Genomic DNA, 72,089 nt, shown 5'->3' with positions numbered 1-72,089 from the left:
GTTTCAGCGGGGATCTTATTGTAGCTGGGCTAGGGATGGTCGTACATCAGTTTGATGACGTTAGTCATCTCCTAAGCACATGCGTTGTTGTTTGGTATAAATCATAATATATAGAGATTTTTATAGAAATTTCGGCAGAGTTTTATCTATAATTAGAATACGCCACAAACTCTTTTAATCAATAATTAACTTAAACAGCACCAAATCTCAACAATCAATGAACAACAGAAAATAATCAAGAATCAACATCCATAAATTCACTAAATTCACTAGACTAGAATCAATATTCAGACACTTTCAGCAATTCAATAATCAGGAAACATAAAACACTTTCAGCCATTCAAACCTACAGCCCTAAATTCACTAAACTAGAATTAATAATCAGACACTTTCAATAATTCAATAATCAGGAAACATGAAATATTTTTAGCCATTCAAACCTACAGTCCTAAATCCACTAAACTAGAATCAATAATCAGACGCTTTTAGCAATTCAATAATTAGGAAACATAACACACTTTTAGCCATTCAAACCTATAACCCTAAATTCACTAAACTAGAATCAATAATCAGGAAATAAAAAGACTTAAAGCGATACTTACCCCGTGCCGCCATCAGGCCAAATCGTAAACCTTAGAATGAGAGGTGGTGGAGGGACATTAGCTACCTCACTTCTATGAGAGGACTCTGGGGCTGAGGCTTCCGCCACTGAGCGGTTGGAGGTGGCATCATCACTGTAGATGGAGGGACGTAGTTGGGGTTAGGGACCATAATGAATGGTTAGTCCACTAAACCCACATCCTACGACGTCACGGGGGTAGTCGGAGTAGAGGAAGAAGATCCAGAATTTTTGGGGGTACCGGAAAAAACCCTCCCTCCACCACGACCACGACTACGATCACGACCAGCAGCCTAGTCCACAACACCTCTAACCATTGTCATGTCTACAAAGAGCAAAACTAATCGTAACACAGTGAACCAACATAACTCACACAATTTTAAACAACTCCAGCAACAATTTTAGCAATTCATTTCAATAATTGAAACAATTTTCAAAGTTCAAATTCAACTCATTTAGTGCGCCAAAGATGATTTCAAAATATTTGCGAGTTAAAAATAAAAAAACAATCAACAAGAAGCTCAATAATGTACATAACACATATACTCAAAATAATATTTCTTCCTAAAATGTCACATATTCAAAAATAAGAAAAATTTTATTGGATAATTGGAATAATGTCAATTTTTTCTTTACATTATGAATTCATAAAAAACCAATTCAATAATCAACAAAATCTCAGCATATTCATAATCAGCAAAATCACTGCATATTCGTATTCATAAACAAATTCATAAACCAATTCAATATTTCAACTACTGCCATATTCTAATTAACATCATAAACCAATCAACAATAAAATTAACAGCAATAACATCAATGAATCAACTGCTTAAAATTAATATAGCATATAAAATATTATAATAACTGAAAAAAATTAAAATGGTTACCTACTGTTGTAGAGGCAGAATTGATTCCAGAAGATGGATGACGCACGACAGCATGGAGGCAGTACAACCACGAAGGCACGGACGACGAAAAGCAACAAGCACCCACAGAGATGGAGGAGAAGCGGAGGGAGTGATGAGCGGATAATTTATACGCTTTTTGGCATTGTTTTTAGTAGGATCTAGTTACTTTTAGGAATGTTTGTATTAGTTTTTATGTTAAATTCACATTTCTAGACTTTACTATGAGTTTGTGTGTTTTTCTATGATTTTAGATATTTTCTGGCTGAAATTGAGGGACTTGAGCAAAAATCAGATTCAGAGGTTGAAGAAGGACTGCTGATGCTGTTGGATTCTGACCTCCCTGCACTCAAAGTGGATTTTCTAGAGCTACAGAACTCCAAATGACGCGCTTCCAATAGTGTTGGAAAGTAGACATCCAGGGCTTTCCAGCAATATATAATAGTCCATACTTTGCCCGAGTTTAGATAACAAAAAAGGGCATTGAACGCCAGTTCTATGCTGTAGTCTGGAGTTAAACGCTAGAAACACGTCACGAACCAGAGTTGAACGCCAAAAACACGTTACAACTTGGCGTTCAACTCCAAAAGAAGCCTCTGCACGTGTAAACTTCAAGCTCAGCCCAAGCACACACCAAGTGGCCCCCGGAAGTGGATTTATGCATCAATTACTTACTTCTGTAAACCCTAGTAGCTAGTTTAGTATAAATAGGACTTTTTACTATTATATTATCATCTTATGATTTTTAGTTCAACTTTGGATCATATTGATCATGTTTAGGGGCTGGCCATTCGGCCATGCCTGGACCTTCATCACTTATGTATTTTCAACGGTAGAGTTTCTGCACTCCATAGATTAAGGTGTGGAGCTCTGCTGTTCCTCATGATTTAATGCAAAGTACTACTATTTTATATTCAATTCAACTTATTCCGCTTCTAAGATATCCATTCGCACCCAAGAACATGATGAATGTGATGATTATGTGACGCTCATCATCATTCTCACTTATGAACGCGTGCCTGACAAACACTTCCGTTCTACATGCAAACAAGCTAGAATGAGTATCTCTTAGATATCTAATACAGAGGACTGAGTCCGAGATATTAGAATCTTCATGGTATAAGTTAGAACCAATGGATGGCCATTCCTGAGATCCGGAAAGTCTAAACCTTGTCTGTGGTATTCCGAGTAGGATATGGGAAGGGATGGCTGTGACGAACTTCAAACTCGCGAGTGCTGGGCGTAGTGACAGATGCAAAAGGAGGGTGAATCCTATTCCAGTATGATCGAGAACCTCCAGATGATTAGCCGTGCCGTGACAGAGTATTTGGACATTTTTCACAGAGAGGATGAGATGTAGCCATTGACAACGGTGATGCCCTATATAAAGCTTGCCATGGAAAGGAGTAAGAATGATTGGATGAAGACAGCAGGAAAGCAGAGGTTCAGAGGAACGAAAGCATCTCTATACGCTTATCTGAAATTCTCACCAATGATTTACATAAGTATTTCTATCTTTATTTTCTGTTTATTTATTATTCTTATTCGAAAACTCCATAACCTTTTGATATCCGCCTGACTAAGATTTACAAGATGACCATAGCTTGCTTCATACCAACAATCTCCGTGGGATCGACCCTTACTCACGTAAGGTTTTATTACTTGGACGACCCAGTGCACTTGCTGGTTAGTTGTATCAAAGTTGTGACAAATTATGAATTAAGATTAGAGCACCAAGTTTTTGGAGCCATCACCAGGGATCACAATTTCGTGCACCAAGTTTTTGGCGCCGTTGCCGGGGATTGTTCGAGTTTGGACAACTGACGGTTCATCCTGTTGCTCAGATTAGGTAATTTTCTTCTTATTTTGTTCTAAAAAAGTTTTCATAAATTTTTCAAAAATATTTCCTTCTTTTTCGTTTTTCCCATTTAATATTCAAAAAAAAAAATTTAGAATTTTTAAGAATGAATTCTAGTGTTTCATGATGATTTGTTGAATCCTGGCTGGCTGTAAAGCCATGTCTAAATTCCTTTAGACTGAGGATTCAACTAATCACTTCAATGCATGTAATAGCATACTAAAGCATTAGCTGGCTAGTGAGCCATGTCTAATTCCTAGACTGAAGCTTTAGACTAAAGAGTACAAGATTCCTGGAATTCATATTAAAAATTTTGAAATCCTTATTTTCTTTTTCAAATAATTTTCGAAAAATCCAAAAAATTTTAAAAGAAAATACAAAAAAAATCATAAAATCATAAAAAAATCAAAAATATTTTATGTTTCTTGTTTGAGTCTTGAGTCAATTTTTAAGTTTGGTGTCAATTGCATTTTTTCTAAAAATTCTTTATGCATTTTTTCGAAAATTCATGCATTCATAGTGTTCTTCATGATCTTCAAGTTGTTCTTGGCCAGTCTTCTTGTTTGATCTTCATATTTTCTTGTTTTGTGTCTTTTCTTGTTTTTCATATGCATTCTTGCATTCATAGTGTCTATACATGAAAATTTTTTAAGTTTGGTGTCTTGCATGTTTTCTTTGCATATAAAAATTTTCAAAAATATGTTCTTGATGTTCATCATGATCTTCAAAGTGTTCTTGGTGTTCATCTTGACATTCATAGCATTCTTGCATGCATTCATTGTTTTAATCCAAAATTTTCATGCATTGAGTCTTTTTCATGTTTTTCTCTTTCATCTTTAAAAATTCAAAAATAAAAAAATATCTTTCCCTTTTTCACTCATAAATTTCAAAAATTTGGATTGACTTTTTCAAAAAATTTTAAAATCTAGTTGTTTCTTATGAGTCAAATCAAATTTTCAATTTGAAAATCTTATCTTTTTCAAAATCTTTTTCAAAAATCATATCTTTTTTATTTTTCTTATTTATTTTCGAAAATTTTAAAAATATTTTTTTAAAAATCTTTTTCTTAATTTTACATCATATTTTCGAAAATATCATCAACAATTAATGTTTTGATTCAAAAATTTCAAGTTTGTTACTTACTTGTTAAGAAAGGTTCAAACTTTAAGTTCTAGAATCATATCTTGTGATTTCTTGTGAATCAAGTCATTAATTGTGATTTTAAAAATTAAATCTTTTTCAAAACTAATTTCAATCATATCTTTTCAAAAATATCTTTTTATCTTCTCTTTTTCAAATATCTTTTCTAACTTCTTATCTTCTTATCTTTTAAAAAAATTGATTTTCAAAAATTTTTTCAACTAACTAATTAACTTTTTGTTTGTTTCTTATCTCTTTTAAAACTACCTAACTAACTATCCCTCTCTAATTTTCGAAAATACCTCCCTCTTTTTCAAAAATTCTTTTTAATTAATTGATTGTTTTAAATTTTAAATTAATTTCCCCTTTAATTTTCGAAAATCATCAACTCCTTTTCAAAAGAAAATTATTTTTGAAAACTACTAACCTTTTTCAAAAACTATTTTCAAAATTTAACTTTAAATTTTTATTTTATTTTTCGAATTCTCTCACCTCCCTTCTTCTTCTATTTATTTATTCATTTACTAACACTTCTCTTCATCTCATATCTCTGCTCTCCTCACCCTTCTATTTGGATTCTCCTTTCTTTTCTCTTCTACTCTTCTTTTCTTCTACTCACAACAAGGGAACCTCTATACTGTGGTAAAAAGGATCCCTATTATTATTTTTCTGTTCCCTTCTCTTTCATATGAGCAGGAGCAAGGACAAGAACATTCTTGTTGAAGCAGACCCTGAACCTGAAAGGACTCTGAAGAGGAAACTAAGAGAAGCTAAAATACAACAATCCAGAGGCAACCTTACAGAAATTTTCGAACAGGAAGAGGAGATGGCAGCCGAAAATAATAATAATGCAAGGAGGATGCTTGGTGACTTTACTGCACCAAATTCCAATTTACATGGAAGAAGCATCTCCATCCCTGCCATTGGAGCAAACAACTTCGAGCTGAAACCTCAATTAGTTTCTCTGATGCAGCAGAACTGCAAGTTTCATGGACTTCCATCTGAAGATCCTTTTCAGTTCTTAACTGAATTCTTGCAGATCTGTGATACTGTTAAGACTAATGGAGTAGATCCTGAAGTCTACAGGCTCATGCTTTTCCCGTTTGCTGTAAGAGACAGAGCTAGAGTGTGGTTGGACTCTCAACCCAAAAATAGCCTGAACTCTTGGGATAAGCTGGTCACGGCTTTCTTAGCCAAGTTCTTTCCTCCTCAAAAGCTGAGTAAGCTTAGAGTGGATGTTCAAACCTTCAGACAGAAAGAAGGTGAATCCCTCTATGAAGCTTGGGAGAGATACAAGCAACTAACCAAAAAGTGTCCTTCTGACATGCTTTCAGAGTGGACCATTCTGGATATATTCTATGATGGTCTGTCTGAATTAGCTAAGATGTCATTGGATACTTCTGCAGGTGGATCCATTCACCTAAAGAAAACGCCTGCAGAAGCTCAAGAACTCATTGACATGGTTGCTAATAACCAGTTCATGTACACTTCTGAGAGGAATCCTGTGAGTAATGGGACGCCTCAGAAGAAGGGAGTTCTTGAAATTGATGCTTTGAATGCCATATTGGCCCAGAATAAAATATTGACTCAGCAAGTCAATATGATTTCTCAGAGTCTGAATGGAATGCAAGCTGCATCCAACAGTACTCAAGAGGCATCTTCTAAAGAAGAAGCTTATGATCCTGAAAACCCTGCAATAGCAGAGGTGAATTACATGGGTGAACCATATGGAAACACCTATAATCCCTCTTGGAGAAATCACCCAAATCTCTCATGGAATGATCAACAAAAGCCTCAACAAGGCTTTAATAATGGTGGAAGAAACAGGTTTAGCAATAGCAAGCCTTTTCCATCATCCACTCAACAACAGATAGAGAACTCTGAACAAAATACCTCTAATTTAGCAAACTTAGTCTCTGATCTATCTAAGGCTACTCTGAGTTTCATGAATGAAACAAGGTCCTCCATTAGAAATTTGGAGGCACAAGTGGGCCAGCTGAGTAAGAAGATCACTGAAACCCCTCCTAGTGCTCTCCCAAGCAATACAGAAGAAAATCCAAAAGGAGAGTGCAAGGCCATTGATATAACCATCATGGCCGAATCCAAGGAGGAAGGGGAGGACGTGAATTCCAAGGAGGAAGACCTCCTGGGACATTCAGTGATCAACAAGGAGTTTCCCTTTGAGGAACCAAAGGAATCTGAGGCTCATCTAGAGACCATAGAGATTCCATTAAACCTCCTTACGCCCTTCATGAGCTCTGATGAGTATTCTTCTTCTGAAGAGAATGAGGATGTTACTGAAGAGCAAGTTTCCAAGTTCCTTGGTGCAATCATGAAGCTGAATGCCAATTTATTTGGTAGTGAGACTTGGGGAGATGAACCTCCCCTGTTCACTAATGAACTAAATGCATTGGATCAACTGAGATTGCCTCAGAAGAAACAGGATCCTGGAAAGTTCCTAATACCTTGTACCATAGGTACCATGACCTTTGAGAAGGCTCTATGTGACCTGGGGTCAGGAATAAACCCCATGCCACTCTCTGTAATGGAGAAATTGGGAATCTTTGAGGTACAAGCTGCTAAAATCTCATTAGAGATGGCAGACAATTCCAGAAAACAGGCTTATGGACAAGTAGAGGACATATTGGTAAAGGTTGAAGGCCTTTACATCCCTGCTGATTTCATAATCCTAGATACTGGAAAGGATGAGGATGAATCCATCATCCTTGGAAGACCCTTCCTAGCCACAGCAAGAGCTGTGATTGATGTTGACAGAGGTGAACTAGTCCTTCAATTGAATGAGGACTCCCTTGTGTTTAAAACTCAAGGTCATCCTTCTGTAAACATGGAAAAGAGGCACAGTAAGCTTCTCTCAGTACAGAGTCAACTAAAGCCCCCACAGTCAAACTCTAAATTTGGTGTTGGGAGGCCTCAGCCAAACTCTAAGTTTGGTGTTGAACTCCCATATCCAAACTCTAAGTTTGGTGTTGGGAGTCTATAAAATTGACCTGATCACTTGTGTGGCTCCATAAGAGCCCACTGTCAAGCTATTGACATTAAAGAAGCGCTTGTTGGGAGGCAACCAAATTTTTATTTATCTAATTTTATTTTTATTTTATTGTTCTTTCATGTTTTATTAGGTTCATGATCATGTGGAGTCACAAAATAAATAGAAAAATCAAAAATAGAATAAAAAACAGCAGAAGAAAAATCACACCCTGGAGGAAGGGCTTACTGGCGTTTAAACGCCAGTAAGGAGCATCTGGCTGGCGTTCAACGCCAGAACAGAGCATGGATCTGGCGTTGAACGCCCAAAACAAGCAGCATCCTAGCGTTCAGACGCCAGGAATGCACTCTGAGGAAAGCTGGCGCTGAACGCCAGAAACATGCTGCATCTGGGCGCTGAATGCCCAGAACAAGCATCAATTCGGCGTTTAAACGCCAGAATTGCATGCAAAGGCATTTTACATGCCTACTTGGTGCAGGGATGCAATTCCTTGACACCTCAGGATCTGTGGACCCCACAGGATCATCTCAGCATCTGTGGATCCCACAGGATCCCCACCTACCTCCACTCATACTCTCCCCTCTTCTCATTCATCCTCTCTTCCCAATAAACACCCTTCACCAAAACTCTTCACCAATCACCTCAATCTCTCTCTTCCCTATTACCTATTCACCACTCACATCCACCCACTCTTCCCCATAAACCTACCTCATAAACCCCACCTACCTTCAAAATTCAAAATCACTTTCCCACCCCAACCCACCCTAAATGGCCGAACCTAACCCCTCTCCCTCCACTATATAAACCCCTCCATTCTTCTTCATTTTCACACAACACAACCCTCTCTTCCTCTTCTTGGTCGAAACACAACCTCTCTCCCTCTCCTCCATTTCTTCTTCTTCTTCATCTCTTCTTTCTTCTCTTGCTCGAGGGCGAGCAATATTCTAAGTTTTGTGTGGTAAAAGCATAAAGTTTTTTGTTTTTCCATTACCATTGATGGCACCTAAGACCGGAGAATCCTCTAGAAAAGGGAAAGGGAAGACAAAAGCTTCCACCTCTGAGTCATGGGAGATGGAAAGATTCATCTCCAAAGCCCATCAAGACCACTTCTATGATGTTGTGGCCAAGAAGAAGGTGATCCCCGAGGTCCCTTTCAAACTCAAGAAAAATGAGTATCCGAAGATCCGACATGAGATCCATAGAAGAGGTTGGAAAGTTCTAACAAACCCCATCCAACAAGTCGGAATTCTAATGGTTCAAGAGTTCTATGCTAATGCATGGATCACTAGGAACCATGATCAAAGTAAGAACCCGAACCCAAAGAATTATCTCACCATGGTTCGGGGGAAATACTTAGATTTTAGTCCGGAAAATGTGAGGTTGGCATTCAACTTGCCAATGATGGAAGAGAACGCACGCCCCTACACAAGGAAAGTCAACTTTAATCAAAGGTTGGACCAAGTCCTCATGGACATATGTGTGGAAGGAGCTCAATGGAAGATTGACTCAAAAGGCAAACCGGTTCAACTGAGAAGAATGGACCTTAAGCCTGTAGCTAGAGGATGGTTGGAGTTCATTCAACGCTCAATCATTCCCACTAGAAACCGGTCTGAAGTTACTATAGACCGGGCCATCATGATCCATAGCATCATGATTAGAGAAGAGGTGGAGGTTCATGAGATTATACCTCAAGAACTCTACAAGGTGGCTGACAAGTCCTCCACTATGGCAAGGTTAGCTTTTCCTCACCTCATTTGCCATCTATGCAATTCAGCTGGGATTGACATAGAGGGAGATATCCTCATTGATGAGGACAAGCCCATCACTAAGAAAAGGATGGAGCAAACAAGAGAGCCTATTCATGGATCTCAAGAGACGCATGAAGAAGTTCATCACCAAGAAATCCCTGAGATGCCTCAAGGGATGCACTCTCCTCCATGGAATTTTTGGGAGCAAATCAACACCTCCCTAGGAGAATTAAGTTCCAACATGGGACAATTAAGGGTGGAACATCAAGAGCACTCCATCATCCTCTATGAAATTAGAGAAGATCAAAGAGCTATGAGGGAGGAGCAACAAAGACAAAGAAGAGACATAGAAGAGCTCAAGGACATCATTGGTTCCTCAAGAAGAAAACGCCACCATCACTAAGGTGGACTCATTCCTTGTTCTCAAATTTTCTGTTTTTCATTTTCTTTATGTTAAGTGCTTATCTATGTTAGTGTCTTATTACATGATCATTAGTATTTAGTAACTTTGTCTTAAAGTTATGAATGTCCTATGAATCCATCACCTCTCTTAAATGAAAAATGTTTTTAATTCAAAAGAACAAGAAGTACATGAGTTTCGAATTTATCCTTAAACTTAGTTTAATTGTATTGATGTGGTGATAATACTTTTTGTTTTCTGAATGAATGCTTGAACAGTGCATATGTCTTTTGAAGTTGTTGTTTATGAATGTTAAATATGTTGGCTCTTGAAAGAATGATGACAAGGAGACATGTTATTGGATAATCTGAAAAATCATAAAAATGATTCTTGAAGCAAGAAAAAGCAGTGAATACAAAGCTTGTAGAAAAAAAATGGCAAAAAAAATAGAAAAAGAAAAAGCAAGCAGAAAAAGTCAAAAGCTCTTAAAACCAAAAGGCAAGAGCAAAAATCCAATAACCCTTAAAACCAAAAGGCATGGGTAAATAAAAAAGATCCCAAGGCTTTGAGCATCAGTGGATAGGAGGGCCTAAAGGAATAAAATCCTGGCCTAAGTGGCTAAACCAAGCTGTCCCTAACCATGTGCATGTGGCGTGAAGGTGTCAAGTGAAAACTTGAGACTGAGCGGTTAAAGTCAAGGTCCAAAGCAAAAACAGAGTGTGATTAAGAACCCTGGACACTTCTAATTGGGGACTTTAGTAAAGTTGAGTCACAATCTGAAAAGGTTCATCCAATTATGAGTCTGTGGCATTTATGTATCTGGTGGTAATACTGGAAAATAAAGTGCTTAGGGCCACGGCCAAGACTCATAAAGTAGCTGTGTTCAAGAATCAACATACTGAACTAGGAGAATCAATAACACTATATGAACTCTGAGTTCCTATAGATGCCAATCATTCTGAACCTCAATGGATAAAGTGAGATGCCAAAACTATTCAAGAGGCAAAAAGCGACAAGTCCCGCTCATCTGATTGGGGCTATATTTCATTGATATTTTGGAATTTATAGTATATTCTCTTCTTTTTATCCTATTTGATTTTCAGTTTCTTGGGGACAAGCAACAATTTAAGTTTGGTGTTGTGATGAGCGGATAATTTATACGCTTTTTGGCATTGTTTTTAGTAGGATCTAGTTACTTTTAGGGATATTTTTATTAGTTTTTATGTTAAATTTACATTTCTGGACTTAACTATGAGTTTGTGTGTTTTTCTGTGATTTTAGGTATTTTCTGGCTGAAATTGAGGGACTTGAGCAAAAATCAGATTCAGAGGTTGAAGAAGGACTGCTGATGCTGTTGGATTCTGACCTCCCTGCACTCAAAGTGGATTTTCTAGAGCTACAGAACTTCAAATGGCGCACTTCCAATTGCGTTGGAAAGTAGACATCCAGAGCTTTTCAGAAATATATAATAGTCCATACTTTGCCCGAGTTTAGATGACGAAAAAGGGCGTTGAACGCCAGTTCTATGCTGCAGTCTGGAGTTAAACGCCAGAAACACGTCACGAACCAGAGTTGAACGCCAAAAACACGTTACAACTTGGCGTTCAACTCCAAAAGAAGCCTCTGCACGTGTAAACTTCAAGCTCAGCCCAAGCACACACCAAGTGGGCCCCGGAAGTGGATTTATGCATCAATTACTTACTTCTGTAAACCCTAGTAGCTAGTTTAGTATAAATAGGACTTTTTACTATTATATTATCATCTTATGATTTTTAGTTCAACTTTGGATCATATAGATCACGTTTGGGGGCTGGCCATTTGGCCATGCCTGGACCTTCATCACTTATGTATTTTCAACGGTAGAGTTTCTGCACTCCATAGATTAAGGTGTGGAGCTCTGCTGTTCCTCATGATTTAATGCAAAGTACTACTGTTTTATATTCAATTCAACTTATTCCACTTCTAAGATATCCATTCGCACCCAAGAACATGATGAATGTGATGATTATGTGACGCTCATCATCATTCTCACTTATGAACGCGTGCCTGACAAACACTTCCGTTCTACATGCAAACAAGCTAGAATGAGTATCTCTTAGATATCTAATACAGATGACTGAGTCCGAGATATTAGAATCTTCGTGGTATAAGTTAGAACCTATGGATGGCCATTCCTGAGATCCGGAAAGTCTAAACCTTGTCTGTGGTATTCCGAGTAGGATCTGGGAAGGGATGGCTGTGAGGAACTTCAAACTCGCGAGTGCTGGGCGTAGTGACAGACGCAAAAGGAGGGTGAATCCTATTCCAGTATGATCGAGAACCTCCAGATGATTAGCTGTGCCGTGACAGAGCATTTGGAACTTTTTCACAGAGAGGATGTGATGTAGCCATTGACAACGGTGATGCCCTATATAAAGCTTGCCCTGGAAAGGAGTAGGAATGATTGGATGAAGACAACAGGAAAGCAGAGGTTCAGAGGAACGAAAGCATCTCTATACGCTTATCTGAAATTCTCACCAATGATTTACATAAGTATTTCTATCTTTATTTTCTGTTTATTTATTATTATTATTCGAAAACTCCATAACCATTTGATATCCGCCTGACTGAGATTTACAAGATGACCATAGCTTGCTTCATACCAACAATCTCCGTGGGATCGACCCTTACTCACGTAAGGTTTTATTACTTGGACGACCCAGTACACTTGCTGGTTAGTTGTATCGAAGTTGTGACAAATTATGAATTAAGATTAGAGCACCAAGTTTTTGGAGCCATCACCAGGGATCACAATTTTGTGCACCAGGGAGGCACGTCGACACACGAGTAGGAAGCAAAGTCAAGCAGAGATGTGAGTAGGGAGAGAGGCGAAGCTGGGCAGTGGCGGTGGTGGGTCTGTGGTGTGGCGCGGTGAAGCGTGCGCATCATTTCGTTATTTTCTTATTACTTTAGATATGAAATTGTTGAGTTTTATTGAGATTTTAGTCTTTGAAATATATTTAGATGCTATTTTGAGTCATTCTATTGTTTTTATTATTTCAGGTGAAATTTTGATCAGTTTGACAGAGTCTGTGCAGAAAAAAGAGAAGACATTTGATTCTGTTGAGCTGGCACTAAACGCTGCTCCTAGCGTTTAGCGCCCAAGTACTTTGGATTACGTGCAGCCATTCTGTCAAGCTGGCGCTAAATGCGGACCTAGGCATTTAGCGCCAGGTACCTCGTAACATGTGCGAGATGTTTGCCTCATGGGGCGCTAAACGCCAGGTTTGACGTTTAGCGCTAGGAATTCAAAAACAAATAGGAGCTTACTGCCCACTCGGCGTTTAATGCCAATAACGCAGATCAACCTCATCCAAAGGAGTATCTTTAGTTAGATTAGCCTTTTAATTATTATATTTTATTTTGTTTTGGTTATTTTTATTTACAAACATAATCTTTTAGGTTTAGTAATTATTAGTTTATTTTATTTTTAAATCAAATTAGGTTAGATATAAAAGAAAAAAAAATTATCCCTTCGGGGGGCTCTTCTCTTCTACCTCATTCTAGTTTTCACACACTTTTGAACCCTACTTTTCTCTCTGAGTCATGAGCAACTAAACCTCCTTGATTAAGGTTAGAAGCTCTGTTTATTTTACGGATTGATACTATTGCCACTCTATTTTAATTAATGTATTGATTTAATTTCAAGGATTACTTTCGTTCTTCATCTTATGAATTTGAGTGTACTGGAAAATAACTCTTATTCTACATGAATTCTTGTTGATTCTTGGAAAAGTTATCTCACTTGAATACTAGCTTGAAAGTAAACTCCTCCTAAACCACTAATTGATTGGACTTAACTGGATACATGACATACAATCCTCTTATATTTGGGTAATTAGGGTTTTTGTGGCTAATAAACTAGAATTGAACCTAACCCTTTAATCTATATTAAGTGATCAAGGAATTGGCAGTTGATTAGGTTAGAGAAGACTAAATCACTAAGAAATTAAGGTTTAGTCAATTACAGTTTGCCATGAAATGAATCTTGCATGATTAAAATAGTTGGTAAGAAATATAAATCTAGAAAAATAAACATCTCTGAAACCTTAACTGTTCTCTTGCATATTTCTCACAACCCGTTTACTGTCTACTTTCTAAACTCTTGAATTATTGTTTAATGCTTTTGAACCTCCAAACACCATTTCCTGTTTGCCTGACTAAGTGAGTCATTCGACCATTGTTGCTTGGTCTATCAATCCTCATGGGATCAACCCTCACTCACCTGAGATATTACTTGGTACGACCCGGTGCACTTGTCGGTTAGTTTGTGGACATTGAAAATCTGCCACCAAGTTTTTGGCACCGTTACCGGGGATTGACTGTGATTGACAACTACCGGTTGTTTGATTGCTTAGATTAGACGTTCTTTGATTTAATTTTGTTTAATTTTCTTCATTAATTTTTCGAAAAATTTTGCTTTATTTTATTTAAAAATTTTCTTATATTTCAAAAATCAAGTTTGGTGTCCCTGTAGTTTCTTTATTTTATTCTTTTTATTTATTTTTCCTCATTACTTTCGAAATCTTGGTTTATTTTTTTATTAATTTTAGAATATTTTAGTGTTATTTATTTAGTTATTTTATTTTATTTCTTCTACACAGATTATCTCACTAGGAATTCTCTTCACTCTGACGTAGAGATTCCCACTTTCTCTTGTTTTCTGTTTGTTTATGAGCAGGAACAGGAACAAAGAACCTCTTCTAGACTTTGATCCTGAGATTGAAAGAACCTTGAGAAGGCGTTTACAGCAAGTTAGAGCTTACAATTCCGGTGAGAATCTCAAGGATAATTTTGAAAAGGAAGTTGAAGAGCTCACTATAGATCCCAACAACAACAATGTTGTTAATCCTCATGTTCTTAATGGTCCTAATATTCTTTATCAACCTAGAAAGACACTTGGTTCATACACTACTCCTAGTCCCAATTTAAATGGGAATAGTAATGTTGCACCTCCTGTGCCTGCTAACAACTTTGAGCTGAAGTCTCAGCTCATTACTTTTGTGTAACAGAATTGCCAGTTTCATGGACTCCCGCAGGAAAATCCAAACTTGTTTATTTCTAATTTCCTGCAGATCTGTGACACTGTGAATACCTGGGATAATTTGGTAAACAAATTTCTAACCAAGTTCTTTCTACCTCAGAAGCTGACTTTGCTGAGGATAGATGTTCAGACTTTCAGGCAGAGAGAAGGTGAATCTCTCTATGAAGCTTGGGAGAGGTACAAGCTGATGCTCAGGAAGTGTCCTCTTGATATGTTCTCAGACTGGATTCAGTTACAGATTTTCTATGATGGAGTTACTGAGGCCGCAAAATGTCTCTAGATAATTCTGCAAGCTGGTCTCTTCACATGAAAAAGACTCCTGATGAAGTCCTTGATTTGATTGAGATGGTTGCAAACAACCAATATCTATATTCTTCTGAGAGGACCTCTGTGAGAAAAGGAGTCATGGAATTAGATCATTTGGATGCAATTCTTGCTCAGAACAAGGTCATGTCTCAACATATTAATGCTATTACTCAACACTTGAGTGGAATGTAAGTTTCAGCCGTCAATACTCAGGATACATCCTATGACATGAGTGGAGGCTTCCCTCAAGGTGAAAGTTATGATTTTGGTCAATTTTCTTCTAAACAGGTTAATTACATGGGCAACTCCTCTAAATCCCCCAACAATGATCCATTCTCAAAGACTTATAATCCGAAGTGGAGGAATCATCCAAATTTTGGATGGAAAAATCAACTACAGAGGCACCAGAGCTTCAATAACAATCAGGGCCATCAGAATAATTTCAATCAGGGTAATTTCAACCACAACAATCCACCATCCAGTTCTCAGAAGTCCCCTGAGTTGGAATCTATAGTTTCAGAGCTCTCCAAGATTACTCTTAGTTTCATGCAGGAAATCAGAGCTTCACTTAGGAACTTGGAGGTTCAGATGGGTCAACTAGTCACAAAAGTTGCTGAAATTGATCAGAGGTCCACCAACACCCTTCCTAGTAACACAATTCCAAATCCAAGATAGGAATACAAGGTTATCACCTTGGTAAGTAGACCAGTGACATGTGAGGAAGTACAAGTTACTGAGAGACTGGTTGAAAAATAAGCTCCGGAGAAGACTGAGGATGTTGTAGTACACGCCCCTCCAAGGCACTCGGATAACCCCTTTTTTTATTGATTTTGAGAAATATCCGACATTGCCTAAAGCACCTGAATACAAGTCAAAGACGCCCTATCCTCAGAGGCTTCAAAAGGAGACCAAGGACAAGAAGTTTTCAAAGTTCTTGGAAATCTTCAGAAAGTTACAAATCAATATTCCTTTTGCTGAGGTTTTAGAGCAAATGTCTCTCTATATCAAGTTCATGAAGGAGCTGCTATCCAAGAAGAGGCCTTTAAAGGGAGGTGAGACAGTGGTCTTGACCAATGAATGTAGTGCTATAATTCAGAGTAATTTGCTAAGGAAGATGCCTAATCTAGGGAGCTTTCAAATACCATGTACCATTGGAAACACAATCTTTGAGAAAACCTTATGTGATTTGGGAGCAAGCATAAATTTAATGCCTTTGTCTGTGATGAAGAAGCAACAAATCAAAGAGGAACAACCAATAAGCATAGCATTACAAATGACAAATAAATCCTTGAAGCATGCACATGGAATAGTGGAGAATATCTTGGTTAAAGTGGGTAAGTTCTTCCTCCCAACAGATTTTGTAATTCTTGACATGGGGGAGGATAAAAGTGCCTCCATAATCCTAGGAAGACCATTCCTAGCCACTGGGAGAGCTCTTATTGATGTGGAAGAAGGTGAATTAGTGTTAAGAGTTCATGAGGAGCAGTTGATCTTCAAGGTTTTTAGACCCATACATCACATAGGTGAAGAAGGCAATTGCATGAAGAATGAGTTCACTGATTCAAGTTTCAAAGAACCCCTTAATAAGGTAAAACAGAGTACAGCTCGAGTTTTCTTTGGTGAAAATCAATACAATTCCCCCTAACATCAAACCTAAGATTGGTGTTAGGTGTGCATCATCCACCAAGGAGGAAGCTCCCAAGAAGAAAATACCCAGTGGATGGAGAAACAAGAAGATCCCCACTGAAGAGTTCTCACCAGGAATGAAAGTGGTGTTAACTTAAAGCCCAGTGTTGCCTCATACAGTGAACAAGATCCTCTCTCTTGAGCATATTGAGTTAATCCATGAGAACACAGGAAGACGATTTACCGTGAGAGGTGAGGAGTTGAAGCACTATGATCAACCCTCATCTTAACAAGAGCTGAACGTCAAATTATTGTTGTTAAAGAAGCGCTTGTTGGGAGGCAACCCAACGCTCAGTATCCTTTGATTTTGTGTTCAGTTTGATTTTCGTTTATTTATGATTCTTATTTATAGTTTTTCTTGGTTTAATTATGTTTGTGGTCATGAAAAGTGCTTAGAACAGGGACAAGAAGAATTTGGAGGAAGAAAAGAACACTTTGGAGAGGAATTCATTCGGGTGCTCTGGCGCTAAACGCCAGGCTAGGCGTTTAGCGCCAGAACTAGCACAAATCTCAAGGCAACTCTCTATTTGGGTGGCGCTAAACGCCAAGATGGACGTTTAGTGCTGGGAAGCATGAATTTCAAGGAACTTTACGTCGATACTGGTGCTAAACGTGAACCTGGGCGTTTAGCGCCAGCATGCACAATTCCCAAGACAAGGCCACTGCCTCGCAGGGCGCTAAACGCCAATCTGGCGTTTAGCGCCAGAAATGGCATCAAAAATTGAAGTATTTATGTCCACTCAATGCTAAACGCAGACCTGGGCGTTTAGCGCCGAGTCCTCCTCCCAAAATAAAAAGGAAAATCAGTGGTGCTAATCGCTAGAGTGGGCGTTCAGCGCCCAAAATGGCACAAGATTCATGGCACTGCAGCGCTAAACACCGAAGCTGGTATTTAGCGCCAGTAGTGCTGAACGGTCAAGGGTTTCAAAAGTTGAAATTCAAGATCTTGTGGGTCCCACCCACATAACCCATTCAGCTTTCACCATTCCCAACCCCAATCCCCCTCTTTTATTTTTACCGTCACTTCCTTTCCTCTCTCCCCTTAACTTCTCCTTACCACAACCCCAACCTCCCCCCACCCCCAATTAACCCACATTCAATATTTTTCCCTTCCCTAATCCCCCATAACCGAGTCTACCGCCTCCCCTCCCTATAAATACATCCTTTTCCCCACACCACAACAACTACCCCCTTCTTACCTTCTTTTACAACTCCCTTTTTTACTCCCATTCTTTCTTTATCACACCCCCCATTCTCCATTCTATTTTTCTATACTCCACCTTTATTTTCTTTATTCTCCCCCTTTCCCTTATCTTTTTACCATCTATTTTTTCTTTTCTTTTCTCTTTGCTCGAGACGAGCAAAAGCTCTAAGTTTAGTGTTAGGGCGCTTCGCTTTTCTTTCTCTGTGAATCATCCATATGGCACTTAAGACCAGAGAATCCTCTTCTAGGAAGAGGAAGGAGAAAGCTCCCGCAACTGGTCCCTTTGACAACAACCGGTTTAGCTCCAAGACCCACAAAAATCACTTCCATGAGATTGTAAGCAAGAAGAAGGTGATACCGGAGATGCGATTTGACTTATAACCGGATGAATATCCGGAGATCTGAAAGTAAATTCTGAGGAGGGGTTTCGAGAAGAGAGAAGGTGAATGGTGAAGTGGTAAGGAGAGAAGAGGGATAAGAAGAAGAAGGGAGGAGTGTAGGCATTGGGTGGGTTGATGGCGATGGAGAGGGGGTTGTGATGGTGGTGGTGTCGGCGGCGGCAGATGGTGGTGTTAGGGAGAGGGGAGGAAATGGTAGTTGAGTGAGAGAAAGAGTGAATCTCAAATGAGTGGAAAGAGGGTTCGCGGTTTGAATTTATGCCTTGTAACTGTCGAATTTTTCCTACGATAAACCATTGCGGGTCACCAAAACGCAGCGTTTCACTAATTAGGTTTACTATCGGATTTTTCCGACGGTAAATCTGACAGTAAAGGACACGTAATTTATTTTTTCCTCCAAATATTACCCGCAGATTTACCGCCAAAAACTCAAATTCGCTGTTAATTACTTAACCTTAAGAATTCGACTCCGTTACCACCAGTAAATCCGTTGTTACTCTGCAACGTTAAATCTGACGGTACTCAATATTTTTCTTGTAGTACGTGACAGAAGAAATTTCATAACTATGACATTGGAAATTTCTTAAGTAGTTAGAAGTTATCAGAAAAAATAGCACTCATATTCTTAATCATGAACTAGAAATTTCTTAACCGTGACACAAGAAATTTCTTAGCTATTATAAATTATCAAAAATAAAAATAGCACCAAAATATCTTAACTGTGACACATAAAATTTTTTAACCATGAATGAAAAATTTATTAATTGTGACACATGAAATTTTTAAGCAATTAAAAGTTATCAGAAACAAAAATAACAAAAAACATTATTAACCGTGACACTGGAAATTTTTTAACCATGATACGGTATCTATGATAAAATACATATATGTTCTTTTCTTTTAGTTTACATATCTAATTTTTATTTCATTGGATCTTTGAATTGATAGTGAATGCTTTGTCCATGATATAATAGGCTTGAAATATTGCTGCATTATTGGTTTTTTTCTCCTCTTGTTATTTTCTTTAGAGAGAGAGAGAAAAAAATAGAACAAAGAAGAAGAACATGCATGATGATGATTCAAAAGAAACAAGAAAGAGAAAGAGAAGAAGACGCAGTAAAAGGAGATGAAGAAAAAGAAGATGCAACAAAGAAGGAAAAATAAAGACAACGTAAATGAAGATCGCGTGCAAAGAAGATGTAGAAGAAGAGCGCATGTATGTAAGTGTACAGTTTGGTTAAACCTGATTTAAAAAATACTTCCTGTTTAGTATTTGTATTACTCTATTAATAATTAATAAATTCTAAACAAAGTAACTTGAAGATGTTTGGGTTGTTTTTATATTGTGTCACACAAACATTATTGCTTGGATAAAGCACCCATTTTTTTTTAACTTGTTCGCCACTATATTTGTCATTCGAGGTACATATGGCAAAGAAACAACTTCATTTAGCTCATTTGTATTCTTGAAAAAGTAACCACCTGTTACTTGAGAGGCCTTAATTGAGCTAGTCTCAACAACAATAGATCAAAATCTTTTCTTCCAACATAATCGCAATCTTAAGAAGATAGCATCAAATTAAACCCTAGTATCAACACAACTAGGATTGGGCTTCTTGAAATGAAGTCAACAACCCAAGCTCTATTAGAAACCCCAACTACACCCCTACATCCCCTAGGCTACAACTATGAAAAATAGCTACCATCCAGATTGAGCTTGACATAGGCAGTTTTAGGATATTTCCATAGCAAAATTGAAAGTATATCAGTCCAAAAAAAGACTCTGGAGCCAACATAAAACTATGACATGATTGTTGTATCATCTGTCTTATATAAGGGAATTTCCAATGATCATCATTGAAAGTTCTATTCAATCTCTATCTCTATCTTTTCTAAAGACAAACAAACAACACAAATGATTATGGTTAGATAGAGATGCACAAATCCAATAAAAAGGTTATCACTAATTAAGTTACAAGTACAATCAAAAGTTAGACAAAAGATGTTTTGATGTTTTGTTAAGAGCTTATCAAAGTTAACATTCCTGGGTATGTATATCTTTTTTGCCACTCACCATTTTTGTAAGGAGTTGAGTGTAAAGGTGTCAATGGGTAGGGTAGAGTAGGATTTGGATCCAACCCTATCCTACTCACAGGTTGAGAATATCCTAACCCTAACCCTACTCATTTTTAACCCACAGGTATCCGACCTTACCCACGGGTTACCAAAAAGATACAACATTATTATATAATTTGATGATAATTTAAAATAGAACTGACTTTTAACTAAAAAAAATATTAAATTATCAATTAATGATCTTCTCTTATGGCTAAAGATCTTTTGCATTTAGTGAGAGGTCTTTGGTTCAACATCTACTTGAAACATATTTTTATATAAGTATATAACATATACATATATATAGGATGTGGATTGGTCGGGTAGGGTTGAGGCTCAACCCGCACCTTGCCCGACCTGCACGAGAACCCTACCCACACCCTATCCTACCTGCTGTAGATCGGGTTGGCAATCCTATTCGACCAAGTTGGGTCGGGTTGGGTACCTGCGGGTAGAGTGCATGTTGCCACTGTAAGAACTGTAAGTTAATAGCCGTTTAAAATAAAATAAAATAATTAATTAATTATCCAAAATAGATTAAAAAATTTAGACATATTAATTTGAAAATTTAAAGGTAAAATTTGAATTCAGTAGATGTTTTCGAGTGGAAAACTGTAATTTTCTATGAAAAATTGTGTAATAACGCGTACAGGTAAATTAGCTAGCAGTACCAGCTTAAGTATGTCTGGTACTGCGAGAGAGAAAATAAAACTATAGAAAAAACTTAAGAAAATATTTAAAGTTAAAAACCAGACAGTAATTTTAAAGGTTTGGGCTCAAGGTTGGGCTAAACGAATCAAAAACGCTAAGCAGTTGGACCGGACTCAAGTTGAGCCCAACCCCAACGTATATAAGAGTGTAAATGAGGCCATTTAGCCTCATACCACCACATATTACCACAAAATTCAGCTGCTGAAATTAGAGAAGCAGGGAATGTCACTATTCATCTTCCTCTTTATTTGTTTGTAGCTTGAGCTACGGTGCTCCAATTCCGTACCGTTTGCGGTCACGCGTAGCTCTCGCCGAGTCCGTCATTTCTAACTAAATAAAGTTGGTAAGAACTCAAATTCCATACTCCTTTTTTCTGCCCTAACAGTTTCAAAAATTTGGATATAGTTATTGAGTAGATTTTATGATTTTAGTTGTTTAGATGCCATCTAATAGTGAAAAATTATTGGGTCTTGTCCCAATCTATAGTGGGTGAGGTAAGTCACTTCAAAAATCCTTGTGGTTTGATATTTTGGTAAGTCCTAGTATTGATTTGGTATATTGTATGATATTAGAGTAATTACATGTTGATTTGGAGTTGACTTGGTGGATTTGGAGCATTTGGATTTGAACTTTGGTGGCTGAAGCTTTGTGGAAGCTTGTTTGGAAGTCAATTTTGGTATTTTGTGCATGTTCAGAATTGGCCAAGATATGGTCTCAATTTTCTTTAGTTAATATGTGATATTTCATGAAACTTAGGCTAGTGGACCTTAGGATATAATTGAATTGATATTGGTTGTTGATGATTGTTGATGATTGATGATGAATAATGATGTTGTTGATAATTGATGATGAGTATTGATTGTTGGTGATAAATGATGTGGATTAAGGGTTTTGACAATGATGAAATTGAAGAATAATGACTTGTGATGGTTTGGATTGTTAATCGTTAAGAGTGGTAGTGTATGAGTGAAAATTGTAGAAGTAATTGTTGATTTTGGATCTAAATGGCTAGGTGTTGTGGGGTTGAACAATGATAGAATTGTAATTGGTAATGTGTAGGAAAGTGTAAGATTGGAATTAAGTGTGTTTGAATTTGGTTTGGTTGGAAGTTTTGGAAAACTAGAGAACTTTGCAAGTTTTGATAAAATCTTATTTTTTGATGAACTTTGACGAGGTATAACTTGGCCTATGAATCTTTAATTTTGGTAAAATTTCATTTAAATGAAATTTGGATCCGAGAGGTTTAAGACGTTCGAAGAACGGGCAAAAAATATTTTAAAACAAAAAAGTTATGTGCGTTTGAAGTTCGGTATAAAAATATGAATTTTGCAGCTTTTAAAATTTTTGTAAGGTTTTCAAGGCATGCGTATGCAGAGAGTGCACGCGATGCGGGGATTGGCTGCTGCCAAGCACTCTGGCGTACGCGACACTGGCATGCGTATGCGAGAATGGCATCCTTGTTGTCATGTGCACGCGACTTGTAACACACGACGCGGAGGCTTCCTTCTAGGTGAGACTCTTGCGTACGCGTGTAGGGTTACGCGTACGCGACTTGGGCAATTTGACACCCATGTGTACGCGAGAGGTGGCATGCGTACGCATGACCCCTGTTTTGCTGAAAAACTTTTTTTTTTGACATTTTAATGGTTCTTCTAACTTTCTAAACTTCTCTAATCTCTATTTAAGATTTTTAGCTTGTGATTAGGCTTTGAAACTAGTGAGGATGGGTTAGGTAACTTAATTTAGATATTTTTGTAATAAGTTTAGAAGACGGTGGCTTAGGCTTGGGAAGTTCTGTGGATGGAATGACTTGAGTGGATTGGCAGAGTGTTGAGATGATAATATATTGAGAACTGATGATGAGTTTAGAACTTAGAAATGAATGGTTGTGGTTGATGAGATTGATGAGATGAGTATTAATGGACTTTTTCTATATGAGCAGTAATCACTGAGATTTATTATATACTATTTATATACTAAGATTGATGAGTCGCTATGCGCCTGGCAAGGACGGTGGTTAATCCTGCTTGTCGAGGTTGCGGTGCCGGTGTAAGAACGGTGGTTAATCCCGCTTACGTCGAGATGTGAGGTCGAGGCCCGCTAGCATCCTTTTGAGTCGCAAGAGTGGGTCGGGCACTATATCCCTAGATAGTGGGCCGGGCGCTATATCCCTGGGGTACCAATTATTCGCGACCAAAAGGCGACATCCCAAGGGGATGTGTCGGGTTGGCAATTGAACCAACAAGTGATATCACGGCCAATAGGACATACATTCATCATGTGCATCTTCTATGTGTTTGCTTACTTTGCTTACTTCAATTTAGTGCCTAAATGTATAACATGCCTACTTGCTACTTGATTACTTGTTGTAAATATATATTTCTTGTGTTTTACTTGCTTGCATTTATCTGTGTTTTCAGCTGGGATTGAGGAGGTTCGGTAGGCGGTGCCAATGGGATTGCATGGGGATAGGATGGTGAAGGCTGTGGGATAGCGGTGTTTCTGTTAGACTTAGAAATTCCTTAAGATAGATAAACCTCTTATGGTTTAAGTTTTTATTATAAGTTGAATATATTTTTATATCGGTGTGAAGTTCTAGGATTGCCTTTGGCATCTCGAAACCTTATATATTATCTATTGATGGGCACTGTTACCATACTGAGAACCTCCGGTTCTCATACCATATGTTGTTATTTTTCAGATATAAGTCGCAACCCACCTCGGTGAGTTTGTAGGGTGGTGACAGAGCAGAGGATCGCTTTTATCTTTTGTACTTGCGGTTATTTTGATGTAGTTTTCTCTCACTTTTGTATATTGCACTTGTTTTCTTAGAGGCTTACTTTGAGAGATAGGATGTTGCTGTTTTATTTCAAAAACTCTGTTGTATTCTATTTGAGCTAGCCGGCCTAAACTCCATAGGCTGTGACTAGTTCTCTTTTGTATACTTTATATATATATATATATATATATATATATATATATATATATATATATATATATATATATTATCTTGTATTTATGATCCTTTTCTTACCTTTGCACTTTAGTTTTTGTGTGTAACGCTTTGTGCTTTTGTATTTCTGTTTTCTGAGTCTTTGAGCTTTATTTTTTCATCGGGTTTTTAGTATTATTACTTCCTTCCGTATATATTATTGTATAAGCTTTAGAACTGTCGTTACGCTTTGTTATTCTTTACTTTACGGCTAGAGGTAAGGCTTAAGGTAATAAAGTGTTACAGTCACCCCTAGTTGAGTGTATAGGTTTTGGTTGTGGTGGTTGTAGTGAATGGGTTATATTTGAAATGAGAAGATGATGAATTATTGTGGTAGTTGTAACGATAGTTAGAGAAATAGAGAAGAAAGAAGATTAGGAAGAAATAAAAGTAAGAAATTATAACAAAATAACTAGAGATATCTTTTATAATAGAAAAAAATTTAAGGATAAATTTAAAGATGCTAGAAATGGTTTTGAATAATTAAAAAAAAAATTTAAAATCTTTTAACTCAAATATTAACAATTAAAATAATATATTATTGTTGGGCAAAACATTTGGTGTAAATGATTAAGATCATATGTGCATAAAGTATATTATGGCTGGAGAAAATAAGAATAAATTAGGTTCAGGGGTCAATTTACCTTATGTTTGGTGTCTAAGTTTGTTTGAGGTTCAAGACTACTTGAGGTTCAAATTTACTTGAGATCCAAGATTACTTGAAATTCAAGACTACTTAAAGTCTAAATTTGCTTAAGATCCAAGACTACTTGAAGGATAAATTTATTTAAAGTTTAAGATTATATCAATTAGTTTGGGATTTTTTCTCTATAAATAAAATTAGTTTTAATAAATTATGGGAGCTTCCATGCATTCACACAATCACACACCCACTCTCAAATTTCTAGTCACATTGGTGTATAAAAACATGAGTTACGAATCCATATAAGTATTGGGAGCAAGGTAGTCAAAATCGCGTTTCAACTCGTAGAAACGCACGATTTTACGTTTCTGCATCCTCCCTCAGTCTCGACTTTGCTTCTCGTCCAGGACCAAGCTTCTTCGTGTAGAATCGCCGTGCAAATACGCAGAGATGCTGGAATCGCGTTTCTGCCCCAATGTTGCGTTCAAGATTGAAGAGGCTCTTTTCTTGATCCTGATTGCAGTCCAGTCCAACCCAATGGCCCAATCTGAATAGAAGACCATGGAAGATGGAAGAGCCCTAGCAGATTAGCAATAAATTCCCTAATCTCTTTACCTTCCTCAATTTATAGTTTATCTCCATGGCCAAAATTTCAAAATTTTGCCTTTCTCAAGTCTTTCAATCTCTGACTCTATCTCTCTATCCCTCTGAAGTTTGAATTTTGGGCGACCAAAATCTCCAATTTGGTGCGTCACAGCCTCGCCGTAAGGTTTGCTGCCGTTGTTGTGGAATTAGACTGGTGGTGGCTGGACTGTGTGAGCGTCAATTTGTGAGACTCTCTAGCTCTGCCTCTTTGTCTCTGGTTCTCTGGCTCTCCCTCTCTATTTCTGGAATCTGGATTGCTGTTGCTCTTCTCCTCCCCTTCACTGGTAGTTCAGGTATGTTAAAATTTTTTTAATTTTTATCCTCTTCAATGTCAGTTCAATCTCTTGTTGTACTTGTTTATTATGGATTATATTGCAGGTTGAATTGCTATTGTATATCTTTATTGGTTTACTGATTATATTGCATATTAATTATATTGTTCAATTTAGATTATAATTTTATACGAATTATAGTAGGTTTTCGAATTGAGGTTAACTTATCTGTTCATATTTATTGCAAACATGTATTTCATATCACCGTACAAAAGACCTTTCATTATTTACTTGAATTTTTTGTAAGGCATTACAGATGTGAATTACGAATTGGTTAATTTTATGTCACCGTATTGATGAAGTGTTGTTCTGGACCAAATTGGTGATGGCGAAATTTTTAAAGATAAACTTTCAGTTTCTATGAAAACAATTTAGTTAACAAGGGAACCATATTATTCTTCGCAGCCTCTTATATATATGTTAGTAACTATCCGATTCTGAATTAAAGTATCCTAATCTTAACAGAGCCATATATGAAAGATTCAACTAAAATCCATGAGATCAGAATTTTTTAGATCCACTAAATACAGTATCCTTTACTTTCAATTCAATAACCTAGAACTAGAATCTCCTTTTTTAAAATTAAATTAAATTAATCCTTAGATTCAGAAACTAGAAGTGTCCCTAAACAAGGAACATGGCATCATGTGAAGTGGGACTTAGCTAGTACAGCAAAACCTTTATGTTATTGTTAATTACCAATAATTCACATATTACTTGTTGAATGATGAAGGTGAAGCACTGTATATGAAGATGTTATATATGTTGAAGTTGCACTGTTGAACGATTCAAATTACTTGACAAGAAGCTTTTGACTTTAGCTTTGATTTTGATCAATGAAAACAGGACTAATAATAAGACATCATATTAATTCAAAGCCAGGTTCTTCGAGAAAACTAGACAATAATTTCTAGAAACCATTAATCTTCTCTAGCAAATCTTATAAGCTGCAATTGGCTAGTACAACATGGACTTCTCTGTTCATAGAAAAAGAAGCTGCAATAATTGGCAGCGTGTACACTAATATATTATTCCTTTATCTGAAACCATTAATTTTCTTTAGCAAATTTTATAAGCTTTTCTAAAAGGTAGATATAACTTGTGAATTTGTGAATTTATTTTAGTGTCGTATGAAGTTGTAAGTTGTGAATTTGTATTTTGATTTATGAATTTGTGTTGAATTGTGACTTTTAACTTGTTATGGTATATATATTAGTTATAATTCTATGGATAATTTACTTTATTTGAGATTTATTTTATTCTCTATAAAATTAGTTTTTGCTATTAAATTTTTCTAAATTTTTATAATTTACGAGTCATATTTACGTTCCGTCTTATGATTCAACGAATTACGATTTTGAGTTAGTTTAACGAGTCGAGGTAAAAACTACGAGTTCACTACCTTGATTGGAAGACTCCATTTTTTTTTTAGTCATTTTAATTATGTCTTTTCTTTTTGTTATTTAAATTTTGTCATTTTTATTCAAATATTTATTAATTTCTGCATATGTTAATATAAATTTTATAATTTTTAATTCTTTATATTTTAGCATTTATTCTTTTTTATTTCTTACGTTCTATAATTATTATTTTTTATATTTTTATTGAAAACAATATCTAAATCTTGAGAATAATCCACACAAAAAATTATATCTATTTTTTGAATTAAAATTACTAATACAAATTTAGTAAATATCTCCTATCGAAATCCGAAAGGCAAAATAAGCGAAATAATTATACTAATTTCAATTATGGCTAGGGATCCATAAACCAATTAACTTAGGTTGGACCAAACCCATAGTCTATAACCTAGAGATTCATACAATTTAGATGTTCAAAAACTGACAAATCGCTTAGCCGTGAAAATATCAAAATCATAGTCACGATTCATGTGGCTTTCTAACGGGGGCAATGGGATAAACTATTCACTAAGTTGTGTTTACTACAAGACGATGTTGTTGTGACAAAAGTAGATTAAAAAATTATATATTTATTTTTTTTCTTTGTTTTATTTTATTTTAAAATTTTAAGTGGATAATAATTTACTATGTTATTATGTCTCTTATTCCTAAATATATTTTATTGTGTTATTGTGTTTTGAACAAATTGCTTGATAGGGAAGGAAGCTGGTGGTGGTGGGGTTGGTACTTGGTAAAGTTATTTAATGAAATTAAAAAATGTTTTAATGGCAGAAAAAGGTTGGCATTGGACTTATTCACTTCCCACTCAGTGTCACGGCGTTTTCAACATAAAACGACAAATGGGGCCTTTTCCATCTCATGGACCCCAACCCTTTTTTTTCTCTTTAAAATCATTCATTTTTTTTTTAAATTAGTCCCCACCAACAATTGTTATTTCGAAGATGACCATTGCATTACATCACATCATATTATATATCATTATATTAAGATTATGATCGATTAATTACTATAATATATATCCTAATCTTCTCTTCTCAGATTACTAAATTTGAGATCACTAACTAAAGAAAAAAAATGAGAAAACATTAGTTAGAAATAATTAATTTGAGAGAAAGAAAATACGTTAAAGTACTTTAACGTATATACTAGGATTTATTAATTCAAAACTACTTTGTTGATATAATGTGGTGTGATTTTCATAGTATCATGCCGTGGTTACTTTAATAATGGATAATATTCTGATGAGTTAATGATGATCAAGTGCGATATCACTTTTTCATGAGATTTAAAAATTAAAGTATGGCAAAATCCCACTAACTTATACTACTACCTTAGCTTTTTTGCTAAATAAAAGATAAACTTCTAGAAAGTATTTAACATTTAATATTGTACTACTGCTGTATCATGTAATGAGAGTAAGGGTCATGTACAAATTTATTTTACAAAATATTTAATATCGTCTCTTATATAGTAGTGTACAAAATTTAAACAGCAAGAGTAATATATTTTCAATATATTGAAGGCGTGAAATTTCCCTACATATATTATACTAGTTGAACTCTTTATTATAATTAATTGTACCTAAAAGTTTATTAATTTAATATTTAAAAATAATGTATGTTTTAGAGGGATATTGATGATATGTATATTCTAGCTAGTAGCAAAGATAGATACAATCCACTGGACGTTGAAATTTTCTTCTTCTTTTTTTAATTATTTATTTAAAGTTTTATATTTCTTTTGTGATGGTGGGTCGCTTACTTGCTATGTGGACCTCCGCAGCTATGCACTAGAATACTTCTAAAAATGTCAAAGCAAATAAATGACTCCAACTATCTAACAATTTCATAATAAATTCACCGCTTTTGTTTTTACGAAATAAAATTGTTAAAAGAAAAAAAAAAGTTGAGGAAGCAAATAAACAACACTCCCTCGCCCAATTTTATGAGGGGGCTTTGTCTTATGTTTTGTTTTGATTGTTATATGTTAGTTGTTTTGTAAGTATTGAGTGCTTTTTTTCCTTTCGAGATCGAAAATCTATAACCACTGATCTAAAAAAATTATGGTAATGGAGATATATGTCAATGTAAGTATATGAGAGGATATTTGAATATAGAATTGGTGATGAGGAAAAAAAAATTTCTTTATAAAATGTGATGGACATAAAAACCACTTTAGTTCGATAAGGAATAATTTTAAAGTGGGGATGAAATTGTAAGATATATTTTTAAAATTAAATATATGAAAAATTATATTTAAAAAGGTTACATCTCTTTTTAGAATTATGACTTATTAAAAAGTTATAACTTAATAAAAGATTATGACCCATTAAAAAGTTGTTTCTTTTTAAAAGGATGTGTTTTTTTTCGTGAAATCAGAACACACCAATTTTTACAACAATTTTTTTTCTTATTTCATCATTTCTATTTTTTTCATCTCAACACCTTTTTTCTTTTTTTTATGCGCAGAAGAGAAAATAAAGAATATAATTTTATAAAATATCATTATGCAAGATTTGATTATGTGAGTATAAAAATAAGTTAAGTATTTTTTATTATATATTACAAAAAACTTGTTGGTAATCTATTGTGCACACTAAAATAAATGGGTGGGGATGAATTAAGTGTAAAAAAAAATGTGTCACACACCTTAAAAATTGTGTCCTTAGTATGTAAATTTAGATATTTATTCAAGTTGAGTTTTAAATGTTTATATTTTTAAGAGTTTTGAATTTTTTGTGTGTTGGATATTGACTGCAATATTAACCGTGTAATATCAGCTCTTACCTCTCAAGACTTGTTTATTTTTATTTAAACACAAATAAAATTAAAAAGAACATAGTATCATATAAAAAAGAAAATATCGTACACAACGACACATTAATGTATGTCGATACCAATAAAAAAAAATAATGCTACATGTACATCAAAATCAATCACTAAAATTAGTCATCAGTATAAAATACATAGGGAAGTGTTAGGGAAACAATGAAAATTTTGAACAACATAAACAACCACCAATTAAATGAAAATACACTACACCCTAATTTAATGTTACTAATTAAATTTACTCTTTTAACCTTATTAATTCACATTGTTTACACATTGTTCAAAAATCTTGTTGGTTACCTATACTTTTTCAAATAGATATTGGAATATAAATACATATTGAAAATAAATTAAACTACACATATATTTATACACAAATACATTAGTTGCTGACTTTAATAACTGATTTTAATATACAAATAGCATTATTAAAAAAAAAGAAAAGTCTAATATGAACATAAACAAGAAAAACCTTTTAACTAGTTGAACTAAACAAGAGTTTCATACTTATCTGCCTATTATAAATATGGACAAGGCCAACAACCAATAAAACCACACATCCTCTCTCCAAATAGTGCCTCTCTCTATCTATCTAACTCTCTCCCAACAAACACAAAAGAGAAGCAAGATGATACCAGAGAAGGGGCTATCAAGTGCTCTAAATGCAAGAATAATAGGATCAGGAAGAGAGACCATAGTTCTTGCACATGGTTATGGGACAGAGCAGTCAATATGGGACAAGATCATAGCACCCATGTTTGATGACAACAACAATTACAAGGTTGTTCTGTTTGATTGGCCTTTCTCTGCTGCTGTGGAGGATCAAAGCCTCTATGACCCAAATAAGTATTCTTCACTGGAACCCTTTGCTGATGACTTGATCACTTTGATGACTGAGATGAACCTTAAAGATGTAAACTTTCTTGGCCATTCCATGTCTGGCATGATTGGTTGCTTGGCCTCCATTAAAAGACCTGATCTCTTCAAAAGGCTTCTTCTCATTGGTGCTTCCCCAAGGTTTCTTTCTATTACTTACATAATTATTACTTCTTCTTTTTACTACTTTCTATAATTGTTTTATTTTCTAACTAATATTTACTTTTTACATAATATCGCTAAAAAATTTATATAGAATATTTTATTACTTAATAAGTTTTAATCACTAAGTTAATTTTTAAATTTTTATTTTGTCAAACAAATTAATCTTATATCAGATTATTTATATGAATGAACTGATCTCAAATTTTTTTTTAAATTATGTTTTTATTGAATAATAATAATAACTAAAATTACTAAAATTTGACATAAAAATAATTTGTCTAACAAAATAAAATAAAAAATAGAATTAATTGAATAATTAAAATTTGTTAAAAATTAAATTGATTTGCTAAAAGTTCCGATTTGGGTATTTCTGATAAAATTGTTGCTTTTCTAGTTTTTTTCCTCTTGAAGAGATTTTCTTTGTACTTTATGGTTGTTACTAGATTTCTAGCTAGAATAGCTAGATGCATAGTTGATAGTTCTTGATAGTTCTTGACTTGACATATTCTTTGAAAGTTTTCAAAGTGATGATTTGATGGTTTCTTTTTATTTGTTGTCTCCCTCTTTTGATAGTTCTTTGTGCTCTCTCTAAAGCTTTTATTTGTTGTTGGGGCTAATTTTAAGTCCTTGTGTATGTTATTAAGAAGCTCTCTTTGAATTTCTTCTTCCTCTTTTTGTATTTTGTTTTTTGTTTTTTGTCCTATGCCTTTTTATTGTATTTTTCATTTTACTTTTTGGGATATGATATTTCAATACCAAATGAAACTAGATTCAAATCTTTCTAAAATTTAAAGTGACAAATTGAGTATTATCACAAAAAAAAAATAATAGTTAAAAAATTATTTATTTTTTCAATGATAAAATACTTTTCATAAATCTTTTTAGCAAGTGTTTTTAAATCATTTATTATAAGAATACTTGTTAGTACAATCTTATTTTTCATAATGGTTCCATTTCTTTAAGAATATTATCATTTTAACGTCTTTTTGTGCAAATTATTTAAACGATGAAATTGATAGTGACTATTACTAAAGAGGAGTGTTAAAAAGCTAGTAAAATTTATTATTTTTAGTCAGCAGTTAATTATTAATATTTAAAAATATTAATTAAAAATACATCATTAGATTATTAGACTAAATAAAATGAATTTATGACTAAAAGTGATGGTCAAAAATAATAAATTTTATTAATTCTTCAGTATTTTTTATTACTAAAATTTAAAGTCATATTTTTTATAATATTTTTTATTTTTAAATTAAAAAGTATTTTAAATATTACAAAATATTAATTTAATTTTAATAGTACTTTTAAAATAGTCAAATTGTATATTCGCTGTAGTCAGCATAATAATAGCCATCATAGCAAAAAAAAAAAAAAGTTATGTACAATAACTGTCTCAATTATGTTACAGTAACTAAATTTTATATTATATCTATCAATAATGAACTTATGATGGTTATAATGTTTTTATAGAAAAAATACCCTGCTAAAAAAATACGTAACTAAAATCTGCTGTTATATTTTACAATGTTTATAAATATATCTAAATATTACGAAAAATTTTTAAGTATATCGGTATTACAAGTGAATTTTAACTGTTGTTTTTAATTATATATTATATATTTTTTATAATTAAAACTAATAATTAAAAATAACTGAAATATCGGTATATCAATATACTTAAAAAAATTTTAATATTTTATAATACAAATATTATTTCTATCCCTATTTCTCCCCACCCGTTTCTCATACATGCATGTATTCTTCTTCACTCTTAACTTTGTCACTTCTTTTCCTAATTATTTTTAATTTGTGTCACCAATCCCGTCATCTCTATAGAATTTGTTTTATCCCACACGCTATTTGTTTTCTTCACTTTAATTTTCTCTATCCGATGCAATAGTAACTTCTCCCTATAGGAGAACTATAATAGTGCATTTTATAATTATTATTTTAAAGGGAACTTGGAATATTTTATGTCCCCAAAATTCTACCTAGGAGTCTAAACATTCACTCTAACGAGGAACTCATTTGAATATTTAAAAAAAAAGTTAGATGAGCAATAAAATTAATTATTTTTAGTCAATAATTAGTTAATAATATTTAAAAATATAGACTAAAATATATTATTAAATTGTTAGACTAAAAAATTGAATTAATAACTAAAAATATTAATAAAAAACAATAATTTTTATTAATTCTTGAACTTTTCTCTATTTAAAATTAGCATTTATAATAATCAGAATATTCAAATAAATATTAACACAAAATATGATATTTAGATATTTAAAAAAATAAATCAAGAAAAAAATAAAAATCAACCAACATAAACTTGTGATTTTTAAATTTCAGGTATACACTTCAATTTTTAGATGTACAAATTATTATTAGTTGATGCTGATTATAACTTAACATATTAAAAAAAATTAATTTCCTATATCATAATCCCAAATAAATTAAACCAACCAATTACAAGAAGAACCAAGCAAAAAATGTGGTCTGAACGCGATTGGGTGAGCGATGAGAGAATCCAAATTTTATTGTATTGTTGTGCTAATATCATTTTCAGCATGGTGGGTTTGTTGCAACTCTTGCTTTCATCCACAAATAACATATTATAATAAATTGGATCATGTTATAGTTAGGCCACACAGGCTGTAACTCTATATGTATATATAAAAGGAAAAGTATATGGAACCAAAATGTGACCAACCAAAAAATAAACAAAATCGTTTAATTAAAATCACTTTTTGAATAATATGTTTGAACCGCTCCTGAGATCACGGAGCACAAACTAAAACCCGATTTTTTATGGAACCCAAACACATTTTGCCTGATTTTTGCTGATATGCTTTTGGTTCCTAATTGTTCTCTATATAAAAAACAAAACTTCACTTTCCCTTCCCACTTTCCGACTTTAATTATGTTGGCACAAAACTTTGATAAAATCTAATTTGGAAGGTTGTTCTCTAGGTTCCTCTTTAAAATTTGAACCACCAAAATTAGCCGGCCAATTAGCCCCATCAACAAATTGAATATATAAATACTGTTGGAGCATTGGTTTTTGGTGTGATGGCTGTCTATGTCTTAGACCTTTAAAAATAAAAAAAAAATAAAAAGAGAAGACACACTTTTTAGAAATATTTTTTTTTAATTTCGTTTGTTTTATATTGCTTTTTTTTAAGTCTAACAATAATCGAATTCTAAAATTTTTAATAGCAAAAATTTTGATGCTATATTATGAAAATATTTTTTCTAAAAATTTAAAATAATAAAAGAAGACACATCAATAATTATATTTTTAATATTTTATCAGTTTTTATACTATTAAGTTGCATTTGAATTTTATATTTAAGACCAAAATAGGAAGATAAAAATATGTTCTGATGAAAGTATAATTAATTCATTATAATTATAATAAAATAAGGAATCAATTTCTGCTGGAATATAAGATGTTTGCTTTTTTGTTTTTTGTTTTGCAAAACTAATAATTGGATGTCATATTCATAAAAGTTCACATTATAATGTTCACAAAAAAAGTTTTTTTTGTTTAGAATTTTTAGCTCTTTTTTTGTCATTTTTTATGGTTATTGGTGTCTAGTGAACACATATTTATGATCCTATTTTTAGTTTCATTGGATTCTCTATAGCGTCTAGAACAACTTTTCTTGTCTTGTTTTATTCCATAACAAGTCAAACCTATGAGTATATTTAATGGAGATTTGGAGGAATTTAGTACACATTTTATTTTTCTAAAATTGTCATTCGCTATATATATTTGAATTTAATTTTGATGCACTGTCAGTGTAAAGTAATTTTATATGTGCATCTAATTATGTAATGTCATATTAGTAAAAATAATTACCTTTTACATTGATCGCATGAATGGTCATTCAAAACAATGGATGTAATTGCACCATTGTTGTCAAACTCTCGAGTTAACTAGTAAACTCGTACGCGTTTACGAGTTTAGATATGGAATCGAGTTGACTCGGGCATAGACTCTATCCTACTTAAAATCGGCTAGACTCGGTCAAACTTGGACAAACTCGTGAGTCTAGAACCGAGTTAGCGAGTTTGTGTTTTTCTTCATTTTTGCTAAAAAAGCGTCATTTTGAAAAAAAAAAACATTTTTTTATTGCTTCTAATTTTAGCCTATTGCTTATCGTTTATGTTAGATAGCCAGATAGTTCACCACTTCATGGCTAATTAGTAATTAATTATTTTTATTACAGTTAATTTGATTATTTGATATTGTTCAATGTTCAATTAAAGATATAGTATTACAGATTTAGAATTTTTAATTTTGTGTGTTCTATGTTGTATTTGTATAAGAATAATTATAGAGGATTTGAATGTGTAATTTAAAGTATTTGTTATAATGTATGCTATTATTTTAATTTATTATGTGCTTTAAGATTGATATTATTAATTTTGAAGGGTTAGAATTGAGTAAATATACATTATGTATGTTATATATATATAAACTTCATAACAGGTGAACCCGTACGAGTCTACGAGTTAACTCGCGAGTCGAGTCTAGGTCAGCTCCACGAGTTTACTTAGACTCGCGAGTTTAATAACCTTGAATTGCACGACTGTGTAAAACATTTTATTCTGTCAGTGCATTAAAATTAAACTCTATATATTTATAAAAATACTTTTTACTATTTCTAAAACTTAATCTAAGATCATTTAATAAAAATGTGTAAGATAATTACCATCTCGACTAATCTCACATGTCATTATTACAAATGCTTAATAAATAAGAGGATTAGTGCCAATTAATAAACTAGTATTAAAATAAAAGAAATATATTTAATCCTTCTTACTTTTTGGCATAACATGTAGGTATACAAACATAGATGACTATGAAGGTGGCTTCACAAGCTCAGACATTGAAGATTTATTGAAGAACATAGAATCCAACTATGAAAATTGGGTTTCAGCATTCTCCTTAGGAGTAGTGGATCCAAATGATATGGCCTCAGTGAACAAATTCAGAGAGTGCTTGCAAAGAATGAGAGGTGAAGTTGCACTCTCACTTGCTAAAACAGTGTTTTGCAGTGACTATAGAGATATTCTTGAGAAAGTTGAGACACCATGTACCATAATTCAAACCTCTAGTGACATGGTTGTTCCACGTAGTGTAGCTCAATACATGGAGAAAAAGATTAAAGGGAAAGTTACATTGGAGATCATAGATACTAATGGACACTTTCCTCAGTTAACCGCACACCTTGACCTAGTTAAGGTGCTTAATGGGGTTCTAGGCTTTGGCTTCAATCAAATTTAGGTGTCTTCAGTTTGTTCATGTTTTCTCTAAATAGGTTTGTATCTCTCGATTTGTCTTTATATATATCTATGTTCATATGTAATTGTAGAAGCAACCAAGTTGAGTTGCTCTAGTTAGCTCACTAGTCCGCTTAAGTAAGTGTCAGTCGCTTTGTGAATGCAGCAACCCATTGACCAGCAACAAATTCGTAAATAAAGCTCCAATCAGCGGTGAATTAGTCCTTAAACTGTCAGATTGGGAGATGTCATGGGAAACAAATAAAAAATATGTAATTGTAGAAGCATATAAGGGTCTCTTGGTCGATTGTTGTGGAAATAGTGTGGTTTTTGCCAATTAGTTATTGATTTGTTTGTAGTTTGAAACCCTCTTTTTTTCTTTCTTTGTTCAATGTAGTTTGTACTTTTAGAATTAGTGGTGTCAAATTGCCAATTAGATTTGTGCAAATGTACCTTATTTATATTTAGTTTTTCTTCTCTTTTGTTTTTTTTTTTTTTTTTCAACATGAGGTTGAAAATGAGTCTCCTCTAATTTATATTTGGACACCCATTTGCACAAAAACATATACCATTTATTTTAGTCTTGAAGTAGTTGCAACTAGAAAAAGAAAGAAATAAAGAAAAATAATTCAGCGCCGAAATTTTGACTAGAATGAAGTCTAAGAATACCAAGAATTTTGGATCGGATGTGAGTTCTTTGACCATATTCAATGTCTGAAATAGACAATTATTTTTTCACAGATTCTTGAGAAAAAAGTAGTCACAAAAATTACCAATGTGAGCATAAGCATATACCAGTACTAGTAAATATAGTGATCATGCTTTGTGTGTTAGGAGCACTCTCCTATTCTTAAGCTTCTTAGGAGATCCAAGTATCCAAAATTTTCAGGACTGATGTACCTACAATAAACAGAACACATGAATCATCAAGATTTTGCTGGAACAACTCCAAGAATAATCTCGGAATACAAGAGACTATCCCTCTTCTATTACTTTGTATGAGTTGTAATCACAATTTATGTTTCCAACTGTAGAAAAACGGTTTAGCCATCCAAGTGCGGACGCAATTCTAGCTTTTGACCTATTGATAAACACTTAATCCTCCGGTTGAAATTTTCGTTTTACTAACATAGACATAAAGCATGGAGATTCCAAGGTAAAATGATGACTGCATTACCATTTTATACTCATGTTAAGATAAAAGCATATGCAAAGATGCAGAAGAAGATTATGAAAGAGATACCCGTGTCGGAACAGGAAATCGATGATTACAAGAGAGCAATTCGGCTTGAAAAATTGTGTCTTCCTTATAACTTCTGCAACTTGCCTAATTGGTATCAACTTGAAGCTCTCCACCTCTCCATCTGATATTTTATTTAACTAGTTATTTCAGTGGGCAATGATTTGCCGAAATTACCTTTTGATAGTATAATTGAAGAACATGTTTAATAGGATTACCTTCATTTTTCGGTATGAAATTTTCAGGAAGCTTCAGATCATAACAGAATAGAACATCCCTCTTGTATCTGTACCCATCTATGTCCATATATGAAACAGCACTGACAGGTTTAGCCCTGTGAGGAAAGCAATGTGCCAAAATTAGACAGCAAAAGAGTACAAAAGAAAAAATCGTAGCTCGTGCTAGACTCGGATGGAAGATGGTGTGATAATGGGAAACTTACCTGATAGAGATGGACCTGGGTATTCCTGCTTCCTCCTCGCATTCCTTCGCAACATTCTCCTTACAATTGATTCCATGCGGCTGCAACAGTGCCAATTAATTCGATCGTTAAAGATATACATTGACTGAAGGTAACACTCAAATATAGTAAATTTATTCATTTGCTGATACAGGTTTCGTTCGATCATTACACATAGTTAACAGTGTTCAGGTCCTAACCAACAAAAGCTGGAATGACAAACATTTCCCAGCTCTGTGAATAACTGATTGCATATCTTATATTTTCAATTTAAGTTTGAAGCTTCAAAAACTTGCTAGAAATTAAAAGGGTTCGTTTGCAATAAATAAACAAAGAGACCCAACAATGAAAATTGAGTCAATGAGGACGGATGCAAGATAATAGATGAATGGGCTGGATATTTGAAATGGCGAGAGAATGTAAGATACTAAAATTGAAGCGGAAAAATGTGGAGTTATTGATATTGAGAAAAAGAGATCTCAAAAAACACTTAGAGGAGTGTTCAAAATACTTAGAACATGTTGATATGCCATGAGTTGCATATCGTTGATGTGAAAGATACTGAGGATTTCTGATTCCGAAATTCATGCTTCACAAATTATATATTGCAGATAAATAATTGGCCTACTTTGCAAAAAAATAAATATGAAATTACACACCAGTCCTCCAGCAACTAGGTGATCGAGCATTCCGGGATATGTTTGTTTTGTGTTACTTCTCTTCCCTACCCACAGGTGCTTCTGCCCATCAATCTCAACATAGCCATTCATATGGATTCCATAAGCCTAATCTTTGAAGAGGGAAAACAGGTTCATGAAAATTTATAATAAACAATAGCTTCAGCATATAAACAGGCCTATCAATTAGAGAGACTCTTGTGATACTTTGCAGTTATTGTAAACAAAGAATTCAAAATTGGCAACTTTCAATTCCACAAACTAATATAAACTCAGGCTCTATTTGGTTTGAGAAAAAAAATTTCTATTTCTAATTTTAGGATTTGGTGAAGAAAAACAAAACTGAAAGCAGGAAAAATAAAATAAAATCCTAATTGTTGCCCAAAACAATAACTTGTGGCTAAATGTGTTTCTGAATAGTAGAAATAACAACATAGATTTAGGGGAAAATTAATAGGCCTGGATGATAGAAAAGATTTAACATCTGACTATATGACTTCAAACATATGCAGTAACTGGGATAAGTTAGAAAGAGCATTTGGTAATTAAGTACATGGAGCATTTTAACACACACCTTTATGCCAAAATACGGAGCTGCAGCACGTTCTAATGAAAAGAGAACAGGTGAGCCAAAAGATGATACCACAGGGTAGAGCTGATAAAATATGTACATGAAGCATGTGTAAGGCATTAGAAAACCACCAAAAAGGAGGATGAAATCTGACATGTTCCACAATTATAGTAAGTTCATAACCAGTACCTCATTCCGTATACCTGGAATATGCTTCTCACCCAAACACTTTATTACATATGTGACCGCACTGGTTCTTTCCTCGGCCGTCTTCAGCATTGGATGCAAGGAAACACATTCACCAACGGAGCCTCCATTGGAGTTATCTTTGATATAAACGAACACGTCGCTAAAGCTCTTGAAATTCTCAACAAACCTGAACACGAGAAAAATCTAAAGAATTGATTAAGCTAGTATGCAACAAGATCAACCAATGGACGCTCATGCTAACTAACTAATTAACTAAATAAGCATGCATGAACATAGATAGCATAAGGCTGGTACGGTATGCAGTTTGTTTTGGCATGCGATTCGCTACTTTTGTAATTTAATTACAAGTATTCGTTTAAAGAAAATTCGTTACACAGTATGCAGAACTGGAATTCAGAACACTATGTGCAAGTAATTGAGTGAACCAAGATAAGTAATGACATGACACAACACAAGAATTCCAGTACCCAAAAAGAGAAAAAGAGTAACAGTTTGAACAAATCTTACCCAGCGTGAACGAATCCAACAGTTTGACCCTCAATGACAAATGGAAGGAACTCGGATTGTTTCCCCTGAAATCAATCTCATTGTCAGTAACATCAAATACTAGTAAACTCAATCATGCAAAGTATGGAAGACTCTACTATTTAGAATTAGCATGACCCAAATTTCAAAAATCAAAATAAAGAAGTAATGAATTTTTTTTTCTCGAAATTTACTCAGAAAAACTCGGCCCGTAAAGGGAGCATAGTTCAAGACAATTATAAACAAACCAAACATAGTCTCAATTATGTCACTTCTATCTAAGATAGTCCCTAATTCACCAAATCTTGTATGGATATTTGAAAAAAAAAAAAGGCAAGGCATTAACTTTGCTTCAGAGTTGTGTACCCAATGAGGAAAAGAAACAAAAAGACGTAGAAAGGTGAGAACTTTGCTTACAGAGCCACGATTGCACAATTGGACTTTGTGGAAGTAGCCATGGAGATAGGAAGAGTTGTTGTCTTCTTCTTCTTCTTCTTCTGTAGATTGAGATACGCGAAACACATCTTCCCAAGTGAAGGTTCCAGTGGCTAACGCAGAAGAAGAAGAAATTGAACAAGAAAAGAAGCTGGATTTGATGGAAGAAGAAGGAAGGAAAGTGGAGGGAAAGGGGAGAGAGGGTTTTGAGGAGTACAAGAGTGAAGAAAACGTTGACAAGGGTCGACACTTACATAAGCACCAACCCATTTTCAAAGACTGCTATTCTTGTATGCATATGCTGTGTTTTCTTCAAGCCTATGAAAACCCGTCATCCAACCGTTTATTGGTTTTGTGTTCAATCGATTTAAGTTATGTTCGCCAAATAATTGAATTATAATAAAGCAGGCTGCTACACATCTATATAATCATAAAATCAAGTTGGTAGAAGCTCAAATAAAATCAGTCGCGTTAAATGGAGAATGAAAAATACGCGTCCGACACGAAAGAAATTTCTCCTTTTTCATTTGCGCTTCATTATGAAAAAACATTACATCTTCAACACGAAACCAATACACCAAAACACTTATTCGCTTCAAATCTCTCTGAACATCACTCAATTTCAATCACATTTTCTGCAGAAATCAATACTGCAAAGGAATCGGAAGAAGATTTCGCAAGCAATAACCAGAAACAAACGAAAACAGCAACAAAGACTACCAAAGGTATAAGAAAACTACTGTTTATTTAAAATCTTGCAATGTCGCGTTTCACCTACTTGCATTTTAGTTTTACTGGTTTGATTTGCTTCGTTTAGTAGATTGAACTATTGTGAACGATTTTTACAGTATAACTAGGGTTTGGAATGAAATTTGTTGTTATTTTCGTTCAATTCAGTGGATAGTATAACTAGGGCTTTAAAATATATGTGCTTGTTCTTATTGGTGTGGATAGTTTAACTAGAGCTTTGTTACTATCTTCAGTACTTCTTTTGCATGGAAGAATACTATTCTTGTTGATTGAAAGTTGATCATCATTTATTAACCACATGAACATTTTTCGGTTCGGTGGCCTTTGTGATTTTGGTTCTGTGCATGAACATTTTTCGGTTCGGTGGCCGTTGTGATTTTGATTCTGTGCATGAACGATTTTCGGTTCAGTTGGTTGTGGCATTTTAATTACCTTGATTAAGATATATATGCTTGTGCTTGTTGATGTATTGAATAAGTTTTGTTTAGGACAATTGGCATTTTAAAGAAGCCAATTTGCAAAGGTCATTTTGAAAGAACACCTAATTCATTAAATTTAAAAATCTTTTCTTTTGAAAGATGTTGATTTGATTAAGATATACGTGCTTGTTCTTATTTGTGTGGATAGTTTAACTAGAGCTTTGAAAATGATTGTTACTATCTTCAGTACTTCTTTTGCATGGAGGAGTAGTATTCTTGTTGATTGAAAGTTGATAATCATTTATTAAGCACATGAACGTTTTTTGGTTCGGCACCCTTTGTGATTTTGGTTCTGTGCATGAACGATTTTCGGTTCGGTGGGCTGTTGCATTTTAATTGACTTGATTAAGATACATGCTTGTACTTGTTGATGTATTCAATGAAGTATTGACCAAAATTTTTCATTACAGCAAAACACAACAAGAAAATGGCAACAATGAAGGAGAAGGTACATTATAACGTAAGCAGATTAAATATATTTATCCGCTTTCATTCGAATAATATCTATTTTGTATTATAAATATATCCTCACATTCTGTTTCAAAACTTGCAGAAAACTCACTATTGCAGATGCCAAACAAAGGCAATAGCAACAGTGTAAAGGAAAATGAGTCAAGAAAAGAAAGATATTGTGGAAGAAATGGGATTTGGTATCCTGGCAAATGTCCTAGAAATGAACGTCTCTAATACACTGTTGAAAGAATTGCTTGATCGGTTTGATGAAGAGAAATGATGCCTGAAAACTCTCCAGGGGAAAATATACATAACTCCTCGAAAAGTAGCAGCTGCCATCGGCATAACCAACGGAGGCAATACATTTTTCACTTACTGCTTATTTTCAGTTCATTGGTATCCAGAAAATTAAACTGACCATTTTTTACTGATTTTTGCTATTAAAATATTATAGAAAATCGTTTTCCTGAAAAGGTTGATTACAACGACCTGAATCTAGCAGACAAGGAAATATTTGACAGCGTCAAAAATATTTTTTTGGCGACTTTGACAAGGAATGTGTTGGACATGAGTGTAGAAGGGGAGGAGAACCGGAAAAAATTCAAGAGGACTTTTGTTGTCTTCATACAAAAGTGCTTCTTACTCCCCACAATGGTAAGTGTGGCCTCCCCAATCCATAAGCCACCAATCTTTCATGTGGACAACATTCGGAAATAGAATTGGGCAAAGCATGTGCTCAACTTCTTGATGAAAAGAGTTGAAAACAAGAGAAAGAGGAAGAAACAGTCTGTTGATGGTTGTGTTTTTGTATTAATGTTGATATACTTCCACGAAACCAAGTTTCCCCGTCCGTTTGCACCTGATGCTCCCCCTGCACCATGGGTGGCCCATCGGACAAGGAAAATGATGATTGAACGGATTTCATTCAAAGCAACAAAACCATTGGTAAATATTCTACTAAAATTTCCCAAAAAATTTACGTTCAAATGCTTTTAAAATACTCTACTAACTAAATAAACTTCTGTTTTAGGTTATAATTAATTTATTTGTCCTACTTGCAATTCTTAGTTTGTTGATTTGAATGTTTCTGCATTAAGAAACATTTTTCTTGATGATTAAATAGTTTTCATGTACTATTCACCATATGAATATTTTTCGGTTCGGTGGGATTACTTCATTTGGTTCACCGGATTGTTAATGTGTTTTTTTGATGATTAAATAATTGAGTCCTTGTTTTTGTTGTAGGGACTTCTGTACAGAAAATAAAAAAGAAAGAAAAAATAAAAACAAGTAACTTGGACAAGAAAGAAAAAGGAAAGAAAATAAAAAAGAAAACTGTCGAGATGGATTCTTCTTCGGAAGAGGAAAGATTCTTTGAATCTGAATCCGAAAGCAAGTAAGTTTAATTTTGATATTGATTTCATTTAACTTGTATTTGCTTAAATTTGTTCTTATGTACTTGTTCATATGTATTACAAAGAAGAAGAAATAAAAAAAAAAAAAACGAAACAAAGAAAAGAAAACAACCACTAAAGGTGGTTAAAAAATAAACCAAAAAACAAAGCATGTGCCAATAGATTTAGAAAGTACAAGTGAATCTGAAAGCTAGTAAGTATTGCGTAATTTCTGTGAGACGTTTTGATGATTGCATATGTATCAATTTTTGTTCAGCAGATGAATTAATTTCGGTTCGGTGAGCTTCTAATTTTCGTTTTAGCACTTTAATTTAGTTCGGTTCAGTGGTGTCTGTCAGCTTGGTTGACTTCATTGTTAGTGTCTTATCTTCAGTATAAATTTGATGTGTTTGTTTGTATTCCAGAGAAAATAAAATCGAGAAAACACCCGTAATAAAAAGAAAATAACTGCAAAGGATGTCAAAAACACAAGCCCAATCTGACAAGGAGTAAGTTTCTCGAATCATATTTTCTTTTATTGATACTTACATTTTAGGTTCCTTGATACTTATTTTATGAACTTTTAGAACTGAACAAGCAAAAGACAATGCTGTCGAAAGAAGAAAATAAGCATTGGAGATGATAAGGGAAAAAAGATCAAAGAAAAGAAATGTTGGAGCTCAGTCAACAAACATTACTCCGGATCACTTTGACTCAGCAGAGGCACAAAATGAATTCTCTCAGACGTAAGATTCACTTTATTATTCCCGAGTTCTTTTTCTTTCTTTGCTTACTTTTGCTACAACCTTTTCTAATTCCTCAAGATTGAATTACTAATATTTATTTATCTTGCTTAGAGTGCCGACTGTAAATCTGCATAGCGAACAACTGTTACAGACTCAAGGAAGCTCTACACGTTCTGTAAATGTCGCGAGCAATAACAGGTAAATTGGTTCACTGCATATTGTACTTTCAGTTCAGTGGTTGCCCAAAAATGAATTTAATGTGTTTCTAGATCTCTGCTTTGAATCTTGGTTTCTAATTTTAATTTGTTATGTTTTTTAGGAAAAATACGCCTGAAAGCCCGGTAAAATATTTTAGAAAAAAGAAAATCTTCCCAAGAAAGGCTTCTAAAACTCCACCAGTGTTAGTTAAAAATATTTATGTTACTCTTTTAGATTTAGGTAATAATTCTTGTTTAATTAATCACAAGGAAAATGTGTTTAAATGTCACTAGAGCTACACCTGATTCTGAGCTACAAATCATTGAGTTTTGACAAGAAACTCGTTCTCAACCTTTGGAAGTGTGAGTTTTTCAATGTGCAAATTCCTATTTTTCAAAAAAAATTCTAATTATTCAACATTAACTTTATCCTTGTTTACATTCATTAGACCTCCTCTTGCATTGTCTCTTCCAAATTATGTTCAAAAAGAGTTGATCAGAGATGACTTCATCTATGTTCCTCCATAAAATGAAACACAACAAACTTCTAATAATGAGTAAGTTAATAAATATTTATTCACCACATGAATCTTGTTCAATGTTTACTGCTTATACATGGTTTAATTATGGTTCAGTTGAAACCAGAAATGAATTCAATGTGTTCTTGTCTTTGGACTCTCTTATGTTTATTACAGCTGCCCTCAAGAATCCAAAAAGTAGGGTGTTCCAGTGTCTCTTACGAGTTCTGTAATTGAAGACTTAATGAAAGATGACTATGTCTATCAAGTTTCTGATGAAGAGTAAGTTTCACATAAATTTTTTTTTATTAATTTTAATGGTATAGGATAATAATTCTGGGTTGTTATTGAACTGTTTTCTATTTAATGCAACGGCCCTGCCAAAGAACAAGAGTAACAATCCAAAGAAACTCCGGTGGCACAGCAATCTGAACAAGAAGCACCTGTTGATGTGTAAGTTTTACTACTTATATAAATACCGATAATGTTTACTGCTTATACATGGTTTAATTATGGTTCAGTTGAAACCAGAAATGAATTCAATGTTTTGTTGTCATTGGACTCTCTTCTATTTCTTATAGCTGCCTTCCAGAACCAAAAAAGTAAGGTGTTATGGGGTCTCTTTACGGGGTCTCTTACAAGTTCTGTTATTGAAAAGTTTTTCAAAGATGACAATGTCTATGAAGTTTTTGATAAAGAACAATTCCAAGAACCTCCAGTGGCACGGCAATCAGAACAAGAAACTCTAATCTTGTCATCATTTGATAGGTATGTTACTTGCTTTTCTTTAATATCATTTTTGTTTAATATCATTTCGGTTCATTGTAAGTTTGGATTTAGGTTCACTATTTGTTTGGATTTCGGTTCACTATAATGATTAATATCATTTTTGTTTAATATCATTGTTAAATATCTATCATCTTGCAGTGCTGCTCAACCTAGGCAAAAGGAAAATGAAAGGCCTTCCTTTAGCCTTGGGATAAGTCCACCAGCATCTCAACCAACTCAGCCCTCTCAAGAGAGTGTTTCAGAGCTTGAAATCCTGGCAGAGGCGGTGGTAGATGCTGGAGTGACAGCAGCATTAAATTTGCTAAAGCAACATCTTCCGAGCCAACCTTACCAGCTGTTGAAGTTTTCAAAACTCCGGAAAAAAAGATAAAAATCTCGAAGGAGTTGATCGAAAAGTGTTATCATTAGATGACACATGTGAAAAAGACAAATGACAGTAGCAACGAATATGAAGCAATATTTGTCTTGAAACATGGGCACTTTATGAGGGGTTAAGAGAATATTTCATGTCTCTAATGCTCAAAGAACAAGTGCATGCCTCGGTAAATTCTTTTCCAATTGTGTTAACAATAATAATTTTTCTAAACACTCTTATACAGTTTATCTCATAACTTTTCTTCGTGTAGGTTGTCAGTATGCATAGCATGATTCTCAACCAAATCAAAGTTTGGCGGTATTAGGAACAAATATACATTGTGCCGCTGGATATTGTGGTAAGCTAAATTTCTTATTCACTGCTGATTCCTTTTCGGTTCAGTCAGAATATTAATATTGGTTCACCTGATTCTTATGTGTTCTGTTGAGTTCTTTTGCATGAAGAAAACTTTTCTCTTGATGATTGAATATTTTTCACGTTTTATTCAGCATATGAATTGTGTTGGGTTCGGTGGAAATGTGATTCAACTGATATTCATTTTGCAAAATTTTATGTTGGGAACACATGACGTGGAGTACACTGATAAGAGGACAAACAAGGCCTACAGGTTTGATATTGAGCAGTATGCCCACCACCGCCAGTTTCTTGACAAAAGAAAACTTGCATCGCATCCATTTGTAAGTTGCAATTTCTAAAAATTCTTTGATAATTCTCTTGTTTGCTATTGTTTCGACTGAAATATTCTATAATTTTTCAAAACTTCAGCTATTTGTCCCAATTTGCAATGGAGGGCATTGGTGGTTGTGGATTGCTAATGTCAACAAAAAGAAATTATATGTCCTTGACCTTATCAATAAGCTGTCAGAACATATACCTAATTCGAGGAAAAAACTGAACAAATTTGTTGTAAGTTATTTTCTTGTAAATTATTCAAATTATTTCGTACATGAGAGGAGTTCGGTTCACTGTTGTTGGTTCTCTTTATTTACTTTTTTTTTTGTCTCTTTTAGTGTTTAATAATTTCCCAGATGAGGGTGTACACTGGGGCGGAACCCTTAATGGAGGATAGACTAGAAGAGGAAGCAGAGTATATCCAATTGAATGGTCAACGTACAGAGTAAGAATCTTTCTCTTCTATAGTGCTATTTTTAATGTGTTTTATTTTGTATACTATTGATCGTATTATGCTCAATTCTTGCTTAGCTATGATTGTGGAATATACGTGATGAAATGGCTTAAAACAATAGATCCACGAAAAATCAAAAGTGGGAAGAGATATAAATATAAAGCTTGGACACAAGTAAGTACTTTCTAAATTAATAAACTTCTTTCTTTTCTTATTTCATTCAGCTCAGTTGATAGTGTAACTAGGGTTTTGAAGTTAGTTGTTACTTTGTTGAATAGTTCTTTTCCATGTAGAAATACTATTCTTGTTGATTGAAATTTGTTCACCATTTATTCACCACATAAACAATTTTTGGGTCGGTGGCTCTTATAATTTTGATTCACCAAGTGAATGTTTTTCGGTTCGGTGACCTCCTTTTAATTTGTTCAGGGTTTAGGGTTACTGTGATTATATTTTTACAGTATAACTAGGGCTTTGAATGAAATTTGTTATTTAATGTGATTTTGATTTACTTGATATTTAATGTGTTCAGGGTTTAGGTTTATTGTGATTGCATTTTTACAATATGATTAGGGTTTTGAATGATATTGTTTTTATTTCATTTGGGTTCATTTCTCATGTAACTAATTCATTTCAATTGAAATGTAGAAAGAGATTGATGAATTCAGATACCAATATAGTCCAAATCTTCTGTTGCATGAAATGAACAAAATCAGAGACCAAGTGATTTGGGAATCTGAAGCAATAAGACTCTCCAAGCCATCTGCTGTCCTCTCCAGCCCTTATTGTAAATTCACATCTGGGAATTTAGATAGAAAATAGCATATACTAGTTGTAATTAACAATATTTTGTTTAACTTGTTTAAAAAGCAAAAAAATGCTTACTTCAAATGTATATATGTCAATGTATGTATCAAACAATGCATATACTAGTTGTATATAGTTTGTTTAACTTGTTAAAAAAGCAAACAATGCTTCTTTCAAATGTATATATGTCAATGTTAATGTATATATCTATTCTTAATATCAATGTATGTATCAAATGTTAATATTTATATTTGATTCAAGATGGATTACTCATCTGAGATGTTAATTTATATATCTGTTGGAACTGTCTGGCTGCTGTTTTATTCTAGGTTCTCAGTGATTGCAATCACTATATTTACCAATACATTACAAACTCTAAAAGAACATAGTGAACCAAAATTAATACACTGGGCGAACCGAAAGTTGAAAACACACTGAACCCCTAAACCCTGAACCCTAAACCATAAACCCTAAACACTAAAACCAGAACCCTGAACCCTGAACATTGAACCCCTAAATCCTAAACCCTAAATCCCTGAAAACCATAACCCTAAACCCTGAACCCTAACCCTGAACTCTGAATTCTGAACCCTGAACCCTAAACCCTAAACCCTAAACCCTAAACCTTAAACCCTAAACCCCAAACCCTAGACCCCTAAAACTCTAAACCCTGAACCCTAAATTCTAAACCCTGAACCCTTAACCCTAAACCCTTAACCCTAAACACGGTGAACCGAAATTAATACACTAGGCGAACCAAAAGTTTGAAACACACTGAACCCCTGAACACTGAACCCATAAACCCTAAATCCCTAAAACCATAACCCTAAATCCTAAACCCTAAACCCTAAACCCTGAATCCCTATACCCTAAACTCTAAACCCTAAACCCTAAACCCTAAACTCTGAACTCTGAACCCTGAACCGAAAAACAAATTATAATTATTCAACTTAGAAATTAATATACTAGAGGAATCGAAAAACTGCATATATCAATATAGAATTTCACAAAAAAAGTGACTATTCATTAAAGACTATCAACATTCAGAAATTAAACCTGCTGTAACCATGGTGAACCAAAATTTGCTCATGGGTGAACAAAAATTTACATTAATAAAAACTAAAACTTGTACAATCCTCTCTTGGATAATTCATATCTGGTGCATTATAAAGAGTGGAGCTTGACTGAATCGATGATCCAGAGTCTAAAAGGTTCAACTACAAAAGATTAGTAAAATGAACAATTGAATTTTTAACTAATCAAAAGTAAGTCAATTTTACCTCGCTTGGAGTTGTCTTTTTCTTTTTCTTCATGGCATTTGAGATCTTTTTTTCCAGGTTTGATCCAAGTCTGTTCTTGGGCCGACCTCTTGTTTTGACACATGGTGGGCTTTGAAGGTCATTCATATTGCTTAATGTCGCTTCTTCGTGGGTTAACAAAATTTTTCCTTTGCTTCTCCCTTGATATTCTTCCATCTCCGCCATGACCTTGTCAAATGCTCGGTGCAAAATTCCGGTCAACTCTTCAGACTCGGATGCAAATTCACATATATTGTGTGACCGAAACACCAATTCGTCAAATCTCTTACTTCTTGGCTCCAGTAGAGGTTCATCTTGGCTGCTCTTGATGTGTGTATGCCTCCTCTTTATATTATTGCTCCAACGTTCTAATATGTATTTCGGTGCCACGTTATCCACTCACTCAAAGCTTAAGACACTTAGGGAATGGCGGCATAATATGCCCCTAGACTCAAACAGCAAGCAATGGCACTTTACATCTCGTGATACTGCGTCATAGGTGACGACAAACTTATTGAATGTGGAGTTGGAAACCTGCTCTATTACTTCATATGTTGTGAAACCTAGGGTGGAATGCATTGATCTTGTGATACAGTTCACTTTACCTCTGAATTGAGTTTGAAATTCCCTGAACTTCTTATGGGTATATACATGCTGAAACTGCGCCTCTATTGCTGATTTTGTTGCACACGGTATCACGGTGTGAAAATCTGCAGCATTGAATTCTCTCTCTACTTGCTCTCTGCTTGCTAAGAAATTGTCGTATTGCTTCACGAATTGTCTCAAGGAGCTATTCCGTGTGATGAACTTGTTGAAAAATGAATGCATGCTCTCGCTCCTTTGTGTGCTTCTCATCCTAACTCAAAAGTGGTGATCCAAGTAAACCGGAATCCATATATGACGATCCTCGTACAGCTCTGCAAACCAAACCGAAGCCATAAGGTCTGGTGAACCGAAAACAGTGCATGCTTTGGAAAAAAAAGATATGAGCATAAAAATAATTCGAATTTAAATCTCAATTACCAGAAAGCCACTTGTTGCCTCCGCGGCTGTACTTTCTAAGAAAATCGATCCAGTTTCTGTCAAATGCTTCTTTTGTGTACGAGTTCCAAACAACATGGCTCATCTCTTGTTAAATTTTGTTGTGTCCCTTGTAGCTATTTAATTTGCTTGGAATCTTCTTCATAATGTGCCAAATGCACCAGCGGTGAATTGTTGTTGGCATGCACAACTCAATTGTCCTTTGAATCGATGCGCATTGATCGGTAAGAATACCTTTTGGTGCCTTCCCTCCCATGCAACGTAGCCAATACTCAAATAGCCATTTGAATGATTGGATGTCCTCATTTTTCATCAGTGCGCATCCAAGAAGTGTCGACTAGCTGTGGTGATTCACGCCAACAAAAGAACTCAAAACCAAATTGTACCTGCATAAATAACAAGCACAAGGTTGTGAACCAAAATATATACACTCACTGAACATCAAAAATATGTTTGAAAGAACCGAATACCTATTTGTGTTATAGGTGGTGTCAAATGAAACCACGTCTTTGAAATAATCAAATGCAGCCCTGCTTCTTGCATCAGCCTAGAATGCATGTTTAATGCAGTGATCACCTTCAAGGTTGAGCTCAAAGAAGAAATTTTGGTTCTTCTCTTTCATTCTTACTAGGTACATCCCAAATTCTTTGGCATCGTCTTCTTCGGAAATATTTCATACTTCCCTTGTGATGTAATTCCTGACGTCTTTTTCTATAAAACCTAGTTTACGGTGGCTGCCAGCTACTGCCACAAATGATTGGTAAGTTTTGCTCGGTCTGATTCTGGCTTTCTCGTGGGTTTCAATGGTGCGACGCACGAACATGCTAAGCTCCTTGTGTTGTTTGAGCATCTCAGCCTGGTCTGGACAACAAGGATGTGAATGATTCAAAATAACTTTGAAAATTGTCCAAAGACCAACATCCTTCATTATGTGTACGTAAATTCTGGCCGGACAATTTAACCCAGCTGAAGGGTTTGTCTTCAAAATTGGAGATATCTTTGATTTCCACCTCCCCTCTCTGGAGCATACAATTAGTTGATTCTTAATCTTGTCTTTGTCCTAAGTCGTGTTCCTTATTTTGGTAGAAAAACCGGCACGTTTGGAATAATGTTTGTAGAACTTTCCAGCTTCTTCTAGTGTCTTGAAAATCATTCCCACTTTTGGGAAAAAATTTTCATCCACAACACAGCTGGTTTGCACGGTGAACCGAAATCTTAATTATGGTGAACCGAAATCTTAATTATGGTGAACCGAAATTTTAATTATGGTGAAACAATTATATAGTGCTTAGGGAACAAAACAGAATATATTCGTCTAATTTTTTTTAGACTCCTTTCTGCATACCGAACCGAACACATGCACATGGTGAATCAACTCTTTAGTACTTACCGAACCGAAAAGTTACTCACATTTACTCACATTTACTCACAATTACTCACACCCAGAGTTACTCACAGTAACATATTATCAATTCAATTCAATTCAGATATAGATCACCTCAATCTATTCAATTCACTTCAAATAAAATTAGCAATTACATTCCATTGAATTCGATTCAAAATTCAATAATCCAAACCTCATCAAATTGATGCGTTTCGGAAGAATTATCCAAATCGCACTCATTTAACTGATTTGAAGTTGATTCATTCATTGTTTCAATTCAGAAGTGCAAATCGAAGAAGAAAACGAAGAAGAAGATGAACGACGAAGCTAATTGCGTTGAAGTCAATCCAGATCCATAATGCAGAGAAGAAAAACGCAAATAGAGGAGAACAATAAATTTAATTAGGTTGAAGAAGAAGGAGAACAGGAAGAAGAACAATAACAAGAACAAGAAGAAGAACGCGAACAAGGTTTACGTTATATGAAAATGTTTACGTTGAGAAAGGTTGATCACGCAAAATAAGAATTACGTTATATACGTTATATAAGGCGCGTGTAAAACAAACGAGTGTGTGGGGCGTGGAATGGAAGGTACTTGGATACCATCCATATAATTTTTACATGGATGTAGAGCTTTTCCGAATTTAAAATTATAAAACTGTGACTAATTTATTATGGATTTATTTTCAATAAATTAATAATAATATATACTTTTTCAATGTATATAAATAAATAAATAAATAAATAAATAGTTACGTATTAAAATATAAAAATGGTAAATAGTTATTATAGCTATAAATGTTACTAAAAATTTATTATAATATTTTTTTAAGTGTTACAAAAAATATTTATTGTAATATTTTTTTAAGTGTTATATAAAATATTTATTATAATATTTTTTTAAAGTATTACAAAAAATATCTATTATAATATTTTTTTTAAATATTATCATGAAACAAAGATTTATTATAATATTTTTCATAATATTATATTATTATAGAAGATCAATTATGATATTTTTATTAAATATTATTGAATCTTTAAAAAAATGTTAATAAATTTTTTTAGTAATATAGAATATACTTAATATTTGTTAAAATATTATTAATTATTACCTGATATAACATATATACTATATATATACTGCTGTTTGTTGTATTTATAAAGAGTTAGCCTTAGTTAGTTCTCCCTAGTTTGGTTAGTGCAGGTTAGCGTAGTATATATACATATGTAGTTTGTTACTGTAGCAGTTACTGAAAACATTTCTTGAGAGAAGTCATAATGAAAACTCTCTTCATTGGCTCTGAATCTGAACTTGCTTACCTCTTCCCTCACACACCTTCAACATGGTGCGGTGAGCGTGGAAGCCATGGTTGAAGAGGGAACAACTTGATTTCTGATCTTTGTGACTAGAAAATTGATAATGAATCCATTCCCTTTTTAATCTCCTGTTTCAATTTCTCCATTCAATAGTTCTTTCACTTCTCACTTCGACATCGTCTTTGACCTAATTTCTCGATTCACCACAATCGTTCGTATTCTCACATCAATAATTTTTTTTTCCAATTCCTAATTTCTCTGACCTAATTTCTCCCCTCTCGATTTGATTTCTCAGATTTATCCCTTCCTCCTCTAAATTTCTTTTCTTCTCTTCTCTTGGACTCTCACGACAGTGTTTGATGAGAGTGTGTTAGTCTCCTCGTATGTTCATCAAAGAGTGAGGTAACAACTCCGATCAACGAGATCAAGGGAAGAAGGCCTGAATTCTCATCATTGAAATTCATTGAAGTTGTGCCGGAAATGGCAGATTCAAGTTTGGAAGGCTCGACAGGTGGTCCAAGAACCATGGATATGAATCAGATAGCATCATTTCTGAGTCAGATATCAGCGATTCAAGCGCACATCGCGAAAACCAGTAATCCAGTTCAAGATCCAACAAATGCCTATTTTCTTCACCCATCAGAAAACCCAGGTATCCCCATAACTACTGTTGTTCTTACTGGTCAGAACTATAGTACATGGAGTAGAGAAATGTAGAGAGCACTCAAATCAAAGAACAAAATAAAATTCGTTGATGGAAGCATCACAAAACCAGAGAGCACAGATCCATTGTTTGAAATATGGGAAAGGTGTAACACTTATGTAATTGGCTGGATAAATCTTTCACTTAGTCCAGATATTCGTCAAAGTGTAACATGGAACAATCTTGCTAGTGATTTGTGGCTTGATCTGAAGCAACGCTATTATCAAGGGGATAGGTACCGTGTTGGTGAATTATATGAAGAACTATACACATTAAGACAAGGCAAATTGGATGTGACATCCTACTACACGAAACTCAAAACAATTTGGGAAGAAATTGACAATTTTCGGCAAATACCATCATGTGAATGTGGTATCACGTGTCAATGTGATCTAGGAGTAATTAGAAGTCAAAGGGAGGAAGACAGAATTGTGAAGTTTTTGAGAGGATTGAATGAGCAATATTCTACCGTGCGGTCTCAGATCATGCTCTTGGACAAGTTGCCGAGTCTGAATGTGGTGCTCTCCAAGCTTACTCAACAAGAGAGACAGTTCCTCAGCCTTGAAACTACCTCAGACATTCAAATTTTGGCGGCACCTACCAATTCCTTGAACACTGCTATGCCTTCTCAAGGCAGAGGGAGAGGAAGAGGTAGGGGAGGCAGGTTTCAAGCTGGGGGGAGGAGCAGAGGAGGCAGAACAAGGATGCAGTGTTCGTTTTGTGACAAAACTGGACACACAGTAGATACGTGTTACAAGAAACACGAACTTCCTCCTCATCTAAGGCAAAGAAGCACTAACTCTGCCCCAGCAATGATGAATTGCTTCAACACAGGTGAAGAAATCGATGAGAGCAATGATGATCTCGGTTTCAATCAACCCCAGTTGGAGGAGAAGAAGACTACAGGGAGCGATTTCACTCCAGAACAAAAGGAAGCTTTGCTGGCCTTACTCAATAAGCAAGACGTGCAACATATTCATAGTGTGAACCACATTTTAACTCAACCTCAGCCACCTCCTCATGGTAAAGTGACACATATTCTGCATTTTAAATCTCACATAAAGGCTCTTAATGTTTGCATACAAAAGTATAAACCTTGGGTAATAGACACTGGTGCCACTGACCATGTGTCATATTGCCTCAGGGATTTTTCTGAAACATTTAAAATTGATCCGATCATTGTCAAACTCCCTAATGGTACTTCCACTGTGAGCTGCATCGTGGGAACCATTAAGTTTTCAGAAAATCTTTATCTTACCAATGCATTGTACATTCCTTCCTTCAATTTTAAACTCATATCAGTGTCGAAGCTAACTGCATCATTGCATTGTAAAATGACTTTTTCTGATATAAACTGTGAGATACAGGACAAACACACAGAGAAGATGATTGGTATTGCTAACTCTGTTGATGGTCTATACATACTAAATAAGCACAGCACTGCCCCTCTTGGCGAACACCATACTACACACCATATCACAGCACCCACACAAAGAGCACATATGCAGCATTTATGGCATGATAGATTAGGTCATATTCCTCATAATAGACTAGCTGTTATGAAGCAAACTTTCAATTTCATTGATTGTACAATAAATGAACATCCTTGTGACTCTTGTCAATTAGGAAAACAAAGAAGATTGCCTTTTTCTCAAAGTGATACTATTTTTTATAATAATTTTGATTTGATTCACATTGATATTTGGGGACCACTTGCTGTTTCGTCTATTGGTGGCCATAGATATTTTCTCACTATAGTGGACGACAAGTCCAGATTTACTTGGATAAATTTGATGAAGTCTAAGGCTGAAGCAGCATCTTTGGTGCAAAATTTTGTTAAACTTGTCAAAAACCAATTTGAAAAATCTGTAAAAATTATTCGGACTGACAATGGTCCTGAATTTTTAATGCCAACCTTTTATGCTTCATTTGGAATTTTGCACCAAAGGTCATGCATTGAGACGCCACAGCAAAATGGTGTTGTTGAACGAAAGCATCAACACATTTTGGCTGTGGCAAGGGCCATTATGTTCCACGCCCAAATACCTAAGTGTTATTGGAGTTTTGGAGTGATCCATGCAGTCTATTTGATAAACCGAATTCCCACACCTCGTTTACATGAAAAATCTCCGTTTGAAGTACTGCATAAATCACTCCCCCATATCTCTCACCTTAGAGTATTTGGTTGTTTAGCATATGCAAGCACGATCAAGAATAGCAGAACAAAATTGGACCCTCGTTCAAGAAAATGTGTTCACCTCGGTTTTAGGGAGGGTACCAAAGGTTATGTGCTTCTTGATCTGATTTCAAAAGAAATTTTTGTATCTCGAGATGTCAAATTCTATGAAAATCATTTTCCATATAATGCTTCATTTCAGTTGCCTATTGATTCTCCCCAAGAACCAGTTTTTCAGCAACGTAATACACCCCACGTCATGCATGATTATGATTTGTTTGACCACCACATAACCGATCTGCACACCCCTGCTTCCAATCCACTCCACACTAGTCAACCTACACCACACATACACACTGCCACACAGCCCACAGATATTGAATCCTCGAGTCCAGCAGTACATGCACAATCCACTCACTCAAACATTCAACATCATAATGTACCACCATCTTCTCACCCCACACCGAGAAGATCATCACGCATTAGTAAACCACCAGCATACTTAAAGGATTACAAATGCATGAATCTTACTAATAATCACAACAGAGAAACTTCTTCCAATCAACGATATCATATCTCAAAGTTTTTATCATACAAATCTCTTTCACCCATGCATAGTGCATACTCATTAGCTATCTTGAACATTGAGCCTAAATGCTATGAAGATGCCATACTTGAACCTTGTTGGCGAGAGGCCATCCGAGCTGAATTGGATGCTCTGAATGAGAACAAAACCTGGACATTGACTTCCCTTCCGAGTGGTAAGAAGGCGATTGGCTGTAAGTGGATCTTTAAGGTCAAATATCACCCTGATGGTAGTGTTGAGCGACATAAGGCTCGTCTCGTGGCAAAGGGGTTCACTCAAGTCCCCGGAATTGACTATAAAGACACGTTTAGTCCCGTTATCAAGCTAGGAACACTGCGGGTTGTTTTGGCACTGGCTGCTGTCAAGGGATGGCATTTGAAGCAAATTGATGTTAATACTGCCTTTCTGCATGGTGAGCTTGATGAGGAAGTGTACATGAAACCCCCCGAAGGTCTTGCGATAGCTCCGGGTCAGGTTTGCAAGCTTGAAAAGTCTCTATATGGGCTTAAACAAGCTAGTAGACAATGGAACTTCAAACTGAAATCTGTTTTGCTAGAGTTAGGATATAATCAGTGTAAATCTGATTACAGCATGTTTACTAAATCCCAAAGTACTGGCTTTACAATCATTTTGGTTTATGTTGATGATTTAGTGTTGGCAGGGGACGATTTGTTTGAAATTGAAAGGGTGAAACAGACTTTGCATGACAGATTTCGGATTAAGGACATAGGTGATCTCAAGTTCTTCCTTGGTTTAGAGGTTGCTAGGTCTTCAAAAGGCATAGCTTTATATCAGCGAAAATATGTTCTAGATCTCTTGCGGGACACTGGCTTTGAGCATTGTAAGCCTGCCTTCACTCCCATGGACTATGGGACAAAATTGAGCAAGGATGATGGAGATAGTCTGCCTGATTCCTCCGATTATAGGAAAATCATTGGGAAACTGTTGTATCTCTCAAACACAAGGCCGGATATAAGCTTTGCAATTGGCAAGCTCAGCCAATTCTTGGATTGTCCCACAACTAATCACTTGCAAGCGGCACATAGGATCCTCAGGTACATAAAGAACTCTCCAGCAGCGGGGCTATTCTTCTCGGCCAATTCCGATCTATCTCTCACTGGATTTTCTGATTCTGACTGGGCTGGATGCCCCGACTCGCGACGATCAGTTTCAGCCTATTGCTTCTATGTGGGTTCCTCCCTTGTCACTTGGAAGAGCAAGAAGCAAGTAACCGTCGCAGCTTCTTCCTCTGAGGCAGAGTATCGGGCTCTTGCACTGGCCACCAGAGAAGCTCAATGGCTTAGTTATGTGTTGAAAGACTTAGGAGCACCTCTTGGTAAACCTGTAAATTTGTACTGTGACAGTAAATCTGCCATTTATATTGCTACTAACCCAGTATTTCACGAGCGTACAAAGCATATTGAGGCTGATTGTCACATTGTGAGGGATAAATTGCAAGAAGGCTTAATTCATCTTTTACCAATTTCTACACATGAACAAGTGGCAGACATCATGACTAAGCCTCTGGCACCAGGACCGTTCAACACATTGTGTAGCAAGCTTGGGTTGTTGGATATTTTTGTGTCCAACCCTCCCAGCTTGAGGGAGGGTATTACCTGATATAACATATATACTACATATATACTGCTGTTTGTTGTATTTATAAAGAGTTAGCCTTAGTTAGTTCTCCCTAGTTTGGTTAGTGCAGGTTAGCGTAGTATATATACATATGTAGTTTGTTACTGTAGCAGTTACTGAAAACATTTCTTGAGAGAAGTCATAATGAAAACTCTCTTCATTGGCTCTGAATCTGAACTTGCTTACCTCTTCCCTCACACACCTTCAACATTAATATAAATAGATAATATTTTAATATAATTTGATAAAAATTTTTAAATGTTAGAAAAAAATCAAGTATACAGTAGTGATACTTTTTCCCCCTCACATTCCAATCCCTTCTATCCTACTTACCAGTTGAATCTTTACTAGAAATAAAGCATGTTTTAAAATGTTCTTGTGTTTTATCCCTTTCCTTTTTTCGTTAATGGCTTTTATTTCTACCTTTGTCTGACATAGTATATTAATTATAGAATGCTAGAAAAAGACATGAATTATTGTTATATAAAACACAGTAATACGTAAAGTTGTCATAAATTCGTCTTACTTGCACAACTTTCAATAATAAATATACTGCCGCTAAATATATTATTCAGGTATTTAGTATGTTGTCTGTCTAATTATAAAAAAATTAAATAATTAATATTTAATTTAAAAATATAAAAATTAAAAAATTTTAAACATTTAAAAATTATATAAAAAATAAAAAATTAGACAAAAATTAGATACTAAATAAAAAATACTATAAAATTAATTATATATTGATAGTTGTATATCGAAAATATATTAAAATTAAAAAATAATATTACAAATATGTTACTGAAGACTCAAGTGTCGGTAACGGAATTTAATTAACCTTTTTTAAAAAATTAAAATTACATTATCCGACGGCCTCGTCATCAATAATAATATAATAAATAAAATATAACAGTGTGTAAAATTGGCGTAAATTCATTTATTACACATTTGAGTTCAGACTTTAATATTGATATATATTGCATTTTTGATAGATATAAAAAAAAAAGAAAAATCTCACAAAAAATATTAATTTTAGAATAAAATATATTTTTTATTTTTTAAATTAAAAAATTAAAAATACATTTAATTTAATTTACTTCAATTTTATTTCCAATATTTTATGGTTGTTTCAATTATTAAAAAAAAACTATGATTATGGTAGGTAATTAAAATGTCACATATTCATTTTAATAAAATGTATAAAAATATTTTTGAATGTATCCAAGTTTTTTTTATGTAGTAAAGAATACCTCCACAAAATATTTTTATATAATTTATTAACAAATATATACGATATTTATCATAAGTTTTAATTTTAATAAAAAGTGTTATTATATTAAATAGAGTTTCAATAAAGTGATATGTTGTACAAATTTTATCAATATAATAGTAATACATTTAAATTATTTTATCAACATAATATTTTATTTATAAAAACATTAATCAAATAATAGCTATTATTTTTGTTCTTAATATTTGGTTTCCATTTTAACCGTAACAAATAAAAACACACAACCGAATAAAATAAAAAAAATATTTTTATTCATAAAAATTTAAAACACTGAGATATTTATTCATGAATGAAAAAATTAACTTTGTGCCTACTAATATAATCTTTATGTGATAAAAGTATCCAAACGCTAATTAATAATCATATTTTTAAGTGAAATGTGAGTTTCATTTATTCATAAATAATTTATCAGTATTCTAAATTTTTATGGATAAAAATAATAGTTTACTTCAAAAAAAATATTTTAGCAATAATAGAAAATTATGTTGAAAACATAATTATTCTTGTATAAAGACAAATTCTAATTAATACAATTAACATTATACTTATTTTCATAAAATTATATTTTATTAGGAATAAATTTTAAAAAAAATTAATGCTACCTATATATAATTATAAATAAGACATACTTTAAAGTCACGAAAAATATAGTAAATATTTAAATTAATCTTGAATGAATTTTAGATGTGACACTTTAATTTTTAACAAATTTTTATTATTCTAAAAGTTCTAAAAAGTTATTTATGTCATCAAATTATAAAAAAGTTACTCTACCTTCAAGAAACTACTCTTCTTTCAAATCCTTAGAGAGATAAATTTGTCTAATGAAAATATTTTTTTATTTAAAAAAAAAAGTTAAAGAATAAACTATGCTATCTAACATTCTTCATAAATCAATTTGAATGCTTATTCTAAAAATTACAAAGAAGACGGGCAGATACTACACACATTTTTTAATGTATAAATAACACAATTAATAACTTAAATAATTAATTATGGTGGATGTAGAGTTTGTTGAATATGTATGTGTTGTGTTCACACTGCCCTTTAATTTTAGTCAATACATTAATGGATGGCTAACCGCTGAGTTAAGGCCAATTAATATTTATTGTCTTTATAATGTAGAATCCATTTTTAGCTCCATGAATCATGGCGGTTAGAAACTTTTTTGACCATCATCAAGATTAATTATGTTAAATAAAATTACGTAAATACATATCGATTCGGTTGTTCTATACATACATATTTTAAAAAGTATAATATCAGAAAATAGATATTGTCACTCGAATTTTAATTATGTCATTTTTTTTTTTTACAAAATTCACGTATATAATAAAAAAAGGAATCATTTATAAAGTGATAATTATCAAAAGTAAAAATAAAATTATCATTTTTCTAAAATTATATATTTTCATCTAATAGATATATATGTGTATAACTATATTACAATAAATATGGTAATCATATCATTTTAAAACTGTTGTTAAAATTAAAGTAATATTTTTTATTATTAAATAATATTTTTTAAAAATATTATTTAAAAAAAGTTATCAAAATATAAAAAATATAATTTTAATTTTAATAATATTTATATAATTATTATAGCCATCATAACACATAATCATACTAGAATCTATCTATATATGTATATATACTTTTTTTAATTTTTTCCCTCACATTCCTATCCCATCTATCCTACTCACCATTTGATGTTTTGACTGGAAGTAAAATATGTTTTAAATTCTTCTTATGTTTTATCTCCTTTTTTTCTGGATAATAAATTTTATATCTATCTTTGCTTAATATAGTATATCTGATTCTAGAATGCTACAAAAAGGCTCGGATTACTATTATGTAAAATAAAGTAATATGTAAAGTTGCAATAAATTTATTTATTACAATTTTGACTTTGGACTTAATTGTAATATATGACGCATTTTACAGTAGATAGAGAAAAGAAAAAATTTAAAAAAAATATTAATTTTAAGTTTTAGTATGTTATATTATATTTGAATATATTTAAAATAAGTATAATAATTTTGTGAATATTAAATGTGTTATATTTTTATAAATTATTAAATTTTATTAAATGAAAATAAAAAATTATTATAAAAAATAGTATTGATAGATAATAATAAATATATAATACACTAATTAGACGTTACTATTACATAAATAAACAAGTATCTTTTAATATACAATATTTTAAATAATAAACATAATTTTTTATTTTTAAATAATAAATATAAATAGATAAATATAAAAAATAATTTTTATTTATTTATTAAGATCAGTTATAGTACAAATAAATTTTTATAATATTAAAAAATATATTAAAATAATATTCTAAACTTAAACATAAAAAATTTAAAATAATTAAATTTTATTTTATATTATTTAAAAAATAATTAAATTGTTATATTAAAATTTTATTAACTAATTTTTTATGTAAAAATTATTATTATATAACATAATTTTTTATTAAAATATTTATAAAAATATAATTTATTTAAAATATTATATGTAATACATGAAAATGTTGACTTTTTTATTTTTTAAATGTTTTAAAAAAAATTTTGACCTTTTTTTAAGTTAAAAAAATAAAAGTGTCAATATTATATGTATATATAATATTTTAAATAAATTATATTTTTTAATAAAAATTTATATTATATAATAATATTTTAACAAAATAATTAGTTAATAAATTTTAATATAATAATTTAATTATTTGTCAAATAATATAAAATAAAATTTAATTACGTTATATTTTTATGTTATACTTAAAATATTATTTTAATATAATTTTTTAATATTATAAAAATTTATTGCATAATAATTTATCTTTATAAATAAAAAATATTTATATTTTTTTATTTATATATTTTATATTTATTATTTAAAAATAAAAACTATATTTATCATTTAAAGTACTATATATTAAAAGATATTTATTTATATATTAGTGACGTTTAGTGTATTCTATATTTATTATAATCTATTAATACTCTTTTTTTATAATAATTTTTTATTTTTATTTAATAAAATATAATAATTTATAAAAATATGACATATTCGATACATACAAAATTATTGTGCTTATTTTAGATAAATTCATTATATTTCATTTTTAACGTATTTAAAAATAATAGAAGAAAAGTTGGCTTAAAAAATATACAAAAGGAAAATTTTTATTCAATATAATATTGGCATTTTACACTAAGCGTTACACTATATATATATGATAGTTGACTACGTACTAATTAAATTAAGGAGTAATTATCTAAATTAGTCCCCAAAAATTTTAGAATTGAATATTTTAGTCTCCAAAAAAATTTAATACACACAGATCAATTCTCAAAATTTTATTCCGGCAGACAAATCAGTCCCCAGTTCATTTTTTGGCAGAGTAATTATCCAGATCAGTCCCCAAAAATTTTAAAAATAGACATTTTTGTCTCAAAAAAAAAAAACTAATGTACAAATCAATCCCCAACGTTTCTTTCTAGTAGACATAACAGTTCTCCGTCTAAAAATAAAATAAAATAAAATAATAATAATAATAATAATAATTATTATTATTATTATATTATTATTATTATTATTAATACTGTACTATATATTTTTGTATTTTTTGGACAAAAATAATGATAAATTTATTCATTAAATTCTTTTATATATATATATATAGTCACTCAATAATAATAATAATAATAATAATAATAATAATAATAATAATAATAATAATAATAGTAAAATTGTTAGAGATTATTTTACAAAAAATTTAAGGTTAAAACCATTTGATATTTTTGTATTTAATATAATCAAAAGATATACTATTTTAAAAAATATGTTTGTATTAAAAAAATATGTATTTGATATAAATTCAAATTAAAATATTTTATTTTTATACATATTTTTTAATACAAACAATATATATATATATATTAAAATAGTACATCTTTTGATTATATTAAATACAAAAATATGAAATGATTTTAACCTTAAATTTCTTGTAAAATAATCTCTAATAATTGTATTATTATTATTATTATTATTATTATTATTATTATTATTATTATTATTATTATTATTATTATTGAGTGACTATATATATATATATAAGAATTTAATGAATAAATTTATCATTATTTTTGTCTAAAAAATACAAAAAATATAGTATAATATTATTGTACAATTAATAATAATAATTATTTTATTTTATTTTATTTTGGATGGAGGACTATTATATCTAACAGAGAGGAATGTTAGGGATTGATTCGTACATTAGTTTTTTTGGGGACTAAAATGTCCATTTTTAAAATCTTTGGGACTGATTTGGGTAATTATTTTGCCGAAAAATGAATTGGGAACTAATTTGTCTGCCAAAGTAAAACCTTGGAGATTGATTTGTGTATTAATTTTCCTTAGGAACTAAAATGTCCAATTCTAAAATCCTACTGATTTAAGTAATTACTCTTAAATTAAGTTACTCAAACACACACTGTATTAATTAAATTACTCACCCTCATATTATTGCTTTTGAATATATATTTTACCGTTTTGTTAGTTTGAATTTCAAATTAAACATTTATTGAGGAGAAAGAAAGTAATAAGTAGTCTTCAAATTAAACATGGCATTAATTAAGAACTTTCATCTTATTACTAATTAGTATTTCTCATTAAGACATACAACACTACAATATGCCGTTAATTAATTCTTATATTGACATAAGACTTTTATTAGAAGATTGTAGAATTCTTTTTTTTTTGTATATAGCACAATAAATGGATACAAATAATTTTTTCTTTATGAAATTAAATAAGTGAAATAATCAGATAAGTCAGCAAAATCAGATGCATACTATAATAATAATAATATTCAGTTTGTTCATTGTGTATACAACCTGATAACTACTTAAGATCAGATAGATCAACTTAAACATTTTTCCTTTTGTCACATCATAATATGCAAATAGCATAATAAAATATTTTAAATCCACTTAAACCCCAAATTAAGTCCTGATTATAATTTTGCTTGTTATGGTTACCATTTGAAAGAAGAATACTTTTATTTAGAAGCTAAATAAAAAGATGTTAATTATTACAACAATAATATATTATGTATATATATTCTTTTTCATCTGTTAATAGTATGAACAAATAAGTAGATTTTTAACGGAATGCTTCTTATAAAACTATAAAAATAAATAACTAAAATCAAAATCAAAATTTAATTTCGTGAATCATAACATTAAAATTTTAAGAGATACAGTAAACAAAATACATAAGATACAGTAGAAAAGATACATAATCTTTCTCTCTTTTTTATTCAAATAAGACAAGTTAATACATAAAAAAAAAAAATAGACTACTTAACACTATATAAAAATTCTGAGTCCAAATGAATTATACTCTAGAGTATTGGCTTCTTATTTTATACTCTAGATTTTTTTTCAATTTGAACATCATATCTAGTTTTGTTTTATGATTATTTTTTTGTTTTTAATATTCTCTATCTTTTTAATTTGAACATCATTTTTTTAATTGTCTTTTTATTTTTATTTAATTTTTTATGCATATTTTAGGTTGATCGTAAATTAAATTAAGAAAAAAGTAACACAAATTTCGATAAAAATTAATAAAAAAATATTTTTTTTCTATAATCATATTCTCTAATTTATTATTGTTTCTTTTTAAATATGTATATCTCTTAATTTTTTTCTGCACCTCTTTTTTAATTTGAGTTTCTTTAGTTTTGAGTTCTTGTATAAAGTTTAGATTTCTGTCAGAAATAAAAATCAAGACAAAAATGACAAAAATTCTAATAAAATTTAATCGAGTATGTTTTCTTCTCATCACTTTAATTCCTTAAAATCTTCACTTTTTTTCAAAAGTTTCATTTTGTTCCTTCATTGTTTTTCATTTTTTTTTTTTGAATGGCTTGAATTTACAGTAAAGTTACAAAAAACAAAACATCAACAATGACAATTAATCAAAATCAGAAGCGATTAATCATTGTGGTTGATGGTAATGCAATGTTGGTCCAATATTGGCCAACGATTATTTCAGAATACCTTGAAAAGATCGTCAGGTTTGATAATTCTTGCTATTCTTCAAATTATCCACCACAAATTTACATAAAAACATCAATCTTAAACACTATCAAATTTATAATTAAAATGGTTAAATTATTTTTTTTCATCTAATTGATAAGATCTGTATTTTTTAAAAGCAAAAACTCTTGTTTATTAGTGTATTGTGAATTGTGATTACCATCAAATTCATATACATATATAGTAACCAACACATGAAGAATTTATTTATACATACAAAAAAAATATATTTTTCAGATGTAATATACAGGAGATATCTTTTAATTCGTCCTTCAATTCACTCTTTTTTCAAGCACTAAATCAATTGTTATTTTTGTTAAAAAATTATTACCTATTGTTTTCAAATGGGTATAATATAATATAAAATAATTTAGCCGAAATAATAGAAAAACTTTTATCTGTGTTATATTTTTTTTTCTTGGATGCATGAATGATTTGGTTGAAGGATTTTTTATTTTTATTTTGTTGTTGATTTTATAAAAAAATGTGTGATTTAACTTTGATTGAAAAAGAGAACGAGCTAAATATGGCTAATGAACTATCTCAATTTTGCTATTAATTAACAACTCCAAGAAATAATAAACCAACTTTTTTGGTTTAATAAGATTACTTGTTTACTATATATTGAACCTAATCTTTAAACATGTTTAGTGTAATTTAAAAACTGAAAGATATCATCAGTATCAAATTTTGTTTCAAGATTGAAATATGGATGTCTTAAAATTCATTTTCCTAATGTGCGTATAATAACTTTGATCCTTGTTATAACAGGAATTTTTGTGATAACAATCAAGAACAGGTAACTTGTTCTTCATTTATTAAAAATTATTTCTTTTCTTTATCTCTATATATGTTACTTTACTTCCTTCTTTCTAAATTAAAACAGGAAAACAACACAGTTCATGAAGTGGGGTTAGTTATTTACACTGCCAACAAATCAAAGAATACTCATGGTATGGTTTTTATATATTCGTTGGCATTTTCAACACACATGATTATTTTGCACTCTGAGTAGTAAAATTTCAATTTCTAAATCTAGTTCTAACTATTATATGCGTTCTTCATAGGATCTGATCATATCAAATTCCTTGATTGGACAAAAGATATGGAAACCTTTCTGGGCACTTTACCATTTTTTGAGTTGACTGGTGATGGCTCCGACAAGTTACTCATGACCCAAGGACTCATAGAAGCTATCATGGTACACCAACTAAATAAAATATCATTTAATTTTGAACAAATTAATTAATATTTGTTATTTATATATATATATATATATATATATATATATATATATATAATTTTATATGAGATTTAATATGGGAGCCACTTAGATAAAGATGTTAAAAACGTCTTTTTTTAAAAAAATTTTTAAAAATTAAAATTTAACACATATAATCAATTAAATTGTATTATTTTTATTAAAATTAGACCGGTCAGTTTAGCAAAAAAATTAATAAATGAAATTTTTAAATCAGTATAAATTAATATTTTTTATAAAAAATTACTACAATATCCCTATTATAAAACAACTAAAATATCCCTATCATATTTGAAAATTTTAAATTCTAATCCTATAATGATAGAGAAGAAAAGAGTTAGAATTTAAAATTTTTAAAATTAATATATATAATAAGAGTATTTTAATCATTTTATATAATAAGGGTATTGTAATTATTTTTTATAAAAAATAATATTAATTTAGATGAATTCAAAATTTGATTCACTATTTTTCAGTCAAATTAATTTGTCTGACCTAATTTTGACAAAAATAACATAATTTAAATAATTATATATATTAAATTTTAATTATTAAAAAATATCTTTAAAAAAAAAACGTTTTCTAGGTCTTTATCGAAGCATCCCCTATTATAATAACTCGATTTAATAATAATGGTAAGTGAAAAATGTTCAGATTTGACGCAACTCTCTTAAATGGTAAAATAATAACTATATATATTCTTTATTCTTTATGATTAAATATGTTATTCTTAATGCATGTATATAAGTAATAATTAACTTATTTCAATTATTGTGGCCAAACCGAACAGATGTTTATCAAAGATCCTAAACATAATGATCAAAAGAAGCACTGTGTTCTGGTGGCATTGTGTGAACCTAATCCAACTAAAACCCTAATTACTTTGCCAGTGATAGAAGATGGACAATTTCTTGGCTCAATTGAGACCATAAACGGTGATATTTTTGATGTCATGCAAATATTTGCCATGGTATATATAATAATATCTTTCAACCCTCTCTTATTTTTCCAAATTAATTAGATTATTGTATTACTCTTGTATACTGATTATGCTCATATTATATATTACTTGCAGCTTAATATATCTTTTTCAGTGATAACACCAACTGTGCATCCAATTTTCAGAGCCATTTTTAATAAGGTAACATAATGCTAATATTTATGTCTATATATATTTTATTCCCTTTTAGGCCTCTTCCAAGAGATTGTATAGCATCTAATTAATAATATAAATTTAGTCCCAAGATATCTAATACTATGGATTTTATCAAGTTTTTAAACATTGAAGATAGTCAATTTTATTACACTACATAGGGACAAAGAGTGAAAATAAATATAAGCTTAAAAAAGTATGGTCAAATTGAAATTGTTTCCATAGATGAGTTTCATACTTGAATGAATAGAATTATAGAACAAGGAACTAAAAAGAGAAAACGAGAGATTGTAATTAGTGACACATAATCTTAAAAAAAAATGGTGACAAATCTTGCTTTAGGGGAATAACCTATATGGGGAATAACCTATAAAATTTAAATAAGAAGATTATATATATGAGCTCGTCAGAATCAGAAGATATTTAATTAAACTAAACTATTTGTTTGTTATTTCAAATAATAGACTTGCCATTTTTAGTTTGTTATTTGTGTACTATTTGATTTGTAGATGGTGCATGCTATGCTGATTATTACTATTACAGTTAAGGTAGTTATCCAACTTTAGCAATATTTTTTAAGTATGACCAAAATATATATTCACTGTAGCTACTATAACGATGATCATTATTGTATAATTTATCTTTGTAAATATATAATTTTATGATTATGCTACATGTACATCAAAGTCAATTACCAAAGTCAGCCATCAGTATAAAATATATCTCGGAATACAAATACACGTTATAAATAAATTAAATCGCACATGTATTTATACACAAATATATTGATAATTGATTTTAATAGTTGATTTTAGTATACAAATAGCATTTTTGATAATTTTAATATGTTTTGGTTGTTTTTATTGTAGGCAAACAACGTTGATGAGACAGAGATTTATGTCTTGGGAGGCAGAAATGGGGAGATAAGTGTTTTGTTGTCCAAAAATTTCGTAGAGGCACACTCAATTCTGCAGGGTTCAACAAGCAAAAACATCACAAATTTTATTATACAAGAACCAATAACAGTAGCAGCAATAACCCATGTTATACCTGCCAATAATGTTTCAACCACTGATCTTCCAGGTTATTATTTATACTTGTAGAATATATAATATAATAATGTGTGACATCATTTTCTTTAAAAAAAAAAAAGAAAAAAAAAAAACTTGTTGTATATAGCTTAATTTTATTCAATATTAATTGTTATATATAATGATTCCTTTTTCTTCTTCTTTTTTTTTAATTTATTTTTTAATAACAGTTTCTAAATGTCAAAGTTCGGCTGCTATTGCAACAATGGTTACTGGAGAGCAATCTTTGGACGCTGCTAGCACTGTGAGACTGGTACATATTATGTAACCATTATTATTTTATATTATTTAATACCTTGCTTTTTTTCATTTGGCAGAAAGAAATTCAACATATTTTGCTATATATAAGCATAATTTCTATTACTAATTAGTGATTATAGTGTTTTTCTATTATATTATTTGGGTTTATTATTATTATTATTATTATTATTATTATTATTATTATTATTATTATTATTATTATTATTATCTACTTTGGTTAATTATATTATTTCATTAAACAACTCAGTTGACCAAATCATTTTTGACATACATTTACATATGAATTTGGACAAAATTAATATTTGTTTTTATTTTTTCAAAGAATAAGTATATAAGAGAATTAATTTTTAATTAGCCAATTTTTTTATTATAAAATATTTTTAAGTCTTATTTTTTTGTGAGAGTTTAAAATTTAAGATTTAAGTTTTACAATTTAAAATTAATGTAAAATAATAATTTTAAAAGGTTAACTTATATTGATTGAAAAAAAAATAATTAGTTAGTAGCTTCTTGAGTTTTATTCATTTCCCATGTGCATATATATAGTTTCTAAAAACACATTTTGTTTTCTTTTTAAGGATCACCATGAGTCACAGGTTGATGTCCCAAATAATGCTACACCCACACCTCAGATTGAGAGACATGATGAAGAAGATTATTTTTCCTCCTCTTTCTTTATTGATGACATGATTGATGAATTAATAAAGAACAATAATGATGATGATGATGAAGCAGAAGGAATTGATGGTATCTTATCACCAACCAATGACATACCCAATAGTTCTGTACCATTGGCAGTGTTCTCCTTTGAAGACCTATTAAACCCAAATCAAGAAACAATTTCTTGTTCTTCTTCTAAGACAAAGGTTTCAGGGAAAGATTTTGAAGAAGTTGATGAACATGAGTCTGGACAGGCATTGAGGAGCACCACTACTACTAATGATGAACAACACAAGAACAAATCAAAAGACAAAGCTATAATGACTGATGATTCGTTAACTCAAGTTGCGGTTTCATCAATGGATGTTCCCTCTATTAATATTGCACCTTCTCCTATGATGATGAGTGTGGGATCAAGTAGTAGAATGGGTGTACCTAACCCTGTTCTTAACTCTGGAATTTCTTCATCATCAAATCCTGCTCATCATGTTCTCGAATCCTCTGCAGGTATATACTTATATTGATTCTAGCATATATTACTATGTAGAGAGTATCTACTTAGCAAAGATTTTTTCTATTTTTAATTGCAATATTAAGATATACTTATTTTTTTTCTTTTATCTAAAAAAATAATTTTATAATATAATATAAGAGTTTTTATGATTAATTAAAAACTTTAAAATTTGATTTTTGTTAATCTCAAATAAAATTAAAGAATTTTATTATAAGACAAAAAAAGATATACAAAATAAGTATCACCATACTTCAAGTTTAGAAGAAACTCTTGCATAATTCCACAACCATGTCGACCACACAATAAATATATAGAACACACATAACACACTAGTACATGCTTTATTTTAACAGTAGTAATACTAAAGAGACAATCTTATTTAACATTAAGATAAATTTTGACTATTTTTTATTAATTATATTTTTGTTATTAAATATTTTGGTTATTTTAATATCTTCCCATTTTCAATCTCCTAATAAACATTATTTAATTTGTCATTAATTAACATGGTAGTGGCAGAGACATCACAAGCAGAAGTGCATGATACAAGTGGTGGTATGTTGATTCCAGGAATAGAAGCTATGTTTGGGATTAACAAGAATCACAGTTTTACTCATCATCACAATCAATATCTCTCATCATCATCATCATCACCATATTATTCCTTGTTTCCTAATTCCTCATCACTTGGGAGTAGTAGAACTATGCATCAACTTGAACAATATCCATCATCTTCTTCAGCAATAGCACCACCAATAACTCAAATGGGACACACCTCGCTCCTTCAATTTCAAGAACCATATCCATCCTCATCATCAGCAGCAGCACTAAACCCAGACTACTACTTTCTTGGCGCTGCTAATAATAATAATGCAACAATAATGGGAGGAAATTACTCATCACCATCAATGCTGTTTCCATTTGAACCATCCCCATCATTAGCATCAGAATATGGAGGAGAAGGACCACATAGCATTGGATACTTCACACAGTTGTTGCGAAAACAGCAACAACATGCTACTCAAGCTTATTATAATAATCAGCATCGCCGCCATATGCATGCAGGGCCAACCACATACCATTTGCCTTACTCTTCTTCAAAGGATTTCAATCAGTATGTTATCTTTACATGGGAGGTAACCTCAATTGCTACATTTCTTTATACTTTTACCTTTTTTTTCATTCAAACCACGGATTTTTACTAATTTATTCGTTCTGTAAAATTGTTATTTATAAGGGATACAGTGGCTTTGAAATTTTAAAAATACTTAAAAATACAATTAGGATTAAGATTACATTTTTTACAATTTGAAAAAATTTTTAATTTAAAAATAAAAAATATAATCAAATTAAAAAATATTATTAAATCATACAAAATATATTTTTAATTTTAGCTACATATTTTTGAAGTGTTGTTAAAATTTTATAACTAGTATAATTATAACTACTTTTAAAAAACGCACGCATGC

At 32.3% G+C, this 72,089-nt stretch overlaps 2 protein-coding genes and 1 non-coding gene across 3 annotated transcripts; 1 reads left to right on the top strand and 2 right to left on the bottom strand.

Annotated features, from left to right (window-relative positions):
* Positions 1-5,747: 5,747 nt before the first annotated feature.
* Positions 5,748-5,855, bottom strand: LOC112752345 (small nucleolar RNA R71). Its single transcript, XR_003176785.1, has one exon. It is a non-coding gene; the product is annotated as a small nucleolar RNA R71 (small nucleolar RNA).
* A 24,696-nt stretch (positions 5,856-30,551) lies between these two features.
* LOC112751161 (strigolactone esterase D14) lies at positions 30,552-36,840 on the top strand. The gene is made up of 2 exons (XM_025800215.2): positions 30,552-31,061; positions 35,937-36,840. The coding sequence occupies exons 1-2, from the start codon at positions 30,673-30,675 to the stop codon at positions 36,379-36,381; spliced, it is 834 nt and encodes a 277-aa protein (XP_025656000.1). The 5' UTR covers positions 30,552-30,672; the 3' UTR covers positions 36,382-36,840.
* A 212-nt stretch (positions 36,841-37,052) lies between these two features.
* Positions 37,053-40,949, bottom strand: LOC112751160 (nudix hydrolase 20, chloroplastic). Its single transcript, XM_025800214.2, has 9 exons — positions 40,478-40,949; positions 40,043-40,107; positions 39,515-39,701; positions 39,329-39,409; positions 38,737-38,862; positions 38,060-38,139; positions 37,836-37,951; positions 37,621-37,741; positions 37,053-37,277 (listed from the first exon to the last, which is right to left on the bottom strand). Exons 1-9 carry the CDS (start codon positions 40,763-40,765, stop codon positions 37,208-37,210), a joined length of 1,134 nt encoding a protein of 377 aa, XP_025655999.1. The 5' UTR covers positions 40,766-40,949; the 3' UTR covers positions 37,053-37,207.
* Between the last annotated feature and the right edge of the window lie 31,140 nt (positions 40,950-72,089).

Source organism: Arachis hypogaea, chromosome 15 (genome assembly GCF_003086295.3).
Source record: "Arachis hypogaea cultivar Tifrunner chromosome 15, arahy.Tifrunner.gnm2.J5K5, whole genome shotgun sequence".
Classification (NCBI taxonomy): Eukaryota; Viridiplantae; Streptophyta; class Magnoliopsida; order Fabales; family Fabaceae; genus Arachis; species Arachis hypogaea.
The sequence above is the reverse complement of the archived record's forward strand: the minus strand, read 5'-3'. Positions and strand labels throughout refer to the sequence as shown.

Bases quoted from the DNA above. Each gene is read 5' to 3' on its own strand.
- LOC112751161 (XM_025800215.2), top strand. From the start codon at position 30,673: ATGATACCAGAGAAGGGGCTATCAAGTGCTCTAAATGCAAGAATAATA. The intron at 31,062-35,936 runs GTTTCTTTCTAT...CATAACATGTAG, and splicing joins CTCATTGGTGCTTCCCCAAG to GTATACAAACATAGATGACT.
- LOC112751160 (XM_025800214.2), bottom strand. From the start codon at position 40,765: ATGGGTTGGTGCTTATGTAAGTGTCGACCCTTGTCAACGTTTTCTTCA. The intron at 40,108-40,477 runs GTAAGCAAAGTT...GATTGATTTCAG, and splicing joins AATTGTGCAATCGTGGCTCT to GGGAAACAATCCGAGTTCCT. The intron at 39,702-40,042 runs GTAAGATTTGTT...TCTCGTGTTCAG, and splicing joins GTTGGATTCGTTCACGCTGG to GTTTGTTGAGAATTTCAAGA.